This window comes from Glycine soja, chromosome 2 (assembly GCF_004193775.1).
Source record: "Glycine soja cultivar W05 chromosome 2, ASM419377v2, whole genome shotgun sequence".
NCBI lineage: Eukaryota > Viridiplantae > Streptophyta > Magnoliopsida > Fabales > Fabaceae > Glycine > Glycine soja.
Genome location: NC_041003.1, coordinates 21,908,096 through 21,969,043, shown reverse-complemented (window position 1 = coordinate 21,969,043; position 60,948 = coordinate 21,908,096). Strand labels below are relative to the sequence as shown.

General features: G+C 38.3%; 2 protein-coding genes across 2 annotated transcripts; one reads left to right on the top strand and one right to left on the bottom strand.

Annotated features, from left to right (window-relative positions):
• Positions 1–19,761: 19,761 nt before the first annotated feature.
• LOC114391467 lies at positions 19,762–27,683 on the top strand. Its single transcript, XM_028352480.1, has 6 exons — positions 19,762–20,189; positions 21,019–21,111; positions 21,224–21,457; positions 22,128–22,230; positions 26,412–26,641; positions 27,196–27,683. Exons 1-6 carry the CDS (start codon positions 19,897–19,899, stop codon positions 27,413–27,415), a joined length of 1,173 nt encoding a protein of 390 aa, XP_028208281.1. The 5' UTR covers positions 19,762–19,896; the 3' UTR covers positions 27,416–27,683.
• Positions 27,684–45,551: 17,868 nt separating this feature from the next.
• LOC114373722 lies at positions 45,552–46,732 on the bottom strand. Its single transcript, XM_028331248.1, has 2 exons — positions 46,487–46,732; positions 45,552–46,169 (listed from the first exon to the last, which is right to left on the bottom strand). The coding sequence occupies exons 1-2, from the start codon at positions 46,730–46,732 to the stop codon at positions 45,552–45,554; spliced, it is 864 nt and encodes a 287-aa protein (XP_028187049.1).
• Between the last annotated feature and the right edge of the window lie 14,216 nt (positions 46,733–60,948).

Genomic DNA, 60,948 nt, shown 5'->3' with positions numbered 1-60,948 from the left:
ACTAGAGCTTGAAGCAGGAGCCGGTTTAAGAGCTTGAGATGAGTTTGTTAGTGATTGTGAGATCCTAGAGGTGAAGGAGACATCCTCACCACTTGTATTTTTGCAATCTTTCATCTTGTTCTTCTCTTTGTTGTAAAGAAGGCTTCCTGGTTATGGAAAGCTAAATCCTTTGTTGGATCTTCCCTGTAGGTACCTGATGTAAATATATTTCTAACTATTTAATGATGTTTTGTGTGTTGTCTATGCTATCTTCTTTTCACTCTAGTATGCTTTTACCTTGATTACGTAGATGCATGCTTTGTTAGGGTCATTCAACAATGGAAACTGGTTTGATTCTAAAGTCCTTGATAGTACAGGGCTAAGTTGTCATACTATCACGAGGAATCGGGGTGCGATAATTTAGTTGTGTATGTGTGTCTTAATGCAGTCCTGGTTGAGTTTAGTCCAACAAGAGGAATCTACGGACGATGCTTGATCAGGATTAGGCTAAACTATCATGATGAATCGGGGTTTAGTATCTCAGGAGACACCATAGGAACACATGAGCATTGTTAGATAGAGAATATCTTTTTAGCATCAGGCACCTATTATGAAGGCCAACGTGTTTTCTACTTGTTTTTACACATCATTTCTCTCGCATGATTTTCCTTTTTGCACATATAGTTTACACACCTATTCATATTCACACTTATCTTTACACACCAGACACCTATTTGCTAAAATAGCTTACCAAATAACACAAGTTCCCCGAGAGTTTGATACTCGGTTCTTACCGTTTTATACTACTTGTGTGATCCGGTGGACTTGCCTGAAACGAACAAGTTTTTGGCATCGTTGCCGGGGATCTTCTTTTTATTTGGGAAGTTAGCTCGTTTTTAGGTGTCTGTTCTTTATTTGTTATTCTTTGATTGTTTTTGTGAATATTTGTTTCTAATCCCTATGTTTCTTTTCTTGTTTAACTGGATAACCGTTGTTCTGTTAGTATTGTATATGCATAGATCTCCCATAAGCAATTTAGTTCCTCTGGACTTAGAAATTGAAGCTACATCAGGAAGGAACAAGGCCAAGAGGAGAAGGAAACTTCTGCAAGTTAGAACAGTTGCATCCATACTTGAGGAGGAGACTCATTTCTCTGACTTATTATCACCTGATTTACCATCATCAAGGGAATCCGAAACTCAATTACCTGAAGTCATTACCATGGCAGAAGAGCATGACCAGAGGATTACCCTTGAAGATTACTCAAGTAGTTCAACACCATAATTTTTCACCAGCATTGCATGTCCTGAAGTGCAAGCTAACAACATCAACTACACACATTTCTTAATTCATTTAATACAGGGGAACTTATTTCAAGGATTACCTAATGAAGACCTCTATGCACACTTGGCATCATTCATTGAAATATGCAACACTGATAAGATTGTCGGTGTACCAAACGAAGCTATTAGGCTCAGCCTTTTCTCATTCTCATTGGCAGGAGAAGCCAAGAGGTGGCTCCACTCATTCAAAGGTAACAGTCTGAAAACCTAGGAAGAAGTTGTTGAAAAGTTCCTAAAGAAATACTTCCTAGAGTCCAAGACTGCGGAAGGGAAAGCTGCAATCTCTGTATTTCATCAGTTTCCTGATGAATCTCTGAGTGAAGCATTGGAGAGGTTCAAAGGCTTGTTGAGAAGAACTCCCACTCATGGGTTTTCTGAGCCAATCCAATTGAATATGTTTATAGATGGGCGGGGACCACAAACCAAGCAACTGTTAGATGCTTCTACAGTGGGAAAGATAAAACTGAAGACCCCGGAAGAAGCAACTGAGCTAATTGAGAACATGTCAGCCAGTGATCATGCCATTCTACGATGACAGAACCCATCAACCCACGAAGAAAAGCTTGTTAGAGCTATCATCACATGATGCTTTATTGGCACAGAACAAGTTGCTTTCTAAGCAACTTGGGATTTTAATAGAAACACTAGGTAAGCTGCCAACTAAGTTGTATATGGGTCAACCTACGCACTCTTTTGTTTTGCAGGTTACAGGTTGTGCCATCTATGGTGAGGCTCATGAAACAGGCCAATGTATTCCCACTGAAGAAAACACTCAAGAAATTCATTATATGGGAAATCAACAGCGACAAGGGTATACTCAAGGAGGATTTTTAGGCTTCCAACAGGGTCCCTATAATTAACAAGGACAGTGGAGGACACACCCTGGCAACCAGTTCAACAAAGACCAGAGTGGGCCTTCAAATAGGCCAATCCAACAAGGACCTAACCTATTCCAGAGGACTACTACGTCGGAGGAGACCTTGACTCAGTTTATGCAGGTAACAATGTCAAATCATAAAAGCACTGAGTCAGCACTGAAGAACCTTGAGGTCTAGGTGGGACAACTGGCCAAGTAGATAGCTGACAAGTCATCCAACAATTTTGTGGCAAATACAGAACAGAATCCCAAGGAGGAATGTAAAGCTATGATGATAAGGAGTAAAAGGTTTATGGAGGCTGAGGATGAGGATTGTGTTGTGCATAAGAAGAAAACTGCTGACAAGAAAGGTACTAATGGCAAGAAAAATGAGGTGAGAGGTGAAAGTAATCAAGAAAAAGAGGAACAAATAATGGTAAAGAATAAAGAATTGAAGGACCAAGAAAAAGAAAAAGAAAAAGAAGTAGAAAAAGAAATAGAAAATGAAAAAAATGAAAAAGAAGAAAAAAATAATAAGAATGCAAAGAAGAGTAGAAGTGAAAAAGTTGTGGATGAAGGAGTGGAAGTACCATATCTTGTGGTACCTTCCAAGAAGGAAAAAGATCGTCATCTGGCAAGATTTTTAGATATTTTCAGGAAAATGGAAATAACCATGCCCTTCGGAGAAGCTTTGCAGCAGATGCCACTCTACTCTAAATTCTTGAAAGATATGTTAACAAGGAAGCATAAATATATTCATCAGGAAAACATCATAGTGGAAGGAAATTGTAGTGCTGTGATCCAAAAGATCCTTCCACCAAAGCATAAAGATCCTGGGAGTGTAACTATTCCTTGTTCAATTGGAGAAGTCAATGTGGGAAAAACTCTTATTGACCTGGGAGGCAGTATCAATTTGATGCCACTCTCCATGTCCAAAAGATTGGGAGAGTTGGAAATAATGCCCACTCGAATGACTTTACAATTAGTTGACCGCTCCATTACCCGGCCATATGGAGTAATTGAAGATGTGTTGGTCAGAGTAAAACATTTTATCTTCTCGGCAGACTTTGTGGTAATGGATATCTCTGAAGATACTGACATCCCTGTAATATTGGGAAGGCTATTCATGTTGACCGCTCCATTACCCGGCCATTCATGATTTTGATTTGTTTGTTGAAGACAAGCCTGCTCCAGAAAACAATGTCTGCTTACAAGTAATGGAAGGAGGTCAAGAGGTTCTGAAAGTAAGAACCAAAACATAAGATCACCCAGTGAGGTAAAAGCGTCAAGCTAATGACGTTAAAGAAGTGCTTCCTAGGAGGCAACCCAGTTTTAATTTCTGTAATTTTTGTTTTCATGCATTAGATCATTGGGAACTTGCTGCATAATTTGTACATAGGAGTATATCAGCCTATCTTTGAATGTTAGATATAATGGTTTCAATTTGTTGAGGAAGGGACTGGAAAATAACTTATAAAACATTTAATGAAAAATAGCCCTTTCGCTAAGCGGCAGCTTTGTGCTAAGCGCATCTTTGGTCATGCGCTAAGTCGAGAGTCTCAAGCGCTTAGCCCCCAACCCTTGGATCTGAGGCTGATTTGGTCCGCCAAGCTGGCCAAGGATGAGCTAAGCCAACTTCAATTCGATCTAAATTTTTTGTTGATAGCCGCGCGCTAAGCCAAGCTTTCCTGGGCCAAGCGTGATTTGTTGCAGCATCCGCTGAGCTAAGCGAGCTTCACTCGCTAAGCTCCCAATACTTCGTGAAATTTTTGAAGAGTTGGTGCCGCTAAGCGCAGCCTTTAAGGAGCTTAGCGCATATCCTTGTGGCAGATGTTCAGCTTAGCAGGCACTGTCCAGCTAAGCCAATTCTGCAGAAGCTGAATTTCTGCAACTTCCGCTAAGCGGCTCCACATGTCGGTAAGCGGTAGTGTTTTTTTTTGCAAAGGTCAGCTAAGCGGACCATGTCTCGCTAAGTGGCCGGTGTCTTTTTCAGTTTTGATTTTTAATAAATTGAGTCCTGATATGTTTGATTCCTTTGTCTACAGATGGCTTTTAGAAAGAGAAAGAGTATTGGTTCAAGACCCACAGTGCAGTATAACACAAGGAGATTCTCTTCCTTAGATGCTTGGACCAGATACGCAGATAATGTTCTAGGGAGAAACATTTTACCAGAGAGGAAAGTAGAGATATATCATTATGAGCTAGATGAGTTTAAGGCTGAATTGGAGAGGCGTAATTTCCATAAATACCTCACCAATTTAGTCGATGAGAGCATAGACCTAGCTTTGGTGAAAGAATTCTATGCAAATTTATACAGTTCTGAGGATCATCCACCAAAGTAGTCTAGAGTCAGAGGTCATTTGGTGAAGATTGATGCTGACAGTCTCAACACATTCTTGGAGACACCTGTGGTATTAGCTGAGGGGGAGACCTTAGCCGCTCACTCCAGATACTGCAGGTTGCCTACAGACTATAGAGAGATAGAAGCTGCCTTATGCATACCTAGCCAAGGGTTCATCTTGAACTTAGAGGGCCATCCTGGGAAGATTCTCAGGAAGGAACTGACTACACTAGCTCAAGTGTGGAGTGTCCTCTCATACTCCAACTTGGCCCCCACATCACACACTTCTGACTTGACAGTGGATAGAGCTAGGCTGATATTTGGCCTAGTCTCTTGCTTGGATATGAACATAAGAGCCCTGATCTCTGGCCAGATGACCTCTATAGCCCAGTCTAACACTTCTAGACTTGGGTTCCCTGCTCTAATAACCGCATTATGTAGAGCCAGAGGAATTGTCTCTGATAGCCTCACTTTTGAGCGCTCGAGCCCGGTCATTAACTTGGCCTACATCAAGAAGAACTGTTGGAACCCCGAGGATCTAACAATTTCTATTCGAGGGGCTAGGAGGGCGAGGGCAAGGCCAGCTGAGCTTCCTTCAACTTCAGTAGCTCCTACTCCAGCATCCACTTCAGCAGCCCCTTCTATCCCAAGTCAGACAGATTCTCAGTGCTTTGAAGCTATGCTTCAGAGCATTCATCAGGGATAGATCATTTTACTACAAAGTTTACAGGTGGTGGCACCTCCAGGATCTATTCCTTCAGTGGAGTAGTTCACTGAGATGGTAGCCTAGCCCGGGACCCAACCTTCTCTTCACAGGGAAGATGAAGGTCCCACAGCCTAGGTACCTCAACAGGTGTGGAGGATGAGTCATCTGAGGCTACCATCCCAGAGCCATTTGTTATGAGAGAAGAGGCAGAGGAGACACAGGTGAGACAGGTAGTTGCTGCCACACCTGAGCGATCCCTTGAGGCTACTTCAGAGCCTTCTGCACAAAGGGAGGATATACCCTCACCTCAGCCTGCAGTAGACCCCTCCACTCCTCTTCTAGAGATGCTAGAGGACCCGACTACATCTTTGTCGACCCCCAAAAATAAAGAAACATAAAAAGGGAAAATAAATAATATTGAAGTCACATTTTTGGACACTCGATTAAAGGTTGTCGTCCCTTGTGACGGACACGTGGGGTGCTAATACCTTCCCCAGGCGTAAACAACTCCCAAACCCTTTTCTTTGAAATTTGTAGACCCCTTTTTGGTTTTTCCTAACGTTTTCCTCGAATATATATTGGTGGCGACTCTCGCGCGTTCTCCTTTTTTGGAAGCCGCATTTTTTATTTCGCCTCACCTTCCCACTGAATGGTAGGTTGCGATAGTTGGCGACTCCACTGAGGACTCTTTGTTAGAGAGTTAAGCCATTTAATCATTGTGCAATGTTTATCATGACCTTTTCTTTATTTAGTTTCCCTATTCTCTTTCATGTTCTTGTTTTGTCCATACTTGTGTAACTCTTTTTCTATGCTTTTGTGTTTGGTGTGTGGTTGTCTACCTATTACATGCATAATTAGAAATATTTGTTTGTTCTATGCACACATGGCACCTACACCTTTGCATACACAGTGAGTTTTATTAGGCCCTATAGCCGGGTCTGTGTGCGACATAGAAAGTGGAGGTCGATCTATGGTCATGCTGGGTCTCCGACTTGCTTGATAACAGTGAAGTCTCATCTAGAGTTTTCCTTTTTTGATGATACGTTGTAGTTGGTAGTCCCTACCGCCACAATGTTTGATATCAGAGAGGATGATATCTCTAGAAACCTTTGAAAGTTAAGTACGACCACCTTTGAGAGTTTTCACTAAATAGCAAACCTTTAACCCTTTCCATTAGGTTCCTAATTTAGGGACACGAAACAAACACACTACGTTTTGTTTCCTTGATTTGTCCATGCATATGTTTATGACGTCATGATTGTGTACATCATTCCTGTGTTTACCATGTTATTATGTTCACACACGGTATTTTGGCATTAAGTCATTGCGTTATCATGCTCATTCATTTTGTGTGTTCTCTTTGTGCTACCAACCACATACTCGCATGCATACATACTCATGCCATGTCATCACTCATGCATTGCATTTGTTTTCATCGTCTTTGTCACGGGAAGCCAAAAAGTCTGCATCGCCTTCTTAATTGCATGCATTGGGCACCATGGTAATGACTGCAAACGAACCATGATACCCAATGCATTCTCGGTAAGAAGAGATGGTCTTTCGAGCTCTTGTGTCCATAGATAAACACATTTTATCATGCATAGCATAAACATGCCCTGATGCATTCATCATACCTCCTCTATGATAGGATGTTGAAGTATTGGTCATCAAAATTTTCATTCTCACAAACATGGGGTCAAACCAAGCGCCCTCCTTTAAAAAAAGGCTTTATCATGTCAAAGTCAAGAGCCTAGAACTAGCCAACTTGTGAGAGCTAGGGCAGTGGATGGATCAAGTTCGACGTCAAGCCTTCAACAAGGCATATAGGAAAATCTGGGATTTGGCCATGATAGAAGTGTCTGTTGAAGCTATCACATCCCTCGCTCAATACTATGACCAGTCGCTCAGATGCTTCACGTTTGGGGACTTTCAGTTGGTACCAACCATAGAAAAGTTCAAAGGGATCTTGGGATGCCCGCTAGGAGGAAGGAAGTCATACCTTTTTTTCTGGATTCTACCCTTCCATGGAAAGAGTAACAAAAGTGGTTAAGATCTCGGCACAAGAGTTAGACCGAGTAAAGCAAAATAGAAATGGGGTGGCTAGGATACCAAGGAAGCTCTTGGAGGAGAAGGCAGAAGCTTTGGTAGATCAAGGAGAGTGGACCTCGTTCATTGACATATTAGCACTGTTGGTGTTTGGGACCATACTCTTTCCAAATGTAGACGAGCTAGTGGATTTAGCAGCGATCGACGCTTTTCTTGCTTATTATCACAACAAAGAAAGTCTGGTCATCGTTGTTTTGGCCGATGCATATGACACATTCGACCTAAGATGTGAAAGGAGCGGTGCAAGAATCGTCTGTTGTACGCCCACTCTTTATATGTGGTTGATCTCCCATGTTTTTGATGATGACAATCAAGTGATTTCTTTGCAACATCATCAAGGCAATGCATGATCCACATTCTCCCCCTATGTCAAGCAAATTCTTTTTGACATCATCAAAACTTGCATGATTTACATTCTCCCCCTTTTTGATGATGACAACCATTATCCAAGGCTTGATATTTTTGACATCATCAAAATCTTCATGATTTACATTCTCCCCCTTTTTGATGATGACAACCACCTGTAGGTTAAGAGCAACAACAAAGAAAAAAATATCTATTTGCATATAGTTTACTCCCCAATGGTTTTGCAATGATTGCTTATATGAGACAATTGAAGATTTCATATTTTTCATATATAAAAAGTTGTCTCATAAAGATTTCATATATATTTTATCTATCTCTCCCTCTTTGTCAACATAAAAAACAAATCATGAATAGAGAGGAGAAAAAATGTTACCACTTGTTGCAATGTATGAGAATCAAGTGATATCAAAAGGCATTAAAACAATCATTCAATATTAATCAAGCAAAAACAAATACAGTAACATATCAATCAAACACAATCAATCAAATACATAATAAAAAACAATGAACAAAACACAATAAAAAAAATTATTAAAGACAATCAAAACTCAATCAAAAATAATCATCAAACACAATTAATCAAATATAAAATATAATCAATCAATCAAACTAACAAACATTGAATATCAATCAAGAAAAAAACAAAGACATCAATAAAAAAAATACAATCAATCAAATTCAATCACAATCATCAAGGACAATCTAAACTCAATTAGAGAACAAGCGTCAAAGTTAATCAATTAAAGACAAGTGACCTGGTGGTATCATTTGATATCACTTGTTGGGCTTGTTGATCAAGTGGCCTTTGTTGTCTCCATAAATCACATATTCATTTTTCTTGAGATTCACTTTTCTTGGGGAGAAATGTGGCCTTTATTTGTTGTCTTCATAAATCACATATCCACTTATCTTGGGGAGAAATATGAATAAACTTTGATGCATGCCATGTGTTTGGAGAAATTGCTATCAATGTATCGACTTTGCTCTTCTCCGTTTTCATAGTCTTTCATCATGATACCCAGACTTATGATTTTATTCTCTGAATCACTTGAAGAATTTATGACATTATCTTTTCAAGTGATGTATCCTTTCTTTTCTTTCTTCTCTTTGAAATTCCTCTTATCATATTTTTCATTCTTCTTTTGAAGATAGGACAATTGAATCTCATGTGCGCAGATTGATCGCATTCAGCATTTTGGGGCTAAGGAGGAATCTTCTTCTTTCTTATTTCATCATCATCTTCTTTCTTCTCTAGTTTTTTTATGTAGTTGCATTTCTTTCTTCCATTGTAGGAATAAAGGAATCAAATTTAATGGCTTCCCATATCTTTAAATCTATGGCTTCTTTAAAGATCTGCATTCGGGTTTTCCAATAATGATAACCCTCACCATTGAACATAAGAGCCTATTGAAGAATTTCCTCAGGAAATAGAAAGTTGGATGAGGCCATATCTACTCTTGAAGTTTTTAAACTTTATACAAGAATCCTGCTCTGATACCACTTGTTGGACCAGCGGCCTCAATAACTTAAGAGGGATAGGCTTAGAATGCAGAAGAAGCAGCAATCAATATAATAATGTTCTTTAAACATGAAAGACAAAATTGATTACAACAAAATAAATGAGATAAGGGAAGAGAGAATGCAAATACAGTTTTTATACTGGTTCGGCGAAGTCCGTGCCTACGTCCAGTACTCAAGCAACCCACTTGAGATTTTCCACTCCCTTTGTAAAAATCCGTTTACAAAGTCTGAACCACACAGGGACAACCCATCCCTTGTGTTCAGGAATCCTTACAACTTAAGAGACCCTCAGTCCCTTAATCAATCTCTTTGGATAAGAAGAAAGAAAGAAGAATTATCTCTTCAAGAGAAGGATATTACAATTGAAGTCCATGGAAAAACTCTTAATGGATTTGCAAGTGTTTGCCCAAGAGTTTCTTTTGAGAAAGCATTTGGCAATGAAGTTCTCTTGGAATCTCTCTCATTTACTTTTGAAAGGATAAGACATTTTGAACAAGCAAAACTCTCTCTTCAAAATTCGTGCCCAAGTCATCTATTTATAGGCCTTTGATGGTCATTCACAAATCCAATCAAAAGATGTGACTGTTGGCAGGTTTTCTGAAAACTCTCCACTGCTAATCGATTACAATGTTTGTGTAATTGATTACACAGTTATAATTTGAAGGGTCATGACTTTTGAATTTGAATTTCAGGAGTTTCATTGTTGGTAATCGATTACAAACATATGGTAATCGATTACATGTTCAAAATTCAAATTCAAAACCCTTTTCAACAGCTCTTTTTCATTCTTCCCTTCAGGTAATCGATTACACTTCCAGGTAATCGATTACCAGAGCCTTGCATGACTTTGAAACCCTTTGTTTTGAGGCAAGGCTTGATCTTTTGTGAATCTTGAAACAAGCCTTTGTTTGTTGAAGCATTCTTGAATTAATCTTGAAGCAAATGCTTATCCTTTGAAGCGGCCTTGTTTGATTATTCTTTGGCATCATCAAAATTTATGTATTCATACATTCACATTCTCCCCCTTTTTTATGATGACAATCAAGTGATTTCTTTGCGACATCATCAAGACAATACATGATCCACATTCTCCCCCTTTGTCAAGAAAATTCTTTTTGACATCATCAAAACATGCATGATTTACACCTTGTCTAAGCCTTTGGAGCATGTCCATAAGCTCCCTTTCACAATAGAAGGCAATGTGCCTCTTCCTAAAGGCACTCTTAAGATCATTTCAATACTCTACTAGAGAATCCCCATGAATCCTTCTTTCCCTAACAAGGGAAGTCCACCAATAGAGGGCATACCCTTGAAAGCTAAAGGTAGCCAATGGAACTTTTCTCTCTTCACTAATATGATGATAAGCAAAGAGTTGTTCAACCTTCATTTCCCAATCTAGGTAGGCCTCGACATTATCTTTTCCATGAAAATATGGGAGGCTAATGTTAACCTCTTGAGGCCTTCTATCCTTTTCTCTTCTTTGGGAGTGATGTTATGATGCAATCCTTCCTAGGAAGGGACCAGTCACCAAAGCAATGAGCAAGAGGCTCCAAGAGAATTGGGCTAGAGTTACTGAAGAAGGCCCTAGGGGTTCTCATGAACCTCAGGGAAGATTTCAGAGCCCATGGGCCAAGGTCGAGTCAACTTTTCTTTGTAAATATTAGAATAGGTTTTCCTTCTTTTGGGCCTTTTATTTTGGCCATTTTAGGTTTGTAGGGTACCCTACAAATAAAGGGTACAAGTTAAGGGTACCTTAATAGTATAGGGTTTAGCCTTGTATTTTAGGGCATTTTTTAGAAGTCTTTGTAGTAGGAACTTTTTTGTATTTTCATGTATTTTGGTATAGGGGTGAGCTTAGCTATTTGATGGGTGTGAGTAGCCCCCTTCTAGCTTCTCAAGGAAGTTTTCTTCCTTGCATCCTAAGGAAGCTACCTTCCTTGCTTCTCAAGGAAGCTTCCCATTGTATTATTTTGGCATGGGGTGAGCTTAGCTATTGGAGAGGTGTGAGTAACCCACCTCTAGCTTCTCAAGGAAGCTTTCTTTCTTTAGCTTCCCAAGGAAGCTACCTTCCTTTGCTTCTCAAGGAAGCTTCCCATGTGCTAGGCTATAAACAGAAGCATGTGTAACACTAGTCATAACTTTGATGAATGAGAAACTTGTGAGACACACTTCAAAGTTCAACTTCTCTCCCTAATCTCCTTAAATTCCCATGCCCCCACTCTCTCTCTCTCTCATTCTCTTCCTTCATTGAAGCTTCCTCTCTAAGCTTCTTATCCAAGGCACTCTCTTGGTGGTGAAGCTTTTCCTTCCATGACTTATTCTCTAGTGGATGATGCCTCCTCTCACCTCTTCTCCTTTATCTTCCACTGCAACTCCATGGCTGAAAATCACCATTGAAGGACCTTACTGAAGTTCAAAGATCCAGCCTCCATAGAAGCTTCTCAAGCATGCTTCCATCAAGTGGTAATCAGAGCACAAGAGCTTCAAGTAAGTGCTCCTTAAACCTCCATTAATTTTCAGTTGTACCTTCTCCTCCAGTGTTGTTCTTCATTTTTCTCCATGTATCTCCTCACATGTCTTGTGTTGAATGTTGTTAACATGATTTTTTAGAATTTCCACCGATTAAACTTGCTATAGAAGCTAGATTTGATTTTCTATTGTTCAAATTTCTTGTTCTTTGTTCTTGAACCATGAATTGTGTTAAGTTTAGGTTCTTTTTAGTTTTGTATTGCTATTTTTTGTGGCTGAAACCTAAACCATAAATTTCTTACAAAAATATTAAAGTAGAAGAAAACCTAAAAAAATCTAGAGTGACATGTTCACCTATTGTAGTTTTGTCATAGAAGTCATGAAACTTGTCACATAAGATTCCTTATGTTGTGCTGAATTTTGTTTTTCTTGTTTCTTTGTCTAACTCATTTGTTCATGAGTGCAAGAAATTTTTTTAGCCTATTATTTAATTTGATTCAAATCTTGCATGTTAATTAGTCCTTAACATGTTCATGCATAATTCTTAGAGAGTTTTTCATTGTGAACCTTTTCTTGAACTTTTAGGTTTCCGTATGATTATGTCTATTGTGAATTTGAGTTTTGGTGATTGAATTGCTGGCTGAAATTTTGATCCTAAGTGAATGTTGAACTCCTAAAGTTGTGGTAAACAAGCCTAGTGAGTTTAACATACATAGGAAAGTTGAAAGTAAACCTACGGCAATCAATATACCATGCTTAAAAAATTTGAAGTATGAAATCACTGGTGCTGACAACTTGAACATACAAACTTGTAAAAATTACTGGGAATTGGCCACTACAAATTTTGAGCTCAAATTTTAACTGAATTTTCTAGACATCTGGAAAAAAATTAGAAAAAAAGAACCAAGTGAAAGGAAAGTGTGCTTGTTGTTTTGGCTCAAAATTTGTTCTATAATTAGTGCTTATTTTAGACCAATCTTAGTTCTGAAATTTCAATTGAAAAGTAGTGTGAAAACAAGTGCCAAAACTAAAGGTTTCTTGAGTCTTTTTTTTATAGTTTTTTTACTCTACTCTAGAGCCATTTTAGGTTTCTCTTTGAGTCCTAGCTTGCTTTTATGTTCTTTTCATTGCTTTAATTGTTGAATAATCCTTGAAAATTTGTCTTGTTAAAACTCTATTGGTTTAGCTTTCATTTCATTTTTTTCGTCTTTGGTTATTGTTTGTCTCTTTGTTTCCTTGTTTGTGAGTTTTCATATAGGGAGGAAAGGAGTATTGGTGCCATCAATTGAAGAATTTGAGTCAAGAAGCAAGGAGCCAACCACCTTAAGAGCTATTGGACTAAGAAGCACTATAAATTGATTGAAACACCAAAGAGAGAACAACCACCAAAATTGAGGACTTTTTTTTTGTAATTTTGTAATTGGCATGTTACTCACTTGTACGTTTACCTTCATTGCTTTCAAATTTTGTAACAAAAAGGCCTTTCATTGGAAGTGTGTTGGGAGCATCCAATAGGTTACCAAACTTCCATTTGTGTGTAATAATTTTAGGCAATTTTCCTTTAGGATAGTGAGTGTTTTGTTGGGAACCTTAAATATGGTCATCTGAACACTCTTAGGATTCACCTAGTTTACATTTTTGCACTTTAATTTTTTGCTTACTTTCATAGTTTATTTTCTTTACTAGTCACGCCTAGTTTATCTTGTTATTGCATAATACTTTCTTCTTTTTTATCACGCTTATCTTAAGTTCTTTTGAACCCTAGCTTTTACCTTTTGCAAACCCCCAACAAGAAAGAACCACAACTTAGGAACCAACATGAGTCATCATTCATCTAGTGTTAATGGTGAGGGTACTATTCATAAGCACCCTCTATCTACAATATTAGATGAGTTGAGTTCCCTCAAGTTATGGAAGAAAAACTAGAAAGAAAAGAAAAAGGAAAAGAGAGGTTAGAAATAAATCAAGATGAAAGGGAACAAATAAGGGAAGAAGAAAGAAGGAAAATACTAAAAGAGTTAAGAAAAGAAAAACATGCCTCCTATAGTAGTCATGACTCCTACAAGAGTCTAAGTGAAGAACTTAGTAACTACTATGGAGGAAGGCATAGGACATATCCTAGACCTCACTCCCATAGGAGAGAAATGGAAAGAAAGTCTCAAGAGGCTAACATTAACCTCTCATGCTTCCATGGGAAGGACAATCTAGAGGCTTATTTAGATTGGGAAATGAAGGTTGAGAAAACTCTTTGCTTGCCATCATACAAGTGAGGAAAGGAAAGTTCCTTTGTCTACCCTTAGCTTCCAAGGGTATGCCCTCTATTGGTGGACTTCCCTTATTAGGGAAAGAAGGATTCATGTGGATCCTCCAGTAGAGTGTCGGAATGACTTGAAAAGTGCCCTTAGGAAGAGGCACATCCCCTCCTACTATGAAAGGAAGCTTATGGACAAGCTCCAAAGCCTTAGACAAGGGAGTATGAGTGTTGAAGAGTATAGGCAATACATGGAACTACTCCTTTTGAGAGTTGGGCTTAGGGAGGAGGAAAGAACAAGTATTGCTAGGTTCCTTAGTGGACTTAATATGGAAGTGAGGGACAAGGTTGAGCTCCTTCCATATAGGGACCTAGATGACCTAGTCCAACTTTGCTTAAAGGTAGAGCAACAACTTAAAAGGAAGCCTACTTCAAAATCTTATGGCTCTCACTCTTATCCAAAGAAAGACCAAGGTCAAGGCATCTTAGGGGCTGCACCTTCTAAGCCCAAAGATGATAAAGGGAAGACAATAGAAAGGCAACCCCCTAAGGCTAGTATGCAAGAGAAGACTAGCTCTATAAAGTGCTTTAAATGTCTTGGAAGAGGACACATTGCTTCTCAATGCCCCACCAAGAAAACCATGATTATAAGGGACCAAGACATTTATAGTAGCCAATATGTGGTTACTACTTCACCTTCCTCTAGTGAAAGTGAAGAAGCAAAAGGAAAAGAATCTAGTGAAGAAATCTACCCCCAAGAAGAAGGGGACCTTTTAATGGTCAGAAGGCTTCTAGGAGGCCAATCTTGTGACTTGACCCAATCTCAAAGAGAGAATATTTTTCACACAAGGTGTAAAATTTTTTATAACACATGCTCTCTCATTGTAGATAGTGGTTCATGTTGCAATTATTGCAGCACAAGATTAGTCTCTAAGTTGAGCCTTGCTATCACTCTCCATCTAAAGCCTTACAAACTTCAATGGCTCAATGAGCAAGGGGAGATGATAGTCAATCAACAAGTGAAAGTGCCCTTCTCCATTGGAACATATAAGGATGAAGTGATTTTTGATGTAGTTCTTACAGAGGCAAGACACCTTCTCTTAGGTAGGCCATGGCAATATGATAGGAAAATCATCTATAATGGCCTAACTAATGAGATAACCCTCACCCACCTTGGAACAAAGTTTGTGTTGCATCCTCAAACACCTTCACGAGTGGCCAAAGATCAACTAACTATAAAAGATAAGAGGGATGAGGAAGAAAACTAGAAAAACAAAAGAAAAAGAAGGATAGTAAGGCCTTGTCTTCAAAGGCCAAGGCGAAGGAAAAAGAGGAAAAGGATTCCTTCAACAAGATTGTTAAGAAGGAAAACCATTTTGCAACAAAAGGTGATATCAAAAAAGCATTCCTTCTTGAACAATCCTTCTACCTTCTCCTATCTAGGGAAACATTCCTTAGCACTGCCATACCTCTTGAGCATGAGGTTATTCCTCAAGTAAAGGAATTGTTGGATGAGGGTTTGGTTCATAAGAGCTTAAATCCTTGTGCCTCTGGCTCGCCTGGGCCCCCAAATTGCTTAGGGCTGAAGGAACCAGCTCGCCTGGGTGAGCCAGTTTCTTCTGGACTAAGCAACAACTCACCTGGGTGAGCTGCAAGTCCACCAAGTGCCCTTTTTTGCTATAAATAGGCGTGAGGGAGGCTGAGTAAAGGGTTGGACATTCAGTATTAAGAGGATTTTAAGAGAAATTTGAGAGAAGAAGAATGAAGAAGAGAAAAATGAGGTCGAGGCGCTACCGAATTACAATCGTAATCAACTTCTACTTCGTTCGGTGTTCTTCGTTCGTCATCCAGTTAGTTTTGTTTTAAGGATTTTGGAGGGTGCACTCCAATGGGTCAGCCTCATTCCCTCCATTTCCTCCATTTGCTTCAACCATCCTTCTTCTCCTTATGTTAGTGTTGTTCCCTTGATTGCCTCCATTCCCACCATTTTAGGATTATGCTTAGGAATTTCAGTCCTCTTAGATTGAGTTAGCATCAACTATCAATATAAAAAGAAGAATTAAAACACAACTAGCAGAAAAAACAAAAAAATAAATTAAATTGCAATAAATATTTAGAATTTAAACAAAGATAAAATAGAACAAATTAAAACAAATAAATATAAGTAAAAAAATATGAAAAAAAATTATTTGATTCACACAAATTAAATCAAGTTATCTAGGAACTCTACAACCAGTCCTCGAAAATGATGCCAAAAACTTGATGCATAAAATATTGTTGCACAAGGGCAAATGTACCCTATGCAGTAGCATCGTGGACTTGAAAGTTTGAATATCATACGCTAGAGACTAGTTGTGTTCGTAAATAATTCAAATAACATAGCCTAAATAATTTTGGAGGTTTTATCTTGTGTCGAAAGTGTTTCACCAATTGTAACAAAGAAATATAAATTAAGTTAAGCAATAGTTTTTAAGAAAAAAATGTATGATTGAGGACAAGCCCAAATTATGAATTCGCATTTACCTGTTTTCCTCTAATTCCAATTTTAATTAGGAACCCTAAGTTAATGATAAATCATTGATTGTCTCTTAAATTAATTGTTAGCAAAGTCTAAAAACACTTTTCCCCCTAAATTATTTCTCAATTGGTCATTTAGGATTTAATTTAGGGTTAATGATGAATAAAATAAAGGTTTGTAAAAAGAAGATTCATGCCACCAGTTTGGCCATGCAAGTTTTATGGACCCTATTATTTTACAAGTCAGTTAATCATGAGCAGATGATCACTAATATGTAATTAATTATGAATTAGAGTGATCAATTCCAATGTAAAAGAGAAAATAGTAAAACAACACAATTAACTGAATAACATCAAAGAACTCAATTAAAATATGGAGTCAGAGTATATGGATACAACTACATAATAATGCAAGCTCTAGGGGTTTACCCACCATGGTGATAACATAGCGAAACATCATACAAAATAGCATTGAGAATGAAAGAGATCAAAAACCCTTAATGTTGTTTTAAATGAGAATTTTAAATGAATAGGCCAATGTGGTTTTGTTATCATTTAATTTTAGTTGTCTATGCTAATGTTGTTTTTGTTAGTTAATTTTAGTTGTATAGGTCATTGTTGTATTTTTATTTTAAATTTAGTTGTTATGTATAACTGTACTTGACCTCAGTCTCATTATGGAACTAGTTGTTAATAAAACTAGTCGTTATGAATGATGCTATATAATTTTGCAATCTTTTCTCATTCTCGCACTTCTCATAAAGTTACACAATCTTCTTATTTGATTTCCCACACTTAAGTTAGCCATAAATGGATCCAAAACATCAATTTTATACACTTTGGGATCAAATCATAGATGAGGAACTTCAAGACAACACTGACGAAGAAGTCGTAAGGTTGATGCTTCAGAACCAGCACGAAGTGTACAACACTACACAACACAGACAAAGGAGAAAAGTGGTGAATTGAAATCGTGAGGAAGGACATGATTGATTGTTCAATGACTATTTTTCACCAAATCCTGTATACACAAGGACTCAATTCCAAAGAAGGTTTCACATGCAAAGCCATGTGTTTCTTTGAGTTGTAGAGGCCCTCAACAATCATGACGAGTATTTCCAAATGAGGGTAAATACAATGCATAGAAAGGGCTTATCACTATTGCAGAAGTGCATTGTTGATCTTCGTATATTAGCTTATGGCTCACCCATTGATAGTGTGGACGAGTATATTCGAATTGTTGTAGTGGAATGCTTACAGAGATTTGTATCAAGCATATGTGCAATATTTGGGGATGAGTACTTGAGAAGACTAAATAACTAAGACACAGGAAAACTACTACAAATGGAAGCGACACATGGTTTTCTAGGTATGTTAGGTTTCACTGATTGTATGCATTGGGAATGAAAAAACTGTCTAGTTGTGTGGAAAGGTCAATTTTGTCGAGGTGATCATAGCAACCCAACAATGATTCTTGAAGTCGTGATATCATAAGACTTGTGGATTTGACATGCAATTTTTTGGCACTGCAAGTTCAAATAATGACATTATTGTATTAAATGCATCTAATGTGTTTAATGAAGTTTTGTTAGGACTCACCCCCTCGGTGCAATACATAGTGAATGAAACCTAATATGATATGGGGTACTATCTAGCGGATGACATTTATCCAGACTTTGCTACATTTGTAAAAATCATTTCAATGCCACAAGGAGAAAAGAGAAAATTATTTGCACAACGACGAGAATCAACAAGAAAGGATGTAGAATATGTGTTTGGTGTGCTCTAATCTCAATTCACAATTATACATGATCTGTCACATTTCTGGGATGCTCAAACAAAAAATAATATAATTTATGCATGTATCATATTACACAACATGATTGTTGAGGACGGATGACACACGTATCAAAATCATACTAATTACAATAATGAAGGTAATGACATGTTGACAACCAAATTATCTTTGAGTGCTCAACCCAATTTTAGATCAACATACCTCCAAAGGAGAGTAAATGTTCATGACAGAAAAGCACTACCAACTTCAAGCAAATTTGGTTGAACATATTTAAGAACGTTTTGAAAAATAAAATAATAAAAATTAATTTTATGTAACATTATGTATTTTCCATCGTTATATTTTCTCAATGTCATTGTGTTTAATTATCTATTATTATGTAAAATGTATTTTTTGTCATTGCATATTTCTTTTCAATGTTATGTAATTCTCATTGTTTTTTAATTGAATATTATTACTTATTGTGTATTTTTTATTATTTTTAACATATTATAAAAAAATTGAATAGAGTAAATTTCATCAATTTTTATATTTAACGTTTTTATATGTAAGAATTCAAAATTTTAATTAATTATTTTATTTCAACAATAATTAAGTGAAAGTAAAAAAAATATATAAAAATGTGAATTTCTTGATGTTTTTTTAGAGTTTCTTACCATTAGAGTAAAATTGTGTATGAATTTCTTAAAAATGACATGACATTGTGAAGACCATAAAAAATAACTTAAAAAATTACCATTGAAGATGCTCTAAGTCACTTCACTTGCCTTAGTCTTTTTTTTTTTTGTTTATTTTTACTAAACTAGCCCATGTATATTTTTTAATGAGGTGTACAAAAGCCCATAGGCCCCACAAGTTAAACGAGTTTATCCGTTGGTTAAATGGGTCAAGCTAAAAAGCCCCTCAAGTGAACTCTAAAAATAAGATCCATATATTGTGTGGGTTTTGCGAGTGGCCCGCGGACGTAAGTCCATTTGTCTGGCTCTAATCACATGGATCTACCATATTCACTGAAATAAAATATAAGAGTTAAAATTGAGTCATCTAATGTAGACTTTAACCTTTAAACAAAAGTGTTTAAAAACCAATAATTTTTTTTTTGCGAATTTGATTTTTAGTTTTATAAAAAACATATTTTTGACATTTGACCGTGATACTTTTTGTTGCCACTATGGTCAATGTCATTGCCATTACCACCAATACCACCTTTGTTATCGTCATCCACCGACATTGTTGCCATTGACATGATGACTGCCTGCCTTGTTATTGGTATCAACACCTACATCATCACCACTGACACTATCGTCACTGTCACTGTGACTATCACCGGTGTATCTACGGTGGATGCTGTTGACATCACTACCACACAAAACACTTTTAAACTAATTTTAATATAATATATTTTTTTAAATGAATTTATTTGAAACTAATAATATTTTAAAAATTTATTTATTTATTTTAAACAAAAACTAAAAATTAATTGTTATTTTTAAAAAGTTCGAAATTCAAACCAGAAGAGGAGAATTCTCTTCCATGTTCCCAAGAATCTCAAATCTCCCTCCCTCCCTCAACTCATTAGCAATGGCAACATACTATTAACACCCCTCTTCCTCCCTCTCCACCGTCCCGCAATTAAGATTCAAATGGCATTTCACAGAGCCTCGAAGGCGAAGCCAAAATCCGCGAGATCCCGAATTCTGCTACTCGCGGCAGCAGTGACAGCGATTGCGCTTCTCTTCCTGTTCTCCTCTCTTCTTTCCACCACCGTCTCGAAAGCCAACCTCTTACAGCGACGACAACAGCAGCCCTTCGAAAAGTACCTCTATTGGGGCACCCGCATCGACTGCCCCGGAAAACACTGTGGATCTTGCGAGGGCTTGGGCCACCAGGAATCCAGCCTCCGCTGCGCCCTCGAAGAAGCCCTCTTCCTCGGCAGGTACAGTCCCATCTTTTTAATTGCCCGGACCGAGATTCAGTCCAATAGTTAGCAAAGGACCGAAGCTTATGGGGATATCTCGGATTTCACCAGGGTGCCAAAGACCCTAATTACGGTGGTTATACATAAAAAAAATTACATTCGCAATTGCATTGTCCCTCACCTTACAAGCCAGTTTTGTTGTGTTGAGTTAGACTCATAAGTCATAACCCACCTTCTAAGACATTGCAGTTACGGTTAGAGATACAATTAATTAGTTAGTTAAATAGGAGTTTGTTTCTTGTTACATGTGGTATAGAAGTGGAGTTGGTGGCTTCATCTTTTGCAGTTTTCAATTAATTCCATTTTACTGATTCTCTTTGCTTCGGTTCTACCATGTTTTGTTATATTTACTAAATGGACGAAGATTAGATACAGTTCTGTAGGTGATATAGCAGCTATATATAGCAGCTATTGTCCGATTAGAATTGGAGTTTTACCTCGATAATCTAGGTTGACATTTAATGGTTACGCAGGTGAAACTCCAATTTTGATTTGAGAACAACACCGCAAACACCTTAGGGATTGCATCTACTTGTTTGTCCTTACTAAAATGAAATGAATCTTATCAACACATTCTTCTTTAACTCACTGTTAGCTGTAGTTCATTAAGAATTACAAAATTATGTGTTACTTGTGATTTCAATGAATTTCGGCCAAGAAGAGATAGTGTATTGCTAGGAGCTATTACTGTGGTTGTGAACATCAATTTGAAAGCTTAATTGTAATTAATTGAATTATGAGGACTGATTTGCAAATACCAATTGATGTTGTTATGCGGTGGTTGCAGAACCTTTGTGATGCCTTCGAGAATGTGTATTAATCCCATCCATAACAAGAAAGGGATCCTTCATCATTCCACTAATGCCAGTTCTGAGGAACTGTGAGTTGCTTTATTATTGTTAAGTATGCGTCTGTTGTACTTTTTCATTGCTATGTTTTGTATGTTTAACTGGTCTTGTGCTTTTCGATTTTAATTTTATTTTATGTGCTAGGTGGGATGCAAGTTCTTGTGCCATGGACTCTTTGTATGACACAGAACTTATGTCAGATACTGTTCCTGTGATTTTGGACAATTCAAAAGAGTGGTATAGGGTTCTATCGACTAGCATGAAGTTAGGGGCCAGAGGAGTTGCACATGTGGAAGGAGTTAGCCGGTTTGAACTTAAAGAAAATAGCCGCTACTCAGATTTGTTGCTCATAAACAGAACTGCAAGCCCTCTTTCTTGGTAGGTTCTTAATGGAGAACTATGGGTGATTTATTTTATTATATTGCAAAATAAGGTTGGTTTGTGTAATAGTAAGTGGGGTATGTTCCTATAAGAATGGATCTTATTTAATTTTTTAGCCAATTTATGCAGGAAACAATAGTGATTGCCTTTTAGCTTGGAAAAAATACAAATTTTCTGTATTCAATTTGTTATGCTTGTCAAGCTGCAAATATGATATTGATCCTTATTATTTGCACCATTTCTGTAACTACAGCCTTTTTGAAGCTTTTTGAAATTTCTTATTCCTATTTAAGTGTCTTCACCTTTAGTCCACATTGAGATGTTAAATGTGAATTGATTTAACCTAAGTTTTCTCGTTAAAAGAATCCAGTCTTGCAGAAGTTGATATATGATAGAAAGACATTTGTTTATGGGAATTTAATAACTCCTTAGTTATTAAAACTGATGTACATGGCAAGGTCTAATGAGTTTAAAATATGCCCAATGTGGATGAATTTGATATTTTAATTGTATCACAACTCAGTTGATTTGTAAATTGTGCCTTGCAATAACTGGCAAAATGAAGCTGCTGTGTAGATGATTGCTCATAATTTTTTTTGTTATATACCATGGGTAGAGATTCTTCTTAAAGTTATGTCCACTTTCTGAGGTGCTAATGACTTTCCAGGTTTATGGAGTGCAAGGATCGAAACAACCGCAGTGCCATAATGTTGCCATATTCATTTCTTCCCTCAATGGCTGCAGGGAAACTAAGAGATGCAGCAGAAAAGGTCCATCTGCTACAGTCTTTTAAAGTCCTTAATATGTTCATCAAGGGTTATAGATTTTGAATCTATTCTTGAACCATACAACTGTTAGAACGTAAATATATTTTTCGCTTCTAGGTTGGATTTGGATATTTGTATCAATCAGAACCTAAATGTGTTATTTCAAGGGGATTTGCCAGGCTAGGCTCTTGTGCCTCTGCTTTTGGTAGATTAAATGGAGGTTGTAGACTTGTAGTCTACAGGATTTCTTGAGTCTATCCTTGAAACACATCCTTTTGTGGGCTAGCTTGTTGCAATATGTCAGCAACAGGTGGATTTGACTACATGGGACCTAACTTTTCTGATGTATTTTTTATTCACAAAATGTAACAATTTTATTGAGGCTGTTAATTAGTCATTCTAGCTAAATTTTGGGCAACTCTTAATGCATAGGTGAATGAAGAGATTTTATTGGATAATAGGGCTGTGAGATATCCTGTAAATGGTAAGGAATAAATAAGAGTAGCAAGAAAATAGATATCCCAAAAAGTGGCATAGAGCAGCCAACCCCAAAAACACTATAGCAGGTAGCAAGATGATTGCATTTTGAAGTTTTAAGATACACCTAACATAGATTATACTACACAGATATATGCTGAAAAAGAAATACCTACAAGACATTCATAGTTAATGACCAAAATTTAGAGTTTGAGAACTAAATACACATGGCAGTAACAACAAAATAAAGGAATCAAACCAGTTTAAGCCTCAAAGACTTTGAGCATCTAAATACTCAAATTCTAATACAGGTTTTTTAATAGCTATCATCATCTTCATCTCCAACATCTGCCATCTCTTCCTCATTTTAGCTTTCACAACTACATTTATAGATCTCTTCCTCCTCTCCAATATCTTCATCAATACATTCTTCTTCTTGTATAACCTCATTTCCTTTTCCCTTAGAGCTTGAAGGCCTAGAACTAAAAGCAGTTGCAGCCGTCTTCTTTGATCTTGTTTGCTGCCTAGTGTATGTTAAAAGCTCTCTAATCCCAGTTGCATTGGCAACAGCTCCCCAAGTCCAGGTATCATCATTAAACACCAATTCATCTTCAGCATCTTCATCACCTCTACCCATTTCTTCTAACAACCACTCATTACTATCATCGACACCATTTAGGAGAATGGGATCCATCCCATCATGAAACTCAAAATGTTCTTCGAGAGTTTAGTTATATTTATGAAAATGAAGTCTTGCAACCTTGATGCCCAAAACATTCTGACATATTTGGCTTTCTTGGCAGTGGTAGTGGGGTCACATGATGCTACACTTGAAGTTGCATTTCTTTTTCCACTTTGAATATTCAAAATTTCTTCCACTTGCTCCTCATTGTTTTCTTGAGGCTCAATCAAGAATGCTTGGCTTTCTTCTTTGTGCAGGCTTCTCTGAGTATGTTTATCACTTTGGAAGGAGTCTTTCTACAACTATCAACTTCTTCCCTCATTCTCATTTGATGTCTTTGTTTGGGTAATACCACTGGTGATGGGTTTGCCACAAAAGTTGCAAGTAATAGCCTCTATATTGTTCATGTCTTTTAAACTATTTCACTGCCAAGTTATATCCAAGATATTAAAAAGTAGGCTTTACAAATGCATAGGAAGAGATTGATATAGAGGTAGAGGCAATGCTTTGTGGTGTTCCCTGTGGCTGAGTGGATGAAGCTCTTACTGATTCAGCCTTGTAGAGAGGTTAAAGGACAGATTAGAGAAGGAAACAGAACAGAGATAAGCATGCCAGAAAATGGCCGGAACAGAGACGGGTGTTCACCCAATATTGCAGGTGTCACCAGAAAACTGGTCAGAAATAATCTGCACCCCCGGATTCTGGCTGCAAATTGACATGTGCCACAGGGAATCTCGCCAGAAAGAGCTGGGGTTTGTTGGAGATGGTGAGGGGTAGGGTTTTGAGTGGGGGAGCACAAATATGCAGTAGAAAAGGTCTCAATAGGTTAAATGTAAAGGGGGACAATATCCCAAGTTTAGCCCCCCTGAAACACCTTTAAATTACTTAAAACCACAAACAGGGCTTTGTGCCCATTGGGAAGTTGCAGTTGAGATGGCTGCCAAAATTGTGCAAAAGCAGCTGCGATGTGCACTACTCCAGCTGTGACAGTGAAGTATGATGTTAGAGGGGTCAAAGAAGTGGCAGGTGTGCACGATGCTCTGCAATGACGCCATAGTGCCACCATCGAACATGATTTAGAGCTTTGGAAAAACTAATTTTTTTGGTAAAATTCTTGGAGCCAAATTTAGGTTCAATTCATTTGTCACTATACAAGAACAATAGCCTTATCTCATTAAGTGAAGTTCACTACATGGATCATACGACATCATCAGGCTTGGTCAGAAACCAAAAGAAGTATGAAAAAGAAAACTAACTTTTAGTGGTAAAATTCTTGAACTAAATTTTGGTTCAATTCTTGTCACTATACAATAGCTTTATCCCATTAGATGAAGTCAACTACATGGATCATATGACGACATTGAGCTCGATTAAAAACCAAATTCTCAAGAAGGATATTATTCACCATGGTCCATGAGATCCCTTTTTATAATTTTTTTCAATATCCTTCTTAGTCTCCCTCTACTTTTCACAGGGAAAAAAAGCATTCAATCTACTCTCCTTAGTGATACTTCCAGTGGTCTTCTTTGCACATGTTCAAACTATCTTAATCAACTTTTTGTGATCTTTTCCTTGATAGTTGCCACACCAATATCTCCTCAATCCTCATATACAATCATCTTAACATACTCCGTTTTGTTTCTCCTACCTTTTTCTCTTATTATCCCTTTAAAGCCCAACATTCACTAAGATAGAGTACAGCTGGTCTGGTCACATAGAACTATAATAAAACCTCCCTTTGAGCTTGGTAGGTACTTTGCAGTCACAAATGCTGTCATTTTTTACAGGTCACTATCTATTTTCAAAAACACTGGCAATTTCAGCTGCATTTAGTCCAATGCATGATGGCTTGGAGGATGAGAAGTTAAGGGATTTGAGTTATTCTTTTTTCATGGATCCTTGTGTCAATGCGTGTGTCTGCACATATCTCCTACATACATTTTTATGCAGTTAATCAAATTCTAAGCAGCCAATTTGATAGACTAATGTGAACAGAGTTGACCTTACGATTAGATGGATGCTTGATTTCATCCTTCATTTATAATATACTTTTTCATTTCCTTGCATGCATGTTTACCCACAGGAGGGGACAAAATGATGATCCAGAATTGTGGGTTATATATGAAACTTTTAGATGATGTTATATGTAATGCTACTATCTACAAGCATAGAGCTTCTGATTGCTTGATTGTTTCAATGAATAAAATTTCTGAGATGATAGAAATTTTCATTTGGAAGCAGCATATGGTTAACATACTATTTTCTTATTCTTTTGTTTGTATGTTCATTTTTTATTTATTTTCATTTACATGCTCCTCAAAGATATCACTGTAAATTTATTTATAATTTTTTGGGTAGAGAAAGAAATTGCAGACAACAGTAGAGAAGTACAACTATGGGGAGGAGGGTAAGACATCCTCCAATACAGAAAATAATAATGATGAGAAATAAAGAATCAATAATGCAAGAAGGCTGCCCTGTATAATCTCTGCAAGTTCTGTAGTGGTAACCCCTTTGAAATAGTCATGAATAAAATGCTACAGAGAACCCATAAACCCAAGTCAATGAGGGAGGGTTAAGATAGCCTGATATTGTGACTTCCTGCTCATACAAAAATCGGAGGAGCTTAAGCAGTTGACTATTTTGTGTACTGTGTATTCCACTAATTCTCTATGAGTAACCTAGCTATCTCATACATAGACAATGACGGTCATATTTAAGTATTGCCCTCCATTCTATTTTTTTTTTAATATTCCGTGGATAAATTCTACAAGTAATCAATTTCCTTAAATGGTGATCCATGTAAGCTTGCATTGAGATACATTCATTTACAATAAGGATGTAGATTTGAGACAGGATTATTGAAATTTATTTATGCACAATTAGATGACAATTTGCTTATATTATCCTGTAAATTTCAAAAGTTGTTGAAATATATATGCTTGATATATTAAAACTGGGCTCTGCAGTACAACAGTATCTCTTTGTTACACATTCTAATATTTTATCAGACTCGTGTTCACAGATCAAAGCATTACTTGGTGATTATGATGCCATCCATGTTCGTCGTGGGGATAAAATAAAGACCCGGAAAGATAGATTTGGTGTAGCGAGGAGCTTGCACCCTCACCTTGATAGAGACACTCGGCCAGAGTTTATGCTTTGTAGGATAGCAAAGTGGGTCCCACCTGGAAGAACCTTGTTTATTGCTTCAAATGAAAGGACTCCAGGGTTTTTTTCACCACTTTCTGCCAGGTAACCATTATCATGTTCACATTTTGGGGGGTAACGGGGTGGGGATTCTATGTAGTAATTTCCTTTGGCTGCACAAGTCACACCTGATAGATTGACAGAATGACAGTAATTAAAATATTTGTGTTTAATGCTATATGAAGCGGACCCTGTTTATGCAATACTCATGGAAACAAAATGCTTAAGCTTGTCATTTATGTTCTGCAGGAAACTTGTGTCCGTTTAGGACTTTCGGTCCAGATTTATTTTAAAAAATTGCAATAGTTGTAGTATGGTAATATGCTTCTCACTGAACCCTTCTGGAATGTGAGACTACTCTCTCTGCAGTCTTTAAGCTATAGTTCTTTTGCCTCTTCATTTTTTGTTGTACCCTTTTTAGCTGTTTTTTGATGCATGATTTGTAGCTGATTATTAGATTTGACTGCTTATGGACAGTAATTTCTAGTCCATATTCTTTATAAAAATTGAGAATGACTCTGATATGCTTTAGCTTTTTAAGCAAACTTTTGGCCGGCACCAAATACTGTTACTTTATACTACTTATGACTCAATTGCAGGTATAGATTGGCATATTCATCGAACTATAGCCATATCTTGGATCCGTTAATTGAGAACAATTATCAATTATTCATGATCGAGAGGCTTATAATGATGGGTGGTAAAACGTTCATTAGGACATTCAAGGAGGATGAGACAGATCTTAGCCTCACTGATGACCCCAAAAAGAACACTAAGCTTTGGCAGATACCTGTTTACAATGTGGATGAAACTTGTTGACGAACTAGACCTAACATGCTACAATTTCTACGCAACACACATGAAATTAAAGAAACTAGCATCCCCGAAATCTTTAGGAAGAAATTCTTGCAATGGAAGATGAGAGGTGATTGATTAGTTTGTGTTGTAAATTATGACGTGAGCTACAGTCAAGATTTCATTAATTCATTAAATGTATGTACTTGTCTCATAGAAAAGTTGAAATGAACTATAAATTTTTAGGGTTAATTAACATTTTAATCCCTGCAAAATACATGTTTTTTACTTAGCAATGATATTTGAGCACCCATTTTTTTCAAACTCCTAAATAGCACCTATAATTTTTTTCTACTTCCTATCACATCATAACAATTATAAATTATAATACCTATATTTCTCTCTCCTGATAGGTTCATGTAGCATTTTGGGTGTTCAAATAATGTAATTTTAGTCTATATATTGTTTTTTGTTTGAATTACTTTTTTTAATACCGTATTTTTTCATTTAGTCCCTTCTATCAATATTCCTCTATTAAGTGTTGAGATGACAAAAATATTACCTTAGTAAGACACATGTAATGACACATAGTTGGTGTATGTCAAGTCAATTATGTATAAAACATATTTTGAAATTAGTTCTTATAAAATGAATATCGGTGTAGCCTCTGAAAAATAAATATTTTATTGATTTTATTCATCCAAAATGAGAACTTTGTTGTTATAGCACTTGTTTAATCTAGTATCTCTCATTGTTTTATCTAATATTTTGTTAATTTACTTAGACATAATTAGACAAAAAAAATTGGGTGGTCCTTTTATGAAGTAGGAGTAATCTACAACGATGCTACAAAATTTTATCAAAATCCTACAAAACCACAACCACCCAACCAAATTCATTTACCAACCAATGAACCACAACAAATTTTAAAACACTACAGCTTAAGTCATAACAAAGAAGAAAATATTAATTTAGTAAAATAAAAAATTAATTGAATAATATAATAATTGCAAAATTGTAATTTGTACCTTCTCAAGGGAGACTACAAATGCTTGGGTGTAAACTTTTCCATGCTTTCAAAATCCTTTCTTACACAATCTATAATATGTATAAATCACATATCTATTGAAATTGCTTTTGCTCTTTTGATTGTAAAGAAATCTCCTAAATCAATCTATGACCCACAGAAGGATCTCCTTCTACACTCGCTTGAAGCTAGGGACACAAACATCCTCTTAAAAGACATCATTCTTCAGTTGAAGTTTTCTCCTATCTAATTTCAAGCATGGTCTTTAGGGTTTCCCTTTATTGATTCTCTTAATAGGCACAATACTCTTTTTCTATGGTGAGTTTGGTGTTATGGGTAACTATAACATAAGTGTTGAGTCATAGGATGAATCAAAACCCTTAATTGTTTTGATTTGATACAAATAAATATTAAATTTCAAAGGTTGCATATGATGGCATATAGATGAAAGTGTGCTTAGTTCGTGTCTAATGGATCAGGATGATGAGTTGATAAGTGTCATATTTTAGTTATTTTTGGGATTAAAATGTTAGCACTTATCTTCTGATTATAATAGTTTTCTTATAAACTTCCCTTAAATCTAGTTGTTATATATATATATATATATTGTACATTTACTAATGTTTTTGTTTAAATATGGAAGATTCATCCAAGATTTTGTAGGTTTTGATGGTTGTTTGTTGGATCCAAAAACCAAGTTAAACAGAAAGGCAAAATGATCATTTTCTCCAAGATTTCAGACAACCATTCACCTAGGCTAGCAACCAGCTCGCCTAGGCTAATCAAGTATCTTCAGGTTTAAGCAACCAACTCGCTTGGACGAGTGAGTACCTTCAGCATTAAGCAAGCAACTTGCTTGGGCGAGTGCAGCTTGCCTAGGCGAGTTAGTTTGCACCTCTTAAGAAAAAAATACTGATAAGGCTAATGCTTGGCAAGACTCCTTATGAATTATGGAGAGGAAGATTACCCAATATTTCATCCCTTTGGCTGTGAGTGTTTTATCCTTAACACCAAAGACCAACTTGCAAAATTTGACTCTAAGGTGGATAAAGGAATCTTCCTTGGATATTTTGATACTTCAAAAGTTTATAGAGTTTTCAACTCTAGAATTTTTGTTGTTGAAGAATCAATCCATGTCTGATCCCTAAGAGTAGATGAAGTCAAATCATTTGATAAAGTCAAACAACAAATTCAAGGACCATTGGATTAACAATTTTAGACTAAAGATTGTCACCATATCATCCTCAACATCAAATCATAGGAAAAAATGGAAGGAGTCCAAACCAAATCATCATTTAGGGATCTAGCATCTTATGCTTTTGTCTCAAAAATAGAACCACCCAAAACAATAGATGAAGCATTATCAAATGATGATTGAATAATAACAATGGAAGTAGAACTCCATCAATTCACTAGAAATGATGTCTGGACTTTTATTCCCAAGACTAAAATAAAATCATCATTGGAACAAAATTGGTCTTTCAAAACAAGCTAGATGAACAAGGGAAAGTGGAAAGAAACAAAGCAAGGTTAGTTGCTCAAGGCTATAACCAACAAGAAGTTATTAATTTCACTAAAACCTGCTCTTAATGCTATATTAGAAGCTATACTAATTATTCTTACCTTTGTTGCTTATAAAAACATTAAGTTTTTTCTAAATATGTTAATAATTCTTTTCTAAATGGTTTCATAGAAGAGGAAGTTTATCTTAACCCTTTGGTTTTAAAGATCCCAGTCTTATTGACCATGTTTTTAAACTTGTATGGTTTGAAATAGACACCTCTTGCATGTTATGATAGATTGAGCTCTTTTCTTTTAGATAATGGTTTTATGAGAGACAAAGTAGACACGACTCTTTTCAAAAAAAAAAGTTGGCAAAGATTTCTTTATACTTCATATCTACATTGATGATATTATCTTTAGAGCTACCAATGAATGTTTGTGCAAGGGTTTCTCTAACCTCATGAAAAGTGAGTTTGAGATGAGCATGATGGGAGAATTGGAATTTTTCCAAGGACTTCAAATCAAACAAGAGGGAAAAGGTATATATATATATATATATATATATATATATATATATATATATATATATATATATATATATATATATATATATATATATATATATATGTATGTATGTATGTATATATGTATGTATGTATGTATATATACACACACACACATCGACAAAAGTATACAAAAGAGCTTTTAAAAAAGTTTAAGATAGAAGATGATAAACCCATAAAGACTCCTATGCCTGATTCTTGTCCCTTAACTAAAGACAGATTAGACAAATTAGTTGACCAGACAATTTACCAAGGTATGATAGTCTCACTCTAATGTGTTTCAACCACTAGAACTGATATCAAGAATAACGTCTGCTTAAGTGCTAGATTTTAGTCTGATCCTAAAGAGTCACACCTCAAAGTTGTTAAGGTGATATTTGATTATCTTGTTGGCACTGCTAACCTCATTTGAGTTAGTATAGCTCTTGGAATTACAAGTTCAAGTTAAGCTTTTTTCCAGATAAAACCCTTTCTGTTTAGCATGAAATGTACCTATGGGCTTAATTTTTGTAGGTTTTGACCTTGGAAATGAGTTCCTCATATTTGAAAACATAGAGTTTGATATAAAGTTTGCATAAAATGAATTTCTAAAACTCATGGAAATTAGAAAACAAGTTTTATGAACTTTAATGATAAGTGTAGGGAAATTCGGGTATTAGGGCCAAATAGGAGTGGATTTAGGAAATTTTGAGTCAAAAAATGGGATCCTTGCATTTGAAAACCTTGAGATCATATATGTCTCACCTATATGGATTTCTATGTCAATTGGAAATTAAGTTTCAAAATGAGCAATGATGTACAATTCCAAATAGGAATAAAGTATGAATGTGTATGAAATGTATGGAATGAATTATTTGAGAAAGTGTTGTTTACTTTGATTGAGGCATTATGATGTGAAATTGTGGGAATTGTTATGTTATATGTGAAAAAAGATGATGGAACTCACAAACAAAGATGCAGGCTAAATTGGTTTCTAAATCAAATCATTTAAAAAATAGAGTTTTGAAAAACTTTCCTTTCCAAGGCTCATATCACAAACTATTATTAAAACCAATATCTAATCAATCACCCTAAACACAAAATCCTTTGTTAAATTTCTTTTTATAAATTTTTTTTCTTTAAAGTTCAGAAAATTGATCAATAAGACAAAAAGATAAGATCAAGAGAAGATGTACACCAATTTTTATACTGGTTCACTCTTTATCTCAAGAGAAGCTACTCTAGTTATCTAATTCAATCCGAATTAGATTTTCATTATGCATATAGAATCCTTACAAGCAATCACAATCAATCTTAGTTCCTCCCCAGAAAAAGAGACTAAGGTACCTAACCCTAGGGTCCTTTGTGAATAAGAGCCTAAGAGAAATCTACCCTTAGCCCAAACTAGAAAAACCTATTCTAGCATGCCTTGCATATGCTAACAACATGTAAAACACATGAAAAAATAAGTTAAGGAGAGACACAACCTGATCAATCACACAAAAACCTTTGCTTGAGTGAATAAATCTCTTCTTGAGCTCACAAAAAATTCATAACTCACTTTTTACCATGAGAGCTTCAGAAAAAGAAGTCTAGAAAGTACGAGTTGCACAAAAAATTCTAAGTACTTTTTCTTCTCTCTTAAAAGTGAGAACACAAGATGGTTATTTTGTGAATGTATGTATACATGATTTTGATGATGTCAAAAGAAGAATCAAACAAGGCTGCTTCAAATGATAAGCATTTGCTTCAAGAATAATTCAAGATTGCTTCAACAAACAAAGCCTTGTTTCAAGATTCACTAAAGACCAAGCCTTGCCTTAAAACAAAGTGCTTTCAAGACATGCAAGGCTCTGGTAATCAATTACCAGGAAGTGTAATCGATTACCAGAAGACAGGGTTGAGAAATAGCTGTTGAAAAAGGTTTTGAATTTGAATTTTCAACATGTAATCGATTACCATATGTCTGTAATCGATTACCAGCAACGAAACTTTGGAAATTCAAATTCAAAAGTCATAACCCTTCAAATTATAACTGTGTAATCGATTACACAAACATTGTAATCGATTACCAGTGGAAAGTTTTCAGAAAATCTGCCAACAGTCACATCTTTTCATTAGATTTGTGAATGGCCATCAAAGGCCTATAAATAGGTGACTAGGGCACGAATTAAAGAAGAGAGTTTTGCTTGGCAAAAATGTCTTATCCTCTCAAAAGACAATGAGAGAGATTCCAAAAGAACTTCATTGTCAAATGCTCTCTCAAGAAATCCTTGATCAAACACTTGCAAAATCTATAAGGATTCTTACATGATCTTCATTGTAATATTCTTCTCTTGAAGAGAGAATTCTTCTTCCATTCTTCTTATTCAATGAGATTGGTTAAGAGACTGTGAGTCTCTTGTTGTAAAGGATTCCTGAACACAAGGGATGGGTTGTCCTTGTGTGGTTCAGACTTTGTAATGGATTTTACAAAGATAGTGGAAATCTCAAGTGGGTTGCTTGAGTACTGGACGTAGGCACGGGTTGTGGCCGAACCAGTATAAAACTGTGTTTGCATTCTCTCTTCCCTTATCTCATTTATGTTATTGCAATCAATTTTGCCTTGCATGTTTATAGAACATTATTAAATTGATTGTTGTTGCTTCTTCTGCATTCTAAGCCTATCGCTCTTAAGATTATTGAGGCCACAAGGTCCAACATATTTATAGACAAAACTGTTATAACCGCCTCTAATCAATTAAATAGCCAATGCAATCGATTATTTCAAAGAAGTAATTGATTATATTATCATTTCAATCGATTAAAGTGTTCTTCCCAACATCTGGAAAGCTTTCAAGAATAATGTAATCAATTAGATTCTTGATGTAATCGATTAAAGTGTTCTTAATCACTTATGGGAACAACTTTAGGAACAAAGTAATCGATTGCGATCACCTAGTAATCAAATAAAGCAGAGACTCATTAAAAACCAAACATGGTCTCAATTGAACTGAGGGCATGACCGTATATGTAGTGGGAAACACTCTCTAACATCTATTTACAAGTATCAACACAACCATCGTTTGAGGATCGATGCATTTCATCATGAAGGACGAGTGATGATTCATTAAGAGATGGTGGATAACATACAATAGTTATGCTGGGGGATGGCCAAACAGTTCAAAGGAACTTGGGGGGGATGTTGAGTGGTGTAACCCAACTAAGGGCATTTTTGGTTAGTTCAGGGGAATCGCAGGCCTCACTTGGCTTTCTTGACTAGAGTGGAGTCGTATCCATGGTTGGTGAGAATGCCATGTCCTGTACCGAAATGAAACATGTCCTCCTAAGTGTCATCCATATGTTGCATAAGACTATGAATGCCTGGGAGGCTTAGTGGCAATGTTAGGTCCAAGGCATGAACTCTGTGAGAGATAGATGTTAGAGATAGGGGGAGAAACATGAAGATCAAGCTATGAAGAGTTTTGACTTTTACATGCCCAACTCCTTATTAAGTGGCATTTGTACAGGTTGTTGCTTTTTGTCTTTAAGTCTACCTATGCGTACATCATGGCATCATTATATAAAAGTAGGAAGATAGTTTCTAAGGTAAGAAACATATTCAGTGCATAACTTTCTATTTTAATCAATTACCTCTATCTGCAATTGATTACACAAGTCTTTTGAGAAGCTTGTAAAGAGATCTTCATTATGGTTTAATCAATTACCATATATTCGTAATCGATTACATAGTTCTTTTGAGAACATGCCTATTTTCTTGGGTCTTGGTTTAATCGATTACAAGGATATAGTAATTGATTACATCAAGAAAGGTATGTTCAATCAAGTCTGTTTTCTCTATATATACCCACCTTGTGTTCTCACTTTCAAGCATTCAATTTTCATTTCTTGCATTTGAATGAAAAAGTTGTATCTCTCCTTGACTTTGTTTCATATGGTTTTTACATATGTTTGTGTTTCGCTCTTCGGAGTACTACTTGTTTGTGTGGATGCAAAATCTACCAGCAAGTGCACCAGGTCTTCAAGTAAATAATTAAAATGGTGTGAATCGAGTATCAAACTCAGGGAACTTGTTCATTTGGTAAAGGTTTATTCAATAAGCAGACATTTGCAAATAGTAATCATGATTGTGAATGAAAGTAAAAGTATGTTCTATTCTAATTACAAAGCAATAAACATGAGCAAGTAAGTGCGAAAATAAATATCTAAAGGCGTTGGGTCCTCTTACTGAGCCAATTGATGCAATTAAGGATGTTTCTCTAATCAAAGATGTTTCTGTGTTCTATGCTGAAGGATCAAGTACTAAATACCGATGTCTCGTGAGTTTAGCCTAATTCTAATTAAACTTCATTTGTAGATGTCTCTTGTTGAACTTAGCTTAATTGAACAGCTTTATGATCACAGCATAACAAAAACTAAATTACCGCACTCCGTGTCCAGACATACGGTAACCTAATCCTGCTCTATCAAGTTCTAAGGAGACAATACATCTTTCAATGCTAAAGCCCCTAACAGTACACACATATGGGTGATCAAGCCAAAAGCATGCAATAATAATAAAGTACTGATAGAAATAATGAACACATAAAACAACCTTAATTAGATAGGGAAAGATTTTACATCAATTACTTAGCAAGAATCCCCAACTGAGGATTTAGCCTTCCATAGTAAGGAAGCTCCTTTTACAATGAAGAAGAGGAATTAGGAGAAACTGCTTGCTTACAAAGGAGTGGGGATGTCTCCTCCACCTCTAGGAATCTCACAATCACTCAAAAACTCACAAATCTTCCTAAAAGATCAAAACTTGGCTTCTTTGCTCTGTTCTTTGCCTCTGTGTATTTCACACTTCAAGCTCTTATGGCTATTCAGCACTCTCTCCAGCCCCCCTTACATTCTCCACAAGTCAGGCTTAAAAAAAGGGCTCACTGACCTCGACGTCGCGCTTAGTGCGAGTAAGTGAATAATCGCTTATGTTGGATCAAGTGGCCTCAGAATAATTAAGAAGGGGGGGGGGTTGAATTAATTATTCCTAAACCTTTACTAATTAAAAAATTACTCTTCTAAGGTTTTTACTAAATTGTTAAGAGAATGAGGAGTAGAAGAGAAACTTAACAGAAAGTAAAAGCGGAAATTAAATGCACAGCGGAAAGTAAAAGAGTAGGGAAGAAGGAGACAAACACACAACAGTTTTTATACTGGTTCGGTAACAACCCGTGCCTACATCCAGTCTCCAAGCGACCTGTGGTCCTTGAGATTTCTTTCAACCTTGTAAAAATCCTTTTACAAGCAAAAATCCACAAGGGATGTACCCTCCCTTGTTCTCTTTGAACCTAGTGGATGTACCCTCCACTAGAACTGATCCACAAGAGATGTACCCTCTCTTGTTCTCAGTCAAACCCAAGTAGATGTACCCTTTACTTGTACCACAAAGGTTGTACCCTCCAATGTGTTAAGACAAAGATCTTAGGCGGTTAAACCTTTGATACTTTGTGAATGGGGATACAAAAGAATTCTCAAGCGGTTAGTCCTTTGAACACTTTTGTATTGGGGAAAAGGGAAGAATCGAAAGAATTCTCAGACTGTGTCGTTTTGAATTCTTTGACAAGGGAGAAGGGAGACACAAAAGAATTCAGGCAGTTAGTCCTTTGTTCTTTTGGAAAAGGGAGAAGAGAGACACAAAAAGAATTCAGGCGGTTAGTCCTTGGCGAATTCTTTTTGGCAAAGGGTGAAGAGATGAAAAGATGAATAGCCAAGTTTTCAAGGTTTAGAAAATTAGAAAACTTGAAAAACTTTTGGTACAAAGAAGAAGAAGAAGTTCAAAGAGATTCAAGGCTTGTAAAGGATTGTATGAATAAGTGTTCAAGATACTTGAAATGCAAAACAAAGCCTTGCTTTTATAGACTCTTCATGTCTTGTCAAGACAACCATTTAGAAGAGTTATAACTTTTAGAAAAACTTAAAACCAATTTGAAAATGTCAAAAACTATTTGAAGAGTTACATCTTTTGATTTTATTCAGAAACAATCACTGGTAATCGATTACCAAATCAGTGTAATCGATTACACAAAGCTTTTATGTGAAAAGATGTGACTCTTCACATTTGAATTTGAATTTTAACGTTCAAAGGCACTGGTAATCGATTACCAAAACATTGTAATCGATTACAGCCTTTTGAAATTAATTGGAACATTGTAAATTCAATTTGAAAACTTTTTCAAAACACTTTTGCTATGGGTAATCGATTACAACAATCTGGTAATCGATTACCAGAGAGTAAAAACTCTTTGGTAAACATGTTTTGAGAAAAATCATGTGCTACTCAATTTTTGAGAAAAACTTTTTATACTTATCTTAATTAAGCCTTCTCTTGATTCTTGAATCTTGAGTCTTGAATCTTGATCTTGATTTTTGAGATCTTGAACCTTGAATCTTGATTCTTGACTCTTAACTTTCTTCTTAAGTCTTGAATCTTGATCTTGATTTTTGAGATCTTGAACCTTGAATCTTGATTCTTGACTCTTAACTTTCTTCTTGAGTCTTGAATTCTTCTTGATTCTTATCTTTGAACTCTTGAATTGTTCTTGATTTACTTGAGTTGTTCTTTGATTGATCTTTGAGCTTTTTGTCATTACCTTTGTCATCATCTTTTGTTATCATCATTGTTATCATCAAAACACCTTTGAATCACCATGAAGCTTTGCTTCTACAAAGGAGTGGGGATGTCTCCTCCACCTCTAGGAATCTCACAATCACTCAAAAACTCACAAATCTTCCTAAAAGATCATAACTTGGCTTCTTTGCTCTGTTCTTTGCCTCTGTGTATTTCACACTTCAAGCTCTTACGGCTATTCAGCGCTCTCTCCAACCACCCTTACATTCTGCGCAAGTCAGGCTTAAAAAAAGGGCTCACTGACCTCGACGTCGCGCTTAGCGCAAGTAAGTGAATAATCGCTTAGCGCCAAACTCGCGCTAAGCTGGAAGGTGAGAAACGACTCGCTGAGCGAGTTGATGACGCGCTGAGTGCGTGCCTATGTGACAGATTCCCTTCCAGATTCCTCCTATCCGCAAAGTGCGTTGATGCCTCGCTTAGCGGATGACACTCGCTAAGCGCATTGAGCTCGCTTAGCGAGACATCAACTTTAGCACTTCTTTAAAATAACTCCTTTTTGCCTGAAATTGAAGAGAAATTGACATTAATTCCATACACAAGGCTTCTACTGAGCACAGATAAAAACAAACCATAATTTATTTACAATCCTACAAAAAGAACCATAAATTGGGGCAAATATATACATTTTGTAAAAGTTTTATATACAAAATTTAGTCATATAAGACGATTAACAAACTCCCCCAAATTTACATTTTTGCTTGTCCTCAAGCAAAGAAAGAACAACTCACTTGTCCTCAAGTGACAAAATCACAGTGGTTATTCACAAGGTGTTTGCTCTAAAGAATTCAATCACATGAAATGAATGGCATACAATGCTTCAATCACAGCTTCTCACAAGACATGCAACTTTTCAAAGATGTGAACATGATTATTAAGGAACACAACTGAAATAAGCTAGTAAGAGCGATCAATATCAAGGAAGGATCACTAACCAAAGCCTCACAACTACTGTTTCACTCAAACACAAGTGTTTAGGCTTATTCAACAATCAACAACTAACACAAGTCTCAATCTTTGCAATTCATCTCATGCCATATAGTCAAGAACACACAAATTGAATCCGAAGGACTTTACTAGGCTTGTAACGAGGCTGGGTTGCAATCAATTCATGGTTTTTCTAGGATGCAAAAGCTTAGGTTCTAAGAGAGCATACATCCATAGATCAACCTTTTTCTTTTTATTCCAGCTCTATTACTTTCCTTTCCACACTTAGCTTTTCTTTTTCTTAAATAGTTGCACACACACTTTTATTTTATGCTTACAACTTTTTATATATATATATACTTGTTGCTTATTAGATGACTGTGTGTGTTGCTCTTTTCTTACCATTACAAGCTTTCACCCCATAATTCCCCCAAATTTCCTTTGAACCAAAATTTCCTTTTATGAATGATGCTTTCCTACAACCTAAGACAAGGTCGAAGGAGATAAACTATACAAGCTCAAGGTTCAATCAAAAAATCATACTTTCAGCTCAAAATGGGTGCAAGGGATAAATCAATCATGCACAAGGTAAGCTTTTTAGCTAAGTGGCTATCTTCAATCAAAACATGGCCTTCATCATATTGAATTTCACGCATTCATTCCATACTCAGAGATTCATGAAAAAACCATTACTTAACCTTAGTCGTTCTCTCACAATTAAAGATCACACTCTCACCGGGTTGCGGTTAATGCGTTTGTTCACAATCAACCTGACAAAGCAACTAACATTTTCGGTCATGATCCTAATTCCATGTTCTTTCTCTTGTAATGACTGCTTGCTCATTCAAGGCATATGATCTACGTATTTCAATTCACTCACATCATATAATTGATCAATTCAAACCAATTACAAACATTGAATTCCAAAATCAAGTATCACCCACTGGATAATATAAATGCACTGTTCAATCAAGCTTTGTACAAGCTTTCAACCAAAATAAAAACTATAAACTGAAATTTAAAAGCTGAAACATAAACATAAATCTAAATACTGAAACATAAACATAAATCTAAATTATAAAATGTACTAAAGACATGATAATAATAAAACTGTTCAAAAAGCAGGGAAATAAAAATCCTGATCCTGTCAATGATCCTGTGCAGAGTCCATGGCATGCTCATTCAAGTCCAGTGCAGTAGTGCCTGCTGATGAATCCTGAGGAAGAGGCAGGTCTGGCACTGGGCTTAGGTGGAGTGGGCTCTGAGACCTCTAGAATGTCATCCTCTTGGTCCGGTTGAGGCTCTTGGGCTGTAGAGGCCTCACCCCCTCCCAAAGGAGAAGGCTGGACTCCTGACCAGGCCACTATTCATGGTCCGACAAGTGCACCGGATCGCTCAAGTAGTACAAAACGGTAAGAACTGAGTATCGAACTCTCGGGGAACTTGTTTTACTTGGTAAAACTGTATTATCCGGGTATGGACAGGTATGGACAAGTATGTAAACAAAACTATTAAAAAGGAAGATCACGTGAATAATGGTGTGTGAAGACAGATAGACAACGTGTCGGTCTTCCTACCGAGTCCCTGATGTATTAAAGGATCTTCTCTACCTAACAATGCTCATGTGTTCTATGTTGTCTCCTGAAATGCTAAACCACGATGTCTCGTGCATGTTTAGCCTAGTCCTACTCAAGTATCGTCCTCAGATTCCTCTTGTTGGACTAAACTTGACCAGAACCGCATTAAGACATACATACCAACAACTAGGTTACTGTACCCCGATCCCTCGTGACGATACGATAAACTAGCCCCGTCCTATCAAGTTCTAAGGTTCAAACCATTTCCCAATGTTGAGTGACCCTAACTATGCATGCATCTACATGATCAAGGCAAAAGCATACTAAAATGAAGTACTGATAGCACAACGAACACATAAACCTCATCAGATAGATATAACAGTATTACATCAAGTACCCCATAGGAAGAACCAACTGAGGATTTAGCTCTCCATAACAGGGAGGCTTCTTTTACAACAAAGAGAAGAGAAAGTGAAAGATTGAAGAGTTACAGGTAGTGGAGATGTCTCCTCCACCTCTAGAAACCTCATAATCACTCAATATCTCATCCAATGCTTTGCAAGATAGCTTCCTCGTCAAGCTCAGTCATCTCTTGGTTTCTCCACAACCAAAACTCTCCAAAAAAACTCTTCTCCTCTCAATTTTGAGATTCAGATTTAAATAGGCAATTCTGTTGGAATGTGTGTGCTTAGCAGGAGATGGGCTCGCTTAGCGCGTGTAAGTGACATCAGGCTTAGCGCCAGTAATGCTCGCTCAGCCTGGAGGTTCAAGCGGTGCACTTAGCGAATTAATTCTCACTGAGCGCATCATTGACAACTCATATGCTTCTAGAATCTTCTACGGGCTTAGTCATGAATTGTTGTGCTCAGCGGATGGCTCGCTAAGCCAGAGAATTGGCTTAGCAGGCGACTCAAAATCAGCACTTCCACCAAACTTGCCTAATTAGCCTGAAATTGCAAAGGAATGATCATTAAATACACAGAATGAGATACTAAGTACTTATTACCTACATTTAACAAAAAGTAATTACAACACTACAAAATGACCATAAATGGAAGGATTTATATACAATTTACACAAGTTTCTGACACAAAAGTTAGTCATATTATCCGACCAACAAACTCCCCCAAATTTACAACTTTGCTTGTCCTCAAGCAAATGGAGAACAATTCACTTGTCTTCATGTGACAAACATGCAGTGACAATTTACAAAGGTGCTTGCTACAAAATATTGAGTGCATGATGAAAAAATGAAACAAAATGTCCTCATCAATTGTTTTTCACCAAATATGCAGTTATTCAAAGAGAAGAACAAAACGTATGCTATACAATTAGATGAAGTTAAGCACAAGACAAATATTAAAGAAAGTAGCTTAAACCAAAGTCTCACGGCTACTGTTTCCCTCACACTCAAGTGTTTAAGCTATTAATCTATAACAACCAACAAGAGTTCTAATCTTTGTACTTCATCTCATGTCATAAAGTCAGAAATGCCTAAACAGAATCAGAAGGACTTTCATAGGCTTGTAGTGAGGCTTGGCTACAAAAATTATTAGTTTTTCTAGGATTCAAAGGCTTAAATTCTAAGAGAGCATGGATCCTAGACTCACCCAATGTATTTTCTTTCAATTTATTTAGCTTACTCACTTGCCTTGCATTTGACCCTATTAAAACAACACACACTCTCTTTGTTTGTATTTTACTTCTTTTTTTTTAACACAACTTATTTGTTATGTGTGCTGAAATGTCTTGCCTTTTTACTTCACATCCCAACTAACTCCCCCAAATTTGGGGCAAATTGCCTTGAACCATGGCCCTCCTAGAATTTACACAAGGTAGCTAGAGATATTCATTTCAAGTTTAGGGTTCAATTTGAAAATTTAATTCAGCTCACAAAGGGTGCAAAGGATACAATTATAATTACAGGTAAGCTTTCTGGACAAGTAGTTTACAAATAGAACAATGGCCTTCATCACTTTCAAATTTATGCATTTCATTCTAAAATTCAGAGACTGATACAAAGAATATTACTCAATGCTAGTCGTTCACTCATAATTTAAGATCACACTTTCACCGGGTTATGGTTCAAGCTTTTCTTTCTTAATCCATCTGTCTACAGACTAACATTTATAATTGCAAGCTCACACACTTGTTCTTTCTTTGTCTATCATACATATTTGCTCAAACTTATGATAAAACACAATCTTCATTTCAACCATGCATTAAATCCATAATCACCATTTCAAACTCATATCAACACTGCATTTTCAAAGAGTCAAGTTAAACTGTTCTTTATGCATCAGGACTTTCAAAATGTTTCCAAAACAAAAAGTATGCTGTAAACCATATTCACATGCCACAAACCATAATAGTTCATACATACTAAAACCATACAACCACTATACTATGCAATCATAATAATTAAAATGTACTCAGAAAGATAAAATTATAATAATAATAATTAGGACAGGTAATCAAATCCTGTCATTCATCTCGATCCTACTCCTCATCATCGAAATGTAACACTGGCATCCCTGAAGGAGTAGTAATCCGTCCCCCCTCCTCATCTGAAAACTGAAGCTCAGGTGTGCTAGAGGAGTAGTGTTCAGAGTCAGGGCCGGTGTGGTAGGGTCCTCTGGTATCTCTAAAATGGGAGTAGAGGGGTCAGCTGGTCTCTCATGTACTGGTGTAGGAGGATCTGCTACCTGCTGAGCAAAAGATAGCTCTATCCCTGGTGAGGGTGGATTTTCTGGGGTTTGTGGTGTCCTCTCAGGAGTAGCAGCCTCTTGTCTCAATTGTAACTCACCTACTTCAACAGTCTCATGTATAACTGGCACAATTGGCTCAGGAAAAACTGCCTCATCAGGCCTCATCTCTACTCCTACACCTGAAAAATAAAAAACTCTAGGGATGGTAGCCTCAGAAGACGCATCTTGTACCTGCTGATGTACTTGAGCATTGGGGCCCTCACCCTCTCTCATAGCAGAAGGTACGTTTCCAGGCCGGATACCTTCTCAATGAACTGTTCTACCGATAGAATGGACCTTGGAGGAGCTACCACTTGTAGGCTCGGCAGTAATAAAATCTGTCCCTGATGAATACTCTGAAGCATGGCTTCAAAGCGCTGAGAGTCATGGGTAGTTGGTGTAGGCATGACAGAAGTGGGAAGAGCTGGTGGTGCAGAAGAAGAAGGAACATCTGCTGGTCGAGCCCTTACCTTCCTGGCCCCTCTGAAGTTAACTGTCAGATCATCCACATTCCAACATTTTTTCTTAATGTAGGCCAAGTTAATGGCTGGGCTCAGGCTCCCATAGGTCAGACTGTCAGAGGTAACGCCTCTAGCTCTGCATAGGGCAATGATCAAGGCTGGAAATCCGAGCCTAGAGGAGTTACTCTGGGCAATGGTAGAAATCTGACCTGAGATTATGGCTCCAATGTTCATGTCCATGCCTGTGACTAAGTCGTAAACTAACCTGGCTCTGTCCATATTAAGATCAGAGGTGTGGGAAGTGGGAGTCAGGTTGCTGTAGGAGAGGACACTCCATGTCTATGCAAGAGTGGTGAGATCTTTCCTCAGAAGCTTCCAAGGATGGTGCTCTTCATTTAGAACAAAACCCCTACCAGGGATGTAGAGATGAGCAGCAAACTCTTGAGGATCAATCATCATCCTCGAAAACCTGGAATAGGTAGGCAGTGTCTCACCCTCCTCTAAGACTTCTGGAGTCTCTAAGAAGGAATTCAGGTTGTCAGCATCAATCCTGATTAAATGTCCTCTCACCCTCACTTGCTTAGGGCTCTGGTCTTCTGGGCTGTATAAGTTGGCATAGAATTCTTTAACCACTGCCACATCTATGCTTCCCTGTTGAAGGTTGGTGAGGCGTTTGTGTAGGTTACGCCTCTCCAACTCTGCCTTAAACTCACCGACTTCAGTATGATAAATCTTAACATTCCTTTACGGAAGGATCCTCCGGTCCAAAATGTTATCTGTATATCGGTTCCAGGCTTCCATTGATTGGAATCCCCTGGTATCATACTGAGCTTGAGGTTTGCTCTTCCTTTTCCTTGATGCCATCTGTAATAAAAAGAACCAAAAATACATTAGATTGGAATTTATTCAAGTTCAAAAATAGAAATTAAAAGCTGAATTTAACTGTAGGCGCTTAGCGAAATACCGCAGGCTTAGTGCACCTTAGGCAAAGCAACAAACTAGCTTAGCGTAGCAGGTTGCACTTAGCCAGTTATGACAACAAAATTTTGTTCAGCATAATCAGCTTAGTGAGATAGGTACTCACTTAGCCCAGAGCAAATTATTTCACACAGTGGCTTAGCGCATCGGACACGCTTAGCCCAAAGATTGTCGCAATGAATTGCGTTAAGCTCAGCAGGGTTGGCTTAGCGCTTGTCAAAACTTCAAGATTGTCTAAGTGATATGGCTTAGCGAATCAGACACGCTTAGCCAATCACTTGTCGCAAGGAATTGCGCTTAGCTCAAATCAGCTTGGCTTAGCGCGTAATGGCCTTCCCAGATTTTTTTCTAAGTTACTCAGGCTTAGCAGGATGACACTCGCTTAGCCCTTGTGTTGTATCTTTTCGAGTTTTGGTGGCTTAGCTCACAAAGCTGTCGCTTAGCCATGTTCATACCAAATGATGAACATTCATCTGAAAAGTTGAACTCGCTTAGCGCAACACGGTTGACTTAGCGAGTTTGCCTGGGAATGCATACAATCACGCACTTTTGATGAACTCGCAGAGCGCATCAGTCGTGCTTAGCGAGTTTGTCGCATTTTCCAGACAAAACTCAAAAAATGAACTTTGTTTTCTTCTCTTTTTAGGCCTCTAAAAGGCACCTATCAAACATGCAAAACCATCAAATGTACCCACACAGTACAATCCTTAACAAAGTCCTAATTTTTATCTATTCTATTTACAAAATAATCCTAAAAATTAAATTGCTAACCTAATATCATCTATCCTAAGGTTTCAAAAAAAGCAAAAGCATAAATAAAGTGAGGAACTTACTTGGATCAGAGGTGCTTTGTGAAGACTAACAGAAGATGCCAGAAGGATGCACAAATGCAATGCACAAGTATTTGGGAGAGAGAGATTGCAGGGGATGTATTTTAGAAAATCTGAGTGAATGTGAGTGTAACTGCTGTTACAGTCACTTATTTGTTTTTCGACCAACTCGCTTAGCGAGTGCGGCTGCTAAGCGATAGCGAGAGACGTTTGACTTCTCAACACGCTCGCTTAGCGGCCCATTTCGCTGAGCCCAAGCCCAAATTTTGAAATTCAATTTTTTTTGACTGGGCTTAGTGCAAATAGACGTGCTTAGTGAGTTGTGCAGATGAAAATTCCTGCAACTCTCGCTAAGCTGAGCGCATGGCCGGCTTAGCTGATATACTTCATGCTACATACAAAGGGGTATGCGCTTAGCACATAAGTGTGCGCTTAGCGCTACCTAGGCCGCAAAGAATAGGAATTAGCGCAAGGTGACTGTGCTTAACCACTAAACATGCCACACTTAGCAGATGGCTCTGGCATAGCCCAATTCAGACTGAGCTGTAATTGGCTTAGCTCAGCCATGATATGCTTAGCTAGCCCAAATATCTAAAGATGCAGGGGTTGATGTGCTCAGCGCCATTATGACGGGCTTAGCACATTGAAGACATGTGCTCAGCCAGAGGGGGTGTGCTTAGCCAGAGGACCGTTTTTCAGAAAAAAATTTCTAAGTTAAGATCAGTCCCCTTTTAAAAGAAACCCCTATATCTATCATTAAAAACAAGCTAATAAACCCCTTTTTCAATGATCACCAAGCAAATTATAACTTATGTAATGCATGAAAACAGAATGAAAGAAAACAACATGGGTTGCCTCCCAGGAAGCGCTTCTTTAACGTCATTAGCTTGATGCATATACCTCAATGGGTGATATCCACTTTGTCCTTTAACTTCAGAACCTCCTTATCACCCTCTACGACTTGCAAATAGACATTATGATCTGGTACAGGCTTGTTTTCTTCAAATAGATCAAAATTGATCCTCTGATCTTCAAAACCCATTTCCAATTTCTTTCTTCCCATGTCAACTACACAACTTGTAGTTAACATAAAGGGGCGTCCCAAAATGATGGGAACCTCATGGTCTTCATCCACATCCATGACCACAAAGTCAGTTGGAAAGACCATCTGCTTAATTCTTATAAGGACATCTTCAATTACCCCATACCGCCTTGTGATGGATCGGTCAGCAAGCTGTAAGGTCATTCTGGTGGGCATGATTTCCAACTCTCCCAACCTTCTACACATGGAGAGTGGCATTAAGTTGATGCTGGCTCCCAAGTCAATGAGTGCCTTCCCCACTGTGACTTCACCTATTGAACAAGGAATAGTCGCACTTCCAGGGTCCTTGTGTTTTGGTGGATGGATCTTCTGTATCATAGCACTGCAGTTGTCCTCCATAATGATATTCTCTTGGTGAATGTATTTGTTCTTCCTTGTCAACATATCTTTCAAAAACTTTGAGTAGAGTGGAATTTGCTACAAAGCTTCTCCAAAAGGCATAGTTATTTCTAGTTTCCTGAAAATGTCTAGGAATCTCGCTAGATGGCAATCCTTATCTTTCTTGGAAGGTACCACGGGATATGGCACTTCCGTACCCTCCTCTGAAGCTTTTTCTTTCCTCTTTTCTCTTGCTTTTTCACTCCTACTCTTTTCTTCATCTTTATTTTTCTCAACTTTTTCTTTTTCTTTTTTTCTTTGTCTTTTCCTACCTCTATTTCTTTTTCTTGGTCTTTTATTTCTTTCTCTTCGACCATTATTTGTTTTTCCCTCCTCCAACTCATTGCATCTGTTACCTCCTTGTTCATTTTCTCAGTACTGTCCTTTACAACAGTTTGTTCTTTCAAGGCCACAGTATCCTCATCCTCAACTACCACACGCTTCTTGTTTCTTGTCATCATAGCATTACATTCTTCTTTGGGATTCTTCTCAATATTTGCCCTAATGCTGTTGGATGACTTCTCAGCTAACTGTTTGGCTAGTTGACCCACCTGGGTCTCAAGGTTCTTCAATGCTGATTCAGTGCTTTTGTAATTACACATGATCATTTGCATGAATTGAGCCAGGGCTTCTTCCAGTTTGGTAGTCCTCTGGAAAATATTAGGCCCTTGTTGAGGCGGCCTGTTGGAAGGCCCACCCTAGTCCTTATTGAATTGATTACTAGGGTGTGATCTCCATTGTCCTTGCTGATTGTAGGGACCTTGCTGGAAACCTGAGAGTCCTCCTTGGTTGTATCCTTGCCTTTGTTGATTTCCCATGTAACTAACTTTCTGCGTTTTTTCTTCAAAAGGAATGCAATGGCCGGATTCATGAGCACCACCCCAAATGGTACAACCTGTAACCTGCAAAACAGAAGACTGTGAAGGTTGACCAGTAGACAATGTAGTTGGCAACTTACCAATTGTTTCTGTTAAGATCTCAAGTTGCTTAGAAAGAAACTTATTTTGTGCCAACACAGCATCTTATGATGATAACTCCAATAATCTTTTCTTGGTGGGTTGATGCACTCTATCACGTAGGATAGCATGATCACTGGCAAACATATTTTCAATTAACTCAGTTGCCTCCTCAGGGGTCTTCAGCTTTATCTTTCCTCTTGCTGAAGCATCCAACAACTATTTGGATTATGGTCTTAGCCATCTATGAATATATTCAACTAAGTTGGTTCAAAGAGTCCATGAGTGGGAGTCTTCCTTAACAAACCTCGAAATCTCTCCAATGCTTCACTTAGGGATTAATCTGGGAACTGGTGGAATGATGAGATAACAGCCTTCCCTTATGTAGTCTTTGACTCGGGGAGTATTTTTTTAGAAACTTTTCAACCACTTCCTCCCACATCTTCAGACTGTTTCCCTTAAATGAATGAAACCGCCTTTTGGCCTCTTCTGCCAAAGAAAATGAAAATAAGTTGAGTTTGATGGCATCGTCTGGTACTCCAGCAATCTTCACAATGTTACAGATTTCTATGTACGTTGCCAGATGTGCATAGGGGTCCTTATTTGGTAATCCATGAAATAATTTCCCCTGTATCAGATGAATCAAAGAATGAGGATAGTTTATGTTGTGAGCTTGGACTTCAGGATGCGCAATACTTGTAAAGAATTATGGCACTGAGCTACTAGAATAATCCTCAAGGGTAACCCTTTGCTGGTGTTCATCAGCCATGACAGAGGCATCTAGTAAGTATATAGCTTATTACCTTGATGATAGTGAATCAGATGATGTAGAGTCAGAAGATTGAGCTTCTTCTTCTAGAATGGAAGCTACTGTCCTATTGTTCGGCTTCTGGCAAGTGCACTGGATCGCACAAGTAGTATAAAATGGTAAGAACTGAGTATCGAACACTCGGGGAACATGTGTTATTTGGTAAGCTATTTCAGCAAATAAGTGTCTGGTGTGTAAAGGTAAGTGTGAATATGAACAGGTGTATAAACTATCTATGCAAAAAGAAAGAAAATCACGCGAGAGAAATGATGTGTAAAAACAAGTAGAGAATATGTTGGTCTTCCTAATAGGTGTCTGATGTTAAAAAGATATTCTCTATCTAACAATGCTCATGTGTTCTTATGGTATCTCCTGAAATACTAAACCCCGATTCATCATGATAGTTTAATCAAATCCTGATCAAGCATCGTCCGCAGATTCCTCTTGTAAGACTAAACTCAATCAAGACCGCATTAAGACACACATACTCAACTAAATTATCGCACCCCGATTCCTTGTGAAAGCACGACAACTCAGCCCTGTACTATCAAGGACTTTAGAGTCAGACTAGTTTCCACTATTGAATGACCCTAACAAAGCATGCATCTACATGATCAAGGTAAAGGCATACTAGAATGAAAAGAAGATAGCACAGAGAACACACAAAACATCATTAGATAGATAGAAATATATTAACATCAGGTACCTACAGGGAATATCCAACAGAGGATTTAGCTTTCCATACCAGGAAGCCTTCTTAACAACAAAGAGAATAACAAGATGAAAGATTGCAAAAATACAAGTGTTGTGGATGTCTCCTTCACCTCTAGGATCTCACAATCACTCACAAACTCATCTCAAGCTCTCAAACCGGCTCCTATTTCAAGCTTTGGTGTCTGCTGATCTTCATACAACAAAATCTCTCAAAACTCTCTGGAACTTGGACCTTTTTCTCTCTCTAGAAACCCTAGACATGAAAAGCTCTAAATCCTAGTCCAAAATCCCTTCACAAAATCTGATTTCAGGCTTAAATAGGTGGCCTTGTTCGTGCTCGTGCGCTTAGCACACGTATGGACCGCTTAGCGCACATTAGTGATTTTTGGCTTAGCGCGCCTTTCTCACTTAGCGAATGAACTGAAGCGGTGCGCTTAGTGAGATGAAGCGATGCACTTAGCAAACCTGTACAACTCATCTTCTTCCAGAGTCTTCCTCGCACTTAGCCCAGGAGTGTTGCGCTTAGCGGACGCTCGCTAAGCCAACAGATTGGCTTAGCGAGAAGGTGAAAAAAAACACTTTCCAAAGCTTTCCTAATTAACCTGAAATTGAGAGAAAATGATCATTAAACACACAAAATGAAAATACTAAGTATTTATTACCTATACTTAATAGAAAATACTTATAAGACTACAAAATAACTGTTCGCAACCGGCGAGTGTATTGGATCGCACAAGTAGTATAAAATGGTAAGAACCGAGTATCGAACTCTCGGGGAACTTGTGTTATCTGGCAAGCTATTTTGATAAATAGGCGTCTGGTATGAAAATATGACTATGGTTATGAACAGGTATTTAAACTATCTAGGCAAAAAGAAAGAAAATCACCCAAGAGAAATATTGTGTAAAAACAAGTAGAGAATACGTTGGTCTTCCTCACTGGTTCCTGATGCTAAAAGGATGTTCTCTATTTAACAATGCTCATGCGTTCCTATGTTGTCTCCTGGACTGCTAGACCCCGATTCCTCATGATAGCCTAGCCTAGTCCTGATCAAGCCTCGTCCGCAGATTCCTCTTGTAAGACTAAACTCAACCAAGACCGCAATAAGATACACATACACAACTAAGTTCTTGTACCCCGATTCCTCGTGATAGCACAACAACTTAGTCTCGTACTATCAAGGACTTTAGAATTAGACCAGTTTCCACTGTTGAATGACCCTAACAAAGCATGCATCTACGTGATCAAGGTAAAAGCACACTGGAATGAAAAGCAGATAGCACAGAGAACACACAAAACATCATTACATAGATAGAAATATATTTACATCAGGTATCTACATGGAAGATCCAACAGAGGATTTAGCTTTCCATAGTCTGGAAACCTCTTTTACAATAAAGAGGAGAACATGATGAAAGACTGCAAAAACACAAATGGTGAGGATGTTTCCTTTACTTCTAAGATCTCACAATCACTCACAGACTGCATATCTTAACACAGCAAAATCTCTCAGAACTCTTTGGAACTTGGACCTTTCTCTCTCTAAAACTTCCTAAACATGCAAAAGTTTCAAGCCAAGGCCAGACTCTCGTGCATGCAGAGGCTTCTTCAAGAAAAATGCCAAACTCCATTTGCAAATCTGATTTCAGGCTTAAATAGGTGGCCTTGTTCGTGCTCGTGCACTTAGCGCAAATCTGGATTGCTTAGCGCGCATAAGTGGATTTTGGCTTAGTGCGCTTGTTTCGCTTAGCGGATGAGCTGAAGCGGTGCGCTTATCGAACTTGACAGCTCATCTTCTTCTGGATTCTTCCTCGCGCTTAGCCACTGAAGGTTGCGTTTAGCGAATTCTCGCTAAGCCAGCAGCTTGGCTTAGCGAAAGAGTGAAAAACAACACTTTGCCAAAGTTGCCTATTTAACTTGAAATTAAGAGAAATTGATTATTAAACGCACAAAACAAAAGTATAAATTATCTATTACCTATATTTAAAAAAAAAGTACTTATAGTATTACAAAACAACCATAAATTAGGAAAATTTGATACAATATACACAGGTTTTATACACAAAAGTTAGTCGTATTCATCGACTAACAATAACCATAGATTGGGAGAGTTTGATACAATTTATACAAGTTTTATACATAAAAGTTAGTCGTTTTCATCGACTAACAACTCTGCCAAATTTACAGTTTTGCCTGTGTCGCAACCTACCCTTCGGTGGGAGGGCGACGCGGGGCTCACGGGTGCATCTTCCAAGGGAGGAAGGTGTGTGGAGTCGCCACCAACGTTTATTCGAGGAAAACATCGGAAAAACCGGAAAGGTGTGGTCTACAAACTTTAATTGTGAAAGGTTCGGGAGTTGTTTTTACACACAGGGAAGGTATTAGCACCCCACGCGTCCGTCACAACGGACAACAGCCTTTAATCAAGTGTGCAAATATGACTTCAAAACATTTTATTTTCCCTTTTTTATGTCTTTTTGTGTTTTTTTGTATTTTTCTGTTTGACAAGGGTGTTTCCCTCGCTCCTACGTATCCTCAATTGCGATGAGGAAATCAGGCCTACGTAGTTCTTTGAGAACTAAACGTTGGTTAAGTTGTTTTGATCTTTTTCCGCAAGATCGATTTTAACCGCACAAAACTCGTTTAAGGCGTTGGACCATTTAAACGATCTTTTGATTCTTTTGAAAGGAGAGAAACGTTAAGGTGTTTGACCATTAACGATCTCTTTGTTTTTGAAAGGAGAGAAACGTTAAGGCATTGGACCATTAACGATCTCTTGGGGTGGTCGAAAAAAGCCGGGCTTTTGCTCCTACGTATCCTCAATTGCGATGAGGAAATCAGACCTACGTAGTTCTTGCAAAAGCGGTAAAGTTATGTGTTGATTTTATGCTTTTGAATGGTTCATGTTAACCGATAAAAGCAAAGAGGACAGTTTAAGGTGTTGGACCTTAAAACGGTTTTGAGTGACTTTTGCGGACGAATCATGATTTGTGAGTTGATTTTAGGCTTAGTTTCACTTTGGTTATTAGTCAATTCATTCAAGGAAACTTTCAAAGAAAAACGTTCAATTGATTTTTTTTTATTATTTTATTCAAAGATATTTTGATTATTTTATTATTATTTTTCAAGATATTTTGATTATTTTATTATTATTTTGCCTTTCTTTTGTTTAACCGTGGTTACAGTGTGAACGATCGGTTAGATTTTGTTTTAACAGTGATTAAACGAGATTACAACACAAATGATCGGTTGAAATTCATTTTATCATTTATTAGGTGAGAAAACGATTTAAATAAACAGTAAAAAGCTCGTTAAAGCAGAAGAAAAGAAAACTGAAAGTAAGCGAAATTAAAGTGAAAGTACACAAAAGAAGTAGGGACCACTAAGGGTGCATAGAATGAATTGAAAGATTCGATTTTGGGCACTTACCGGTTGAAGACTGAAGAATGACGAAGAACAGTGAAGAACGACGAAGAACGATGAAGAATTTTCACAGAATCGCTTACGGAAGCGTTACAGAAGCACTTTGACTCGATTTTTCTTCATGAAAACATGTTTTTGCCCAAAATTGCTGAAATGCATAGCTTTGGGGTCATGAATATTTTTGAAACAACCCCCCTCCCCTATTTATAGGGAAAAAGAGAGGTGCTTGCCTCCCAGAGACTTCTTGAGGAAGATTTCTAAGCGCACCCCAATTACTAAGTTCACCCCCCTTTTCGTACTTTACAGAAAAGTTACGGAAGCCTTATGGAAGTATTTCGGATTTGATTTTAATCCTCTTTTATCTTCCCTTTCACCAATGTTAAGTGAAATATGCTTACCCAAGGTTTTCGGAAATTTTACGGAAGCATTACGGAAACCACGGAAGCCCTGGAAACCATTTTTCAAAAACGTGGAGGAGCTTGCCGCCCAGTTGCTTCCTCCTTAAGAAACCCAACTTCCAAAATGTTCCATAAGGGCCTAGACTCGAATTGCTATTTACACCCCTATCTTGATAAGTTCACCCCCTATTTTTTGTGTTTTCTTTCCGAAACGTTATGAAACTTTATGGATTACGTAACGACACCCATTTTCTTTCTGGAATGTTGTGAAACTTTACGGATTACGCAACAATGCCCTTTTTGACTTCTGGAATGTTGTGGAACTTGATGGATTGCGCAAGAATGCTTCTTTTCGACTTCCAGAATGTCACGGAACTTTATGGATTACCTAACGATGGGTGTTAAGTACCTCGAGGCGGTCAAGAGAAGGTTGCATGCCCCCAAACAATGGTCCCCAGAAGAAATTAGGGTATGACAGTTGCCCCTCTTTACTTATCTTTTATTGGAGATAAAAGCGAAGTAAAGATAAGACATAAATTTCGTTCGAGCGGAACATAATTCGGCCGGTCAATATCCCGACTAGCAGAACCCGTCATTCAGAAAGAGAGAAAAGGCATTAGAAGCATCAACAAAACTTTAGTGTCTTGAAAGTAATAAAATGGGACAACCATGACATTTCCCTACGCCATCGAACTTGATCACCCCCTGCCCAGCAGAGAAGAATCTCGTGCGTCGTCGGGCTTGAACGTCTCCGGACGACGAGAGTAAAAACCTGCAAAATTTTAGAAAATAATCAGAATCGGACGACCAACATCATCCTGATATCGTCGAATTCGTTCGCCTCGGTTGACGAAAGGTGCGGATGACCATAAGGTATCTCCGCCTGCCACCTGACTTGCTGTCCCCGAATGACAAAATATGCGGAACACGATGTTAGTCTCTGCGTGTCAATGGGCTCGTTTGCCCCTGGTTAACAAAAGGTGCGGATAACCATACGGTATCCTGCATGTCACCTGACTTCATGGGTCAGGATGACAAAAGGTGCAGAAGATGAAGTTAGTCTCTACGCGTAAACAGGTTCGTTTGCCCTTGGTTAACAAAAAGGTGTAGATAACCATACGGTATCCCCGCATGTCACCTAACTTCATGGGTCAGGATGACAAAGGGTACAGAAGATGATGCTAGTCTCTGCGTGTCAACAGGCTCATTTGCCCATGGTTAACGAAAGGTGTGGATAACCATACGGTATCCCCACATGTCACCTGACTTCATGGGTCAGGATAACAAAAGGTGCAGAAGACGATGTTAGTCTATGCGCATCAACGGGCTCGTTTGCCCCTGGTTGACGAAAGGTGTGGATAACCATGCGGTACCCCCGCATGTCATCGGACTTGCCGTCTCTAGATTACAAAAGGTGCAGAAGACGATGTTAGTCTCTGCGTGTCAACGGGCTCGTTTGCCTCTGGTTGACGAAAGGTGTGGATAACCATGTGGTACCCCCGCATGTCATCGGACTTGCTGTCTCTAGATGACAAAAGGTGCAGAAGACGATGTTAGTCTCTGCGCGTCAACAGGCATGCTCCCCCCCTGGTTGACGAAAGGTGTAGAGGACGACGTTAGTTCCTGCGCGTCAACGGGCTTGTTTGCCCCTGATTGATGAAAGGTGCGGATAACCATACGGTACCCCCGCATGTCATCAGACTCGCCGTCTCGGGATGACAAAAGGTGCGGATAACCATACGGTACCCCCGAAGGTCATCGAACTTGCCGTCTCTAGATGACCAAAGGTTCGGATAACCGAAAGGTGTCTCTGCATGCTACTGGACTCTCGGGTCGTTGGATATCAAAGGGTGTGTGCGGGTTATCGTCGGGTGTCTCTACATGCCACCAGACTCTTGGGTCATAGAAACAAAAGGTGGGGTGGTCGACAAAAGTAGGGCTTTTGCCCCTACGTATCCTCAATTTGTGATGAGGAACTCAGACCTACGTAGTTCTTGCCTTTGTGATGTGTGAGACTAAAATAGTCTCTACCGGAAGATGTTGACATCTCCGGAAAGGGTGCAAATGACCACATTGGCCTCTGCTTGTCAATCGAACTTGGGGTCTCCGAATGACGAGGTGCGGATAATCGTAAGGTGTCTCCGCATGCTACCGGACTCTTGGGTCATGATAGCAAAAGGTGGGGTGGTCAACAAAAGTGAGGCTTTCGCTCCTACGTATCCTCAATTTGTGGTGAGGAACTCAGACCTACGTAGTTCTTTCCTTTGTGAGACTAAAATAGTCTTGGTATTCTCTCACTAAAATGTGAACATGCTTTAGTAAAGAAACAGAACCTCCAACTGATCAGATCAACATATGATTCTCGATGAAAAACAATGTGTCTATTGGGGAAGGAGAGTATGATGAAATTTTCTCATAACCATAAATGAGATTTTGGATGTTAGCACTTTGTTTCTAAATGACCATTTAGAGGAAACACTGGGTCCAACAAAAGAAAATCACTCAAAGTGTATCAATCTCACACAGGTAAGTGTTTTATCCTAATTCCGAACCATAGATATGTCATGACTTAATTTTGCAAATCATTTCCTATCAAATCAAAGATTACGTGCATGATCATGGATCAATAGGACTTTTTCGAGAATGGTGTTTTGGTGAGGAATTTGGCTCTGAGTGTTTGGGCCTTTTCCTTTTCTGTTTTTGTTTAGTGCGGGGCGAGAAAGTCGCTAGCGCACAGGATTTTGGTTGGCAATCAAAGGGAGGGGACCACTTCAAGTCTTGGTTTTCTTTCTTTTCTTTTTTACTTGTGACAATTCAATATTGTTCAGATATTGTCTGGTTCAAAGACCTTTCTGTATATTTTGTTTTCTTTCGATCTTTGATCGGGAATTTTTCTTTCTTTTTTTTGCTTTCTTCCAATCTTGATTGAGAATTTTCTTCCTTTGCTTTCTTCCGATCTTTGATTGGGAACTTTTTTTTTTTTTTGTTTTCTTCTGAGGGCAAGGATGGACATTCTCATCCTGGGTCAAGGTTTATGGTAAGTTGGGATTTTGGCTCAAGGCTTGTAGAACGGCTGGACATGATATATGTCAGGGTGTTGGTTTGGCCAGCGGTTCAGGGATAAAGGGGATGTCCCACATTATGTCCATGACACATATGCAACAATGATGATTTGGAAATTTTATGCAAAACTAGTCATGCACACACCCATGTGGACACTCAAGCATAAATTTTTTATGGTCACGTGACACTAGGGCCCAGGATTCATTTTCCCTATTAAGTCAACCCAGTGTTTCCAAAACATGTTCTTTTATCAATTCATGCATTCATTTGAGTCCATTTTGTGTGTTCGGGAAAATTTTCACAGCATTCACCCTTTAGGTGTATACACATTTTTTTAAAAAAACCCTTTGTTTTGATCGGTGAATCTTTTTTCAAAGAAAAGCTGGAAGTTATTTCTTTTCAAAAGCATGCCAGCTTTTCAGCTGAAAGATATATTTTTTGTTCTTGTTTGTTTTTGTTTTTGTTTTTTTTTTTAGGTATTTTGCTACCTAAACATATGTATATTTTTGTGAGGTATTTTTGCTATATACATGCATATCCAAGGTATCTTGCTACCTAAACATACATACATATATATATATATATATATATATATATATATATATATATATATATATATATATATATATATATATATATATATTGTGAGGTATTTTTGCTATATACATGCATATCTAAGGTATTTTCACTACCTAAACACACATACATATATTTTGTGAGCTATGACTACCTTCCGAGCTTGTGCTTGTTTATCATGAGCAACTAGGTGTGTCCTACTATGACTTGAGAAACAAAAGGTGATCAAATAACAAGCAGAAATTTAAAAGGTACTAGGTTGCCTCCTAGTAGCGCTTCTTTAACGTCTTGAGCTAGACGCGTGATGACTTGTCGGTCACGGACCTAGCACTTTTGCTTACCTTTAGCTTTGGACTTGGTTGCCTGCTGGTCGGCCATGGGTCGTAGGCAAAGCTCCAACCTTTGTAGATGAGCTGAGGGGCTCTAGAGGTGGCGGCGGTGCGTCTATTGCCGGCTGTCGACCATCCCCAGGCTGTTGTGGTGTCTTGCCCTACGCCTGCCTGGAGGCGCAATACTTCTTGATAAAAGCCCAGTTAATAGGGGGCCTGATGACCTTGTTGGGGGTGGTGGGCACTCTGTAAAACTGACAAAGGCCCGTAATCAGAGCTGGAAACCCTAGGACCCTGTTGGACTTCTCCGGGTCCACTAGGTGTCTTGCGGGTGGGATCCCTGCAAACAATACATATGAGAAATCAGTTGAGCGATGTGCATACTTACCTATGTCACGATGGCATGACCTTGCTGGGGGGGATGGACACCCTGTAGGACTGACAGAGGCCTGTAACCAGAGCTGGAAACCCCAGGGCCCTGTTGGACTCCTCTGGATCCATTGGGTGCCTTATGGGCGCGATCCCTGCAAATAATAGATGACATCAGAAATCAGTTGAGCGATGCGCATACTTACCTATGTCACGATGGCACAGACCAACTGATACTTCAGTAGGGGGAGATCGGCATTTTGGTCGCTGGACGGAATGTTGCTAAGTAGCAACGTCATCTATATCTGTGTAAGAGTGGTCATGTTGGTGCGCATGATCCGCACTCGTCTCTTTGTAGCGACACGGGTGAAATCTTGCCCCGGTATGCATAGTAGTTGCGCTATAGCGTCCCTCTCTGGTTGTGCTCGCACAGTATGGTCACCCTCCATTATCAAGGGGTGGCCCAAGAACTGATAAAAGCAACCTACTAGCCACTCACCCGGGAGCGCAGGCCTCGATTAAGCATTAAGGGCGAAGGACCTTGAATTCTCTGAAAGTGCAGATGTGGAGTCTTATGAAGGAGAGGGCGTGCAGCCCTATGAAGGCGAGGACGTTCAGCCCTCTGAAGACGAGGACGTGTAGTCCTCTGAAGGCAAGGGTGTGTAGCCCTCTAAAGGTGAGGACGTGTAGTCATCTGAAGGAGAGGACATGCAGCCCTCTGAAGGCGAGGACGTGTATTCCTCCAAAGGTGAGGACATGTAGCCCTATGAAGGTGAGGATGTGTAGTCCTCTGAAGGTGAGGGCATGTAGCCCTCTGAAGGCGAGGATGTGCAGCCCTTTGAAGGTAAGGACGTGTAGCCTTATGAAGGTGAGGATGTGTAGTCCTCTGAAGGTGAGGGCGTGTAGCCCTCTGAAGGCGAGGGCGTGCAGTCCTTTGAAGGTGAGGACGTGTAGTCCTCGGAAGGTGAGGACGTGCAGTCCTCTGAAGGCGAGGACATGTAGTCCTCTTAAGGTGAGGACCTATAGTCCTCTGAAGGTAAGGGCGTGTAGCCCTCTGAAGGTGAAGACGTGTCGTCCTCAAGGCGAGGACGTGTAGTCCTCTGAAGGTGAGGGCGTATAGCCCTCTGAAGGTGAGGACATGTCGTCCTCAAGGCGAGGACGTGTAGTCCTCTAAAGGTGAGGGGGTGTAGCCTTCTAAAGACGAGGGCGTGTAGCCCTCTGAAGGCGAGGGCGTGTAGCCCTCTGAAGGCGAGGGCGTGTAGCCCTTTGAAGGTGAGGACGTGTAGTCCTCACTCAAGGGTCCACCCTTATGAGAAAGCAAGAGATTGACTCATTGAGAGGGCCGGTCATTCCAAATTCAAAAAGACTGGACAATAGATGTAGCAAATCTATGTAGTTAACATGATTTTTAGGGGTCCAGATGCATGCAACCTTTGTCTTGAAATGCAGTAAATGCGGACTTCGTATGCAACAATGCAATGTAATGGAAAGTTGTACAATGTTCATGACAATCTTTCCCTATTTTGTGATTTTTATTTTGATTTGATTTTTTTTGGAAAACACAGATTGACTGTCCTTTTGAAAGAGGTGATAATTCATGCAACCTCATCCTATCTTTTGCAAATATCTCCAGGAACTCCCTCAGAGTGTATGTTCTGTTTGATTTAAACACTTGACCATTTTGGAGTGATGGCAATGGAGTCATTTGACATTTAATCAATCCATTGAAAACCTAGGGTTTGTCCCCCTCTTTTCATTTAAAAACATCGACGGGTGAGAACTTTTGATCTTCCCCTAGGTTCGCTCGAGGCTTATGCACAGTGCCCCTCATTGCCCCAGTGTAGGGCTTTGAGGTATCAACCTTGTCTTTTGTTATGACCTTGTAGCAAGGAAGAAACTATGCAGGTTCTCAATAATGAATTTTTAAGGACAAGAAACATTTGAAGGATTTTTTTTTTCAATTGACAGATTAAGTCAAATGATTCCTATTTTTGATAACTCACATTCTCTCTAAAAAAAAAACAAAATTTCAAGAATGATAAAATGAGGTCACCTAAATGTCTGTACTTTATTTGAGACACAACCAATCAAATGTTTTTTCTTTCTTTTATTTTGAAACTTATTGTTTTGAACTTTACTCGTCGTTTTACGGCACCCTCACCAAATATGTAGCACGAGTAATTTCTGATTGAACGGTCTTGGAAGTCCAAACTCAGGAGCGCAGGTCGCTTGCGCAAACAAACCAATGGCTTGCACTCAGATTCCAGTGGAAGCAAAGATGTAATTACAAGAGGATGATTGACAAAGATGTCAAATTTATCCATTTTATTTAGCACTGTAACTATGGTTTACAATAATGGCATAAACTTGAAAATCCTGATGAGTCATTAGAGACATCTAACAACAACTTTGAAAATTGCCCCATTTGTGGTGTTGCTTGTCAATGTTAGGATTCACAAGCGATTCTCCTCAAATTTCAGCCAGCCTGCATTAATTAGACTTTGCACCTTACGCTTCAAGGTCATACAGTGCTCAATGGAATATCCTGGAACTCCTCCATGATATGCACATGTTGCATTCGAGTCGTATCCTTAGAAAAATGGAAGTTGAGGAACTTTGGCTGGGGTTATAGCAACCAAAACACCTTTAGCATATGACACCAGAATTTGGGGTGAATCCTATAGGTTTTTTGCTACAAAATTCCTTTTTGGTTGGTGTTTTGGTTTGTGCTAAAGGTGGTGTTCATCATTGGAAGTGCGGTAGACAGACTTTGTGGTTGATTTAGGGATGACCTTTGTGGATGATTAGGTGAGAGGGACTATTATTGGCTGAGTAATGACATTGTTAGGCTGATGGGAAATTTGACCGTGTAGGAATGGCAGTCATAGCAAGGGTTTCTCCCTCATTCTCATCCTCTTCATTTGCCCCAGTTTTCTCACTCATCAAAGTAGGATGATCAAATTTGCCTCTTTTCAGATCCGCTTCGATCCTTTTTTCGGTGAATACCAAATCGGCAAAGCTTGGAGGTGCGTACGCCACCATTTTTTCATAGTAAAACACTGGTAATGTGTCTACTATTATTGTGATAATCTCTTTCTCCGTCATTGGAGGTGCCACTTGAGCTGCTAGGTCTCTCCACCTTTGGGCGTATCCTTTGAAAGATTCATGCCCCTTTTTGCACATCTTCTGTAGTTGCATCCTATCCGGAGCCATATCAGAATTGTACTGATACTGCCTAACGAAGGCAACCATTAGGTACTTCCAAGAATAGACTCGGGAAGGTTCCAAGTTAGTGTACCAGGTAACAGCTACCCCAGTAAGACTTTCTTGGAAGAAATGTATCAGCAGTTCCTCATCTTTTGTGTATGCCCCCATCTTCCGACAATACATCTTCAGATGGTTCTTGGGGCAAGTAGTCCCCTTGTACTTGTCAAAGTTCGACACCTTGAACTTGGGAGGGGTGATGATATTGGGTACTAGGAACAACTCCTCTAGGTTAGCAAAGGCATAATCTTCGCCTCCTTCAATGGCCCTGAGCCTTTCCTCTAGATGATCCAACTTTCCCATTTCTGTCATAGCATGAGGGTTTTTACCCACTGGGGAATGCAAGGGGTGTGGTTGTGGGTGATACTGAGGGCCCTCCAAAGTGTTTTCTAGGGTTATACCACCAACTGCTTGCCCTTTAGTGGCATATTCGAGGCAAGGCTCAAAGTCGGCTAGATTGTGGTGGGGCATTTCATGTGTCTCCCCCATGGGTTGAGAGACATGTGCATGATCAGATTGAGGTTGTTGGCTTTCAATGAGTATGGGAGTGGAGTTATTGACATCCTCACTGGGAGTGTATGCCACATTGGGTGGTGTATAGTTGGGAGGCAAGCCATATGGTGGGAAGGCGTGCCTGTTTTGAATTTGCACATAATAGGGGCCGCTCGTACTTCCCAAATCTTTGCCTACCATAGCTGAGGTTGGATGATTCATTTGGTTGAGGCCAGATGGGGGTATCGGGTTCACTTTAGCAACAACGCTGGTAGCGGCAACTGCAACCGCATTGACTTCCATTATCTTCTTCATGCTCATCATGGCCTCCATCATTGTGGCCATTTTCTCTTTCATGGCCTCTATGTCAGCCTTCATCTACTTTTGCACCTCCTCTACTTTACCCATTACTCTGGCTCTAGCACG

What these genes read in the sequence shown, in the direction of transcription:
- LOC114373722 (XM_028331248.1), bottom strand. Translation starts at nt 46,732, where the DNA reads ATGTGTAATTACAAAAGCACTGAATCAGCATTGAAGAACCTTGAGACC. An exon ending in CTGAGAAAATGAACAAGGAG is followed by an intron (nt 46,170 to 46,486) that starts GTAACAGATGCA and finishes GAAGCTTTGTAG; the next exon opens with CAAATTCCACTCTACTCAAA.
- LOC114391467 (XM_028352480.1), top strand. Translation starts at nt 19,897, where the DNA reads ATGGCATTTCACAGAGCCTCGAAGGCGAAGCCAAAATCCGCGAGATCC. An exon ending in AATGCCAGTTCTGAGGAACT is followed by an intron (nt 21,112 to 21,223) that starts GTGAGTTGCTTT and finishes TTTATGTGCTAG; the next exon opens with GTGGGATGCAAGTTCTTGTG. An exon ending in TAAGAGATGCAGCAGAAAAG is followed by an intron (nt 22,231 to 26,411) that starts GTCCATCTGCTA and finishes TCGTGTTCACAG; the next exon opens with ATCAAAGCATTACTTGGTGA.